Source organism: Schistocerca piceifrons, chromosome 4, assembly GCF_021461385.2.
Source record: "Schistocerca piceifrons isolate TAMUIC-IGC-003096 chromosome 4, iqSchPice1.1, whole genome shotgun sequence".
Classification (NCBI taxonomy): Eukaryota; Metazoa; Arthropoda; class Insecta; order Orthoptera; family Acrididae; genus Schistocerca; species Schistocerca piceifrons.
In genome coordinates this window covers 101,942,240-102,014,328 of record NC_060141.1, presented here as the reverse complement: position 1 = coordinate 102,014,328, position 72,089 = coordinate 101,942,240, and positions in this window count along the sequence as shown.

Below are 72,089 nucleotides of genomic sequence, written 5' to 3'. Positions count from 1 at the left end.
GAGAAGGACGGAGAAGGAAATCGGGAGTGACATTTTCAAAGAAAGCATCTCTACATTTGCCTTAAGGAGACTTGGTGGTGAACGTATTTCTTACGATTGGCCGTACTAGTGTTGGTACACATTTCTGAAAAACTATCAGTTCAGATCAAACCACATTGTAAACGTTCATAACTTGACTTATCTTTCTCAGTGTGTATTACTAATAAGACAGTAGCAATGTTGTCTCAGTGGAAATTTACAGAAAAGTTTGTGACTAAAAGAATTTACCTTACACAATATTTAAATGTTGCTCACACTTTTTATTAAATTTCCTTAAGTCTCGCACATTTTCGTAAAAGTCATGTCTTTAATTCCTGTACTTTTTTTTTTTTAAAGGAAAGGAGGTGGAGCCCCTCCACGCCCACAACGGCATGATGGCCAACACAAAACGTCTACTGCCATCTTTGCAGACGAGTTATCTTTCACCAAAGTGAGGTGTCGCAGGATGAGGGTACAGCGATGTTTTCGTACGTCTGGTTAAGGTTAACCATTAATACGCGCTCATCTGAAGATAGATTGGGTCGAAGTCGAACGAAGGGTAGCGGTTTGAAGGGCAGAGGATAAAAAGTGCCAAGGCAAGAGCCAAGGGAAAAAAAACTCTGCAATGATTAGGTCGGGTGGTAAGAGCAGTATCGAATGTCTTGCTGCCTGCGATAGGTCGTGCTAGGGTAGGCTTTGTTAGTAGTAGGTATCATGCATGTCGATACCTTTGACATTGTGCGGTGCTGTTGGTCGGCGGCTGCTGCTGGGTGCCGGTGTTGAACTCTCGAACACCGTCAGCAACCTGCAACAGTTAGGTTTATCATCCAGAATGATATTTTCACTCTCCAGCGGAGTGTGCTCTGATATGAAACTTCTTGCAGAGTGACAATCTCTTTCTGGAAATACCCCCCAGGCTGTGGCTAAGCCATGTCTCCGCTGTATCCTTTCTTCCAGGAGTGCTAGTTCTGCAAGGTTCGCAGGACAGCTTTTGTCAAGTTTGGAAAGTAGGAGACGAGGTACTGGTGGAAGTAAAGCTGTGAGGACGAGGCGTGAGTCGTGCTTGGGTAGCTGAGATTATGCCGGCACGGTAGCTCAGAGTGTTCGGTCAGAGGGATAGCTGCCCCCTGTAATAAAAGAACTGAGTTAATAGATCAACAACGAACTTAAAAGGGTGTCTTGCGACGTCTGCCCCGATCAGATGCAACGAACGAAAACGAACAAAATGAAATTTAAAAAAAAGGCGTGTACGGTCAGAGGGTTAGCTGCCCTCTGTAATAAAAAAAATTGAATGAATGGATCAACAAAGAACTTCAACGGAAGTCAGGGGACGTCCGCCAGGAACAGATGATACGAACCATGACAAAAAAAGAAGAAGATGGTAGACCACTTGCCCGTGAACGGCAGAGGTCCAGAGTTCGAGTCTCAGTCCGGCACACAGTTTTAATCTGCCAGGAAGTCTCAGGTTTATCTTCTATTTTGTGTCCGATACTTCATATATCGGATGCACAGCGTAGGGTGCCAAGTTTCGTTGACACAGATGTATTAGTTTCAGAGAAGACTGTAACTGAAGCTGCAAGTTTCACACTTACGGTAAAATGCATTTAAATCTTTTTATAACATCTGTTGAAACTCCATTCAAAGGTAACAACTCGCTAGGTCCATGGTTGTCACAGTACTGGGTTCCTCTAATCTCCAGTATAGGTTTACAAGCCTTCTTTTGAATTGTGCCCTCTTTTCTTCATTTTCAGGGCACTTTCCTCAGCCTTCTGCAGCCTCAGGCGGTCAACTGAGAACCACATTCTTCATTTTCAGCACATCTCACGATACTGACAGATTGACCCTCATTGTAAAACAACGTTGTTCCGTGACACTACGTTACGGCATACTGTTTTAGGCATGCCTTCCCCCACACACTTACTAGTAGGGGGACAACCTATGTGCCACCCCACTCTCCATTGTTGCCAAATTTATTCAAGATGGTGGCGATGACGTCATCCAAGATAGCGGCATGTAGACTTGGCAACATTGCATAACTTCATCCAATATGGCGGCTTTTGGCTACGTCCACTAACGTAACCTCAAGAAAAAATGGCGGTAATTTTTAATTTTGGTGCGAAAATAGCCTGATTGCTCTACATCCACTAACCTAACCTCAAGGAAATATGGCGGGAAGTTTGAATTTTGGCGGGAAAATAGTCCAATTGTGCTACGTCCACTAACCTAAGCATCCAGAAGCAAAAATGGCGGAAAGTTTGAATTCCAACAGGATAATGCATGCAAAGACCGTACTTGTCTTTGTTATTATTCATTATCATTTATTAACATTCATTATCATTTATTATAATTCATTATCATTTATTATCATTTATTATTTATTATCATTTATTCTTGACCTGCCTCCACTAGAAAAATCCCTCAAAATTCAAATTCCAACACGATAATGGCTGCAAAACCTTACTTTTGTTTATTATTATTCATTATTATTTATTAACATTCATTTTCATTCATTGTCATTTATTATCATTCATTATCATTTATTATCATTCATTATTATTATTATTATTATTATTATTTATTATTATAGGCCTACCTCCACTAGAAAATTGCGCCAAATTCAAATTCCAACATGATAATGTCTCGAAAACTGTACTTCTATGTATTATTATCATTTATTATTTATTCAAGATGTGCAATTGTCTCGCTGAGAAAGCCATTTTCCTTACATCCGTAACAAAAATCTATTACAAGTTCAAATCCCAACACCAAAATTGATCACACGTAGGAACTTTCTCCCTCACTTATCTTTTTCCACTGGTAGCCTATCATAATCGCGTCAAATAAAACACTGCTCTTATAGTAAGGTAAGTCACATCCTTTGATTTTGCAGGGGGGAAGGGAGTGAAGACTTTATTTCAAGCAGTGCGGTCATCACTTGTTCTCCAACACAGTCAGCACACACATCTTTCATATCGCAGTGCAGTCACCACGACGTCCGCGCTCCAAATGAATTAGGTTAAATCCTCGCCACCCCCTGGCCAGCGCGCGGGGACACTGCCGACGCCTGTCACGTGAGGCGGCCGGCCACTCGCGGTGGACCGGCGGTACGGTTGGGGCGAGCCCGGCTATCGCTCCCACGTCGTACACATGTTTTCGCTGGACACGCTGCAACTTGCCGAGTTTGATGTCACAGCGGCACCTTGTCCGCTCACCACGTGTATTCGTTGGACGCTGCCGTTATGCGTATCTGGTTGCTTGTAGGATGTACCGGCTGCTAATAACTATCATTTTTATATAGACCTGATGGTGTAATAGTATTATTTCTGACTCGTGATCTGGTGTGATCATTGGGCACTAGACGTGTCCGCAGGGCTATATTGGGCTCGTATCATAGAAAGGAAAAGTTTTACGATTGGGGTAGAGACAGCTCAGCGTAGGGGGACCGGATGTATGTCTGACAGGACAGAAAAGTAATCGATCTAAGGTTATCGCCCGTTTTTTAGTGCTGAACGTTCTAGTCTTAGGAGTGTGTGTATGTTTATGTTCTGTCTCTCTCTCTCTCTCTCTCTCTCTCTCTATCTCTCTTTCTCTCTCTTTCTCTCTCCTACAGGAACCTTCGATGCACCGATCCTGGACTCTGGAACAGTAGTTTACACATGATAGATAGGTTTATTTACTTAAAAATGAATCGAACTGCGTTGTGTATAAATATCGCTCCGCTCTTGTTCTTCTTAACTATATGCTATTAAATTAAGGCACTTTGAGATCTGTTAGTATAGATTGATATGTGTCCTAAGCTCCAAGACTTGGTTACATTTCGAGAAATGTGGTGCACTTGGAGGGGTTAGGACTAGGAAAGCTCTATTCTGTCAAGAGAGGTGGAGTGTAGCTGTATTCATCTGTTCGGTTTAGGAATAATTTGGTAGCTATGTTGCCGGGTGGGTTGGTCAAAGCCGAGGTGTGGATGGTCTTTTAACGTAAGAGGACTAGATACCTCTGTGACCGCCATACGCAGAGAGATTGATCCAGTATTATGCGCGAGGTCTTAGAAATATGTATAGCGTTGCCTGGTATAATTTGATCGTCTTTATGTGTTCGAGAATAAAGTGTGAATGGACGTGCTGAGCAGTCATCTATAAATGTTCGCAATGATACTTGCAAAGTAGAGGGTGTATGGTTTAGCTACGATACTGAAATTAAGAAAACAAGCTGTCACGTGATTGGCCAGTGTTGGACTTACTGTAAAATTTTTCGCGATATCAGCTGGATGTATAGTATCCATCGGTGGTATCTTATCCATCGCATCTGTGCATTGGTTACGACTTAATGGTTGACTGACAAAGCTTGCTTGAGTTGGGGGAGAAATTTTGGTTGATGGACCGCAACTTCCGGGGTTGCTATCACCGAAAACGGTGAACCCGTACTTGCGTGCAAAAATGACCAATCCCTAGAAATGGAATGCAGAGTTATAAACTATTCGGTCACTGCGACATATGAATTTAAATGTAGAGGTGGTCAGTCACTTTCCAGGGAAGTCGCTACAACGCCACCATGCTCTTCTATTTTCCTTGTGTTGTTGTTGTCCTTTATTTATAATCATTCGAAGTTATGCTATCGACTGTAAGAATATGATTTACAAGGTGTAAGGTATAGTTTCCTGTGAGAGACCGTGCATCAGTCCGTGTTAATGTCTGTTTAGAATCAGACAATGACTTCGAAGTCGCGGCAGAAAGATGAAATGCTCGGCAGTGTGCAAAAGAGTGTTATAAAACACTGTTTGAACAAGGGCCAGAGGCAGCTTCTCATTCGCTTAGAGCATGGGTGATCAAACTTTAAAGGGGTCTCTGCAGCGTGTGTGTATATTTAATATGATCTTGTTCGTATAGGCATCTGAAGTTTGAGGTGTTGGATTTGGCTAGCTGTTAGGAATTCTTGGATGGTTGCACTCTGAGTTATTCGGGGGGAGTATTGTGAATTCCGTTTGTCCACGCTGGAGGTGGATCGCATTGCTGCCTTCGCGACTTTTTCACTGTTTGTTGGTAGAGGATAAAGATGATAGGGTGTTGAGGATCTGTTGTACCTGTACCTAGTTTGAGGCGTACAACATTGCGCGAATTTCCGGCGAATGGTCAACACAAGCTCGTGGTGTAGTAACTGAGATCGTTCTGTTTATAGACAGGTTGCAGAAGGTAATAGATATGTCTTTCTCCGACTTCAATTGCAGAGATCAGATGGGTGAAGATAAATGCATACTCATCTATGCTTAGAAAGGGAGAATGCCTTCTTGTTATTAAGTGAGTTTTGGCAGGAGTGAATATGGTTTTATATATGCGAGTGGAAATTGTGAGCGATGGTGAATGACGTCGGGTTCGCTGGCTGGGGGAGACACTGTTTACATGTCCTGTTGGAGATGCAAGGGGGAGCTAGAAATCTGTGCTATTCAGGAATCCATTTGTGCACTGTATGTCGTTAGACAATAGCTGCAGAGCAGATATAGGGAGAGCCCACTTCAGCATTCTGGTCCTGGGGCTGAGTGGATGGCTGTTTAGCTGGACAGCTATGTGGCTTAGACATACCGCCGGCGGCGCTCGGACACTCGCTTTGTAAGGCGCTATGCGATTAGTTTGAGCATTTAGTACTTGTTTCGGTGGTTATTGGATTAAGAACTGTAATATTGAAGGTCATGTCCTCAGCGGGACCGCTGTGTAATTAAGTGTGTTTACGTATTTGAAGATATGTTTCGCGAATGGTGATGTTAAGTTGATGGCGCAGTTTAGCTACCACTGTAAAAAAAACAGCTGCCTACTACTGAAAGAAAGGAATAAATAAATAAAGGGATGACCTTGCCCCCAGAGCAAGTGATAGTTGAATGATGCTATGTGTTCGGATATAGGAGTCTCTAAACGGCGGGGCGCGATTTTCTTTTTATGTGGAAATTTATGCAATCTATAGATAGTGATATTCGACCGCTAGTGACAACAGTTAAGAGCGGAAAAATAGGTACAAATCGAGCGCTGGCAGAATGTTGCGGCAATGCTAATAATATTTAATTGAAGGTGGAGGTGGTAAATATGGACCAGGCTTTGAATATTGGTGTGAGTGTCGTATGTGCTTGATGCTCTGTATAAAAGTTTCACTCTTTAATTAGGTTTGCTATTTCTGGGTGTGTGTAAAATTAATTTTACTGTTGAAAGTGCGAGAAAAATGAGTTGACTGGTGTTTAGATAGAGGCTACGTTTGTAATTCGAAAAGAGGGGATGAGAATGGTAAATTGATTGATTGGCACGGTTTGTGGGGTGATATATGAGTGTCAAGATAGGGTTGAGGACGTTTGCGTATGTTGATGGTGGGACGGGTGTGAGGGTAGATGCGATGGGAGGTGTAAATTAGACTTTATTTTTAAAAAAATGTTGTACAGTAAGAATAATATTGAGATGGTTTTTAGATGGCTTGTCACGAGACGAGGCGAGAGCAGGGATGTGTAGTTATGTTTACTTAAAGGGCCATGTAATGTCGTGTCAGGAGCAATGCGCAATGTGCTACTGTGTCATAGGAGGTAGAGACATGTGCTGCTATGATGTGTCTAGCGCATGGAGGCTGCGCTTTGGAATTATGCTACGTTGATATAAAGTTGACTTTCACACGCGTTCGATGGTGGCGGCTCGCGATCGCGGTCCTGGACGGACGTAGGAGTGTGCTTTGACCACTGACGAGCGCGTTGACTGCGCCAACTCACGCTTGCGGAAGCCGAGCAGAGGCTGTGCGAGGTCTGAAATCAGACGGATGGGTGACTTCACGATCCTGTGGGCAGGGCGCAGAGTGGGGGTACCTGCGCACGTCTGCTGAGTTATTTTGCGAGCGGACCTGCAGGCTCTGCTATGCGTTATTAGGATAGTTTACGAGTACTGAGCGTATCTACACATCTGTGTGATGTATTATTTAGAAGCAGTTTGCTATAGTGTGTACTGAAATTATGATTGGGTGCGTGTCTGTGGGCTGTGCAACTTGGCCCAGGGCACATCTCGGATTGGTGTTTTGTGATAGCGTGACAGATATACTGCATGGTTAAATAAGCTGTTCGAAAAAAATAAATAGAGTGTTCTCAGTGATTACACGCGCCTGCAGCGCAGATCAGAGTGATTGGTTTTCCGTCACCATCTCCGTTGCATGCGAGTAGTAAATGTTTTTCCGGCCGCGTTAATCGTGTGTGTCAACGAGCTATGAGCTGTTCTGACAATAGACGTGAAGGCAGGTCCAGACCTGAGACGCCGGCGATATACATGAGAAGAGCAATGCAGCTTTCACGTGTGTCGGCTGTCACGAGCGCTCGGAAGCTGAGCTTGGCTGGATACTCTGGAACCCCCTTCCCCGCCGACCGCACGCGCGCGCGGCTTGCCTTGGAACGTAATCTAAGGCGCATAGGCGATATCAATTTCTCCGGTGATAGGTGCGAATGCGACTGTGTTGAGGTCATGTTTGCGGGAGGCCCAGCAGAGACTTTTGGTCATTTTGGCAGCTGGTGGTGTTTGGGCGCGTCTGTTGCACTATTTTGCGAGCATGTCTGTGCACTGTGCTTTATTTGGAGAGTTTAGGAATACAGAGCTCGTCTGCTGATATAGTGTACTGTTTTATTTAAGAGCTGTTTGCTATTGTGTGGTGAAATTAGGAGTTGTTTGCGTGTTTGTGGCCTGTGTAAGATGACAACAGTCGGATCAGTGCGGGTGTTTTGTGACAAATATACTCCATGACTAAATAAAAGGGCTCCAAATAAATAGAGTGCAGCCCTTCCTTTGTTCCCCGAGCAGCACAGCACAGTCTGAGCTCTTTTTGTTCAATAACGGCAATCTGGTCAGAATGTGAGTGAGTAGACAAATAACTGGACAAATGTATCTGTAGAGGAGTTACAGGTCTGTATTGGAATGAATATCTTGATGGGTGTGGTTGTGTTGCTACGTGTAGTGCACTACTGGAGTTCAGAAACTGCCTTATGTCAGCCTTACATATCGAAACCTATGAGAAGTAAAAGTTTCAAATAAATAAAATACACTCGTTCCTCCTTCCATCAGCATATGAACTGAAATTATTTCCGAAAATTGGCAGTTGTTGGGCTATTTGGCTTCCCCCCATGAACCATGAACCTTGCCGTTGGTGGGGAGGCTTGCGTGCCTCAGCGATACAGATAGCCGTACCGTAGGTGCAACCACAACGGAGGGGTATCTGTTGAGAGGCCAGACAAACGTGTGGTTCCTGAAGAGGGGCAGCAGCCTTTTCAGTAGTTGCAAGGGCAACAATCTGGATGATTGACTGATCTGGCCTTGTAACAATAACCAAAACGGCCTTGCTGTGCTGGTACTGCGAACGGCTGAAAGCAAGGGGAACCTACGGCCGTAATTTTTCCCGAGGGCATGCAGCTTTACTGTATGATTAAATGATGATGGCGTCCCCTTGGGTAAAATATTCCGGAGCTAAAATAGTCTCCCATTCGGATCTCCGGGCGGGGACTACTCAAGAGGATGTCGTTATCAGGAGAAAGAAAACTGGCGTTCTACGGATCGGAGCGTGGAATGTCAGATCCCTTAATCGGGCAGGTGGGTTAGAGAAATTAAAAAGGGAAATGGATAGGTTAAAGTTAGATATAGTGAGAGTTAGTGAAGTTCGATGGCAGGAGGAACACGACTTCTGGTCAGGTGACTACAGGGTTATAAACACAACATCAAATAGGGGTAATGCAGGAGTAGGTTCAATAATGAATAAAAAATAGGAATGCGGGTAAGCTACTACAAACAACATAGTGAACGCATTATTATTGTGGCCAAGATAGATACGAAGCCCACACCTACTACAGTAGTACAAGTTTATATGCCAACTGCCTCTGCAGATGACGAAGAAATTGTAGAAATGTATGATGAAATAAAAGAAATTATTCAGATAGTGAAGGGTGACGAAAATTTGACAGTCATGGGTGACTGGAATTCGGTAGTAGGAAAAGGGAGAGAAGGAAACGTAATAGGTGAATATGGATTGGGGCTAAGAAATGAAAGAGGAAGCGGCCTGGTAGAATTTTGCACAGAGCACAACTTAATCATAGCTAACACTTGGTTTAAGAATCATGAAAGATGGCTGTATACATGGAAGAAGCCAGGAGATACTGACAGGTTTCAGATAGATTATATAATGGTAAGACACAGATTTAGGGACCAGGTTTTATATTGTAAGACATTTCCAGGGGCAGATGTGGACTCTGACCGCAATCTATTGGTTACGGCCTGTAGATTAAAACTGAAGAAACTGCAAAAAGGTGGGAATTTAAGGAGATGGGACCTGGATAAACTGAAAGAACCAGAGGTAGTACAGAGTTTCAGGGAGAGCATAGGGGAACAATTGACAGGAATGGGGGAAAGAAATACAGTAGAAGAAGAATGGGTAGCTTTGAGGGATGAAGTAGTGAAGGCAGCAGAGGATCAAGTAGGTAAAAGGACGAGGGCTAGTGGAAATCCTTGGGTAACAGAATAAATATTGAATTTAATTGATGAAAGGAGAAAATATAAAAATGCAGTAAATGAAGCAGGCAAAGAGGATTACAAACGTCTCAAAAATGAGATCGACAGGAAGTGTAAAATGGCTAAGCAGCGATGGCTAGAGTACAAATGTAAGGATGTAGAGGCTTATCTCACTAGGAGTAAGATAGATACTACTTACAGGAAAATTAAAGAGACCTTCGGAGAAAAGAGAACCACTTGTATGAACATCAAGAGCTTAGATGGAAACCCAGTTCTAAGCAAAGAAGGGAAATCAGAAAGGTGGAAGGAGTATACAGAGGGTCTATACAAGAGCGATGTACTTGAGGACAATATTATGGAAATGGAAGAGGATGTAGATGAAGATGAAATGGGAGATACGATACTGCGTGAAAAGTTTGACAGAACACTGAAAGACCTGAGTCGAAACAAGGCCCCCAGAGTAGACAACATTCCATGGGAACTACTGACGGCCTTGGGAGAGCCAATCCTGACAAAACTCTACCATCTGGTGAGCAAGATGTATGAAACAGGCGAATTACCCTCAGACTTCAAGAAGAATATAATAATTCCAATCCCAAAGAAAGTAGGTGTTGACAGATGTGAAAATTACCGAACTATCAGTTTAATAAGTCACAACTGCAAAATACTAACGCGAATTCTTTACAGACGAATGGAAAAACTAGTGGAAGCCGACCTCGGGGAAGATCAGTTTGGATTCCGTAGAAATGTTGGAACATGTGAGGCAATACTGACCCTACGACTTATCTTAGAAGCTAGATTAAGGAAGGGCAAACCTGCGTTTCTAGCATTTGTAGAGTTAGAGAAAGCTTTTGACAATGTTGACTGGAATACTCTCTTTGAAATTCTGAAGGTGGCAGGGGTAAAATACAGGGAGCGAATGGCTATTTACAATTTGTACAGAAACCAGATGGCAGTTATAAGAGTCAAGGGACATGAAAGGGGACCAGTGGTTGGGAAGGGAGTGAGACAGGGTTATAGTCTCTCCCCGATGTTATTCCAAAAATGGTACAAATGGTCCAAATGGCTCTGAGCACTATAGGACTTAACATCTGAGGTCATCAGCCCCCTAGAACTTAGAACTACTTAAACCTAACTAACCTAAGGACATCACACACATTCATGCTCGACGCAGGATTCGAACCTGCGACCGTAGCGGATGCGCGGTTCCAGACTGAAGCACCTAGAACCGCTCGGCCACACCGGCCGGCGATGTTATTCAATCTGTATATTGAGCAAGCAGTGAAGGGAACAAAAGAAAAATTCGGAGTAGGTATTAAAATCCATGAAGCAGAAATAAAAACTTTGAGGTTCACCGATGACATTGTAATTCTGTCAGAGACAGCAAAGGACTTGGAAGAGCAGTTGAACGGAATGGATAGTGTCTTGAAAGGAGGATATAAGATGAACATCAACAAAAGCAAAACGAGGATATTGGAATGTGGTCGAATTAAGTCGAGTGATGCTGAGGGTATTAGATTAGGAAATGAGACACTTAAAGTAGTAAAGGAGATTTGCTATTTGGGGAGCAAAATAACTGATGATGGTCGAAGTAGAAAGGATATAAAATGTAGACTGCCAATGGCAAGGAAAGCATTTCTCAAGAAGAGAAATTTGTTAACATGGAGTATAGATTTAAGTGTCAGGAAGTCATTTCTGAAAGTATTTGTATGGAGTGTAGCCATGTATGGAAGTGAAACATGTATGATAAATAGTTTGGACAAGAAGAGAATAGAAGCATTCGAAAAGTGGTGCTACAGAAGAATGCTGAAGATTAGATGGGTAGATCACATAACTAATGAGGAAGTATTGAATAGGATTGGGGAGAAGAGAAGTTTGTGGCACAACTTGATCAGAAGAAGGGATCGGTTGGTAGGACATGTTCTGTGGCATCAAGGGATCACCAATTTAGTATCGGAGGGCAGCGTGGAGGGTAAAAATCGTAGAGGGAGACCAAGAGATGAATACACTAAGCAGATTCAGAAGGATGTAGGTTGCAGTACGTACTGGGAGATGAAAAAGCTTGCACAGGATAGAGTAGCATGGAGAGCTGCATCAAACCAGTCTCAGGACTGAAGACCACAACAACAAGGGGCTATTTGGAGGTAAATATTTTGCATTATTTACGAGCGGTTCGCATGTCTGTAGGCTGTGCTATGAGTTATTTTAAATGTTTACAATTAGCACGCGTGTGTCTAGAACATTATAAATGAGTTATGTAGGAGATTTAGCAGGTCTGTATGATGTGGGACATATCGGTGTGATACGTATACTCCATTCCTAAATAAAGTAAATTCGTTCCTCCATCCATGGACGTTGTGCAGGGTGAGTCCGTTTACCAGAAACGTGTAGGAAGAGGCTGAGTGCTGGTGGCTTAGTTTGAAACAATTTCCTTAGGTTGGTAACGGAAGCGCAGGTGAGGTTTATTTACTGGCAGATATCAAACTTGGCGCTGGTTCCTAGGAGGAGGAGGTGCCGGTCTGGTCTTCGAAAAATAGTTGAAATTAGGGAGTTGAACACGTTTGCATGCGTACATATAATTGTAAATTCAATAATTTAATATAGCGGGGTGGTGAGAGTGAGTTAGCGAGCGTTCTCGCGATGAGCAAATACGCTGTTATACGGTCATGGTGGATGCCACAGTCGCTCAAACTGTGGCGCCAAACGTATCCTTTGTCCGGCACACGGTCGACAGGTTCCATGCTGTCCGGCGTTAAGTGCTGGCGGGCGCGGGAAGATGTTTACGTAGTCGGACTGACAGCGAGCACGGCTGACAGTTTGTGGCCGGACCCTGAGGCACCGGTCGCTGCCTACCTGGCGCGCTGGCCGTGGGGGTGTGCGGGCACCACTGGTCGCTTGACGTCGGGTGGCCAGGGAGCTGCCGATGGAGTGGGCTCAGCCAGCCGCGCGTACGTCAGCTGCGCTCTGGAGTTTTGCTGTGTGAGCATGGAGAAGTCAGTTGGGACACACCTGCATGACCGTAACGTCTGAAATAAAGAGTCATTTACCAGGTGTTTACAGAAGGCTACGTCTGTCTTGTGTATGGAGGGTGTTTGATGTAAGTGTTGCGGCGGCGCAGCGATTGTACAGTTATTACACGCGCGCGAGAGAACGAGTCAATTAGCTGGTGTTCTAGTGCGGTCCAAACGTGCTGTTATATAGTCATGGTGGATTCCACTGTCGAGCAAACTTTGCCGCCAAAAGTGCAGCACTGCGTTCTCGCCCGCACAGGGACACATGGTGGACGGTGAGCGGTCGGCATGGACAGGTTTGACGTGACGCCAAAAGTGTATGAGCGAACGACCGAGCATTGTTTGATTCAGGTCGGAGGCAACAATTTTGGCGGGAAACGTGCGGAGGCGACGAATACACGTGGTGAGCGGACAAGGTGACGCTGTGACATCAAACTCGGCAAGTTCCAGCGCGTCCAGCGAAAACATGTGTACGACGTGGGAGCGATCGCTGGGCTCGCCCCCACCGTACCGCCGGTCACGTGACAGGCGTCGGCAGTTTCTCCGCGCGCTGGCCAGGGGGTGGCGAGGATTTGAACTAATTCATTTGGAGCGCGGACGTCGTGGTGACTGCACTGCGATATGAAAGATGTGTGTGCTGACTGTGTTGGAGAACAAGTGATGACCGCACTGCTTGAAATAAAGTCTTCAGTCCCTTCCCCCCTGCAAAATCAAAGGACGTGACTTACCTTACTATAAGAGCAGTTTATTATTTGACGCGATTATGATAGGCTACCAGTGGAAAAAGATAAGTGAGGGAGAACGTTCCTACGTGTGATCAATTATGGTGTTGGGATTTGAACTTGTGATTGATTTTTGTTACGGATGTAAGGAAAATGGCTTTCTCAGCGAGACAATCGCACATCTTGAATAAATAATAAATGATAATAATACATAGAAGTACAGTTTTCGAGACATTATCATGTTGGAATTTGAATTTGGCGCAATTTTCTAGTGGAGGTAGGCCTACAATAATAAATAATAATAATAATGATAATAAATGATAATGAATGATAATAAATGATAATGAATGATAATAAATGACAATGAATGAAAATGAATGTTAATAAATAATAATGAATAATAACAAACAAAAGTAAGGTTTTGCAGCCATTATCGTGTTGGAATTTGAATTTTAAGGGATTTTTCTAGTGGAGGCAGGTCAATAATAAATGATAATAAATAATAGTAAATGATAATAAACGATAATAAATGATAATGAATGATAATAAATGATAATGAATTACAATAAATGATAATGTATGTTAATAAATGATAATGAATAATAATAAAGACAAGTACGGTCTTTGCATGCATTATCCAGTTGGAATTCAAACTTCCCGCCATTTTTGCTTCTGGAGGCTTAGGTTAGTGGACGTAGCACAATTGGACTACTTTCCTGTCAAAATTCAAACTTCCCGCCATTTTTACTTGAGGTTAGGTTAGTGGACGTAGCAGAATTGGGCTATTTTCGCGCCAAAATTCAAAATTACCGCCATTTTTTCTTGAGGTTACGTTAGTGGACGTAGCACAATTGGTCTATTTTCCCGCCAAAAGCCGCCATATTGGATGACGTCATGCGATGTTGCTAAGTCTACATGCCGCTATCTTAGATGACGTCATCGCCGCCATCTTCAACAATGGAGAGTGGGGTGGCAAATAGGTTGTCCCCCTACTGCTACTGAAACTTTCGTTGGGATTCTGTTTTGTCCAACTGAAACATTTAGTAAGCAGTTTGCTAGCTAATCGCTATAGACAGTTTCCATAACACACGGTATTGACTTTGGTACTGGACAGTTATAGCATCTCTCTCATATTAACACAATGACTCGATGCCCTTTGGGCAGAGAGAATGACAGTGGTCTTTGTCTGCAGTAATCACATGAAAGGAGGTGGCCATCACAGCTTTTCTCATTGCCTCTAATTTATTAGTATTTTTCCATGTTATTCTGCTAATACTTACGACCAATATGGAAATAATGTGACTATAAGAATAACATTACTTCTTGGAAACAAAAATCTACTTCAAATGAGTACGACGAGTGAAACGTAAACACAATGCTGAACTGATGGTCAACTGGTACCTACACTCACTTGGCGCCTGGGATAAACACTTGAAAAGTTGTGGGCAAAGAACAGAGTATAGATGCAGCCAGGATAAATTCAGAAATGCGGGCGAGCCGTTATTTATAAAATGCCATCTTTTTTTTTACGGACTTTCACGTCCGTACCGATTATTGGCATATTCGAGCTGCACCTCAGGTCTTTGGCTCACTGCGATGGCGCCACCCGCAGGCCGTCCCAGAAACAGTGTCAGCGGAGTATGAAACCAGTGTGCGGGCAGCTGTGAAGCAGCACATTCCTCCAAGCACTTATTATGTGGGCTACAGAAAAGGTGTTACGATAGTGTTCGGCGTTACTTACGGTACTGGGACTTAGCAGTTAAGCACCGTTGGTATCAGAGGCAACGTTAACGGCCAATATTAACTGAAGTGTAATTACAAAGAGGTCCTGAGGAGTAATGCCTCTGAATTTTTTATGTGAAAACTCTCAATTTTTAAAAAATAAAACATGCCTTATTAATACTCTTTGCCTTTATTCTCTGTGCCTACATATTTATTCCTCAACGTAGGCTCCCTGGGGACGAACACTTTTCTCCTAACGAGAGACCAGTTCGTTGATCCCGTCAGTGTAGAATGTTAGATTGCTGATGAAGCCACAACGTCGCCTCTGCTTGCACTTATTCATCACTATCGAAGTGAGCTCATCGAATGGAAACACATGAAGGATGATGACTGAAACGCTGAACCATATGCGTAGGGTTGTTTCAAACGTCGCGGCCGCTCGTGTCTTATCCGGCATTCTATACGCTGAATGAGACGGTGCTCCGTGCGTGGACGAACTCTAATTTTTTAAGTCGCTTTGATTTTAATGTCGATTCATTAATACTGAAATTACACTGAGATGCTAAAAGTCGTGGGTATCTCCTAATACTGTGTCGGACCTCCTGTTGCGGGGTGTAGTGCACCAACTTTAAATGGCATGTGTAACACCATAGCTCTAATACTCTACTGATTTATTTTGCTTTTTGTTTACTTAATGTTACATCGCTGAGCTTTTGTAAATGTATGTGATTGAATCGACAACCTAAAACTGTATATTTCTTTCTTTGCACAAACTTTGATGTCATGGTTTGGTTCTATGCAGTCGTTTAAATGCTTTGTCCCATTTGGAGGGAACAAAACTTACTGTATATAATTGTAATTTTGTGTAAATAATTTTTTGTAGGAGTGTCAATATGTGAAAATGTTCTGTTTTATTTAATGTGTTTGTTTGCTGTTATGTAAACTGCTGACCTTCACTTAGGGCTCTTAGTGATTCTGTATGTAAAAGGTGTAGTGGTTCCCCTCGGGAACGGAACTGTGTAGCGCGCGCAAATTATGGTTGGCCTAGGTGGAAAAGGTGGAACTGATAGTCAATCGGGGACGAGCCACCGGTCGGAGATGAGCTACCAAACTGTGCACTGCTATGCAAAGTGTGCATATTGTGCTGATTCCGAGAGAGGCTTTTCTTGCTTCTTTCTAAGGCCTCGGATGGATGGATAATTAGCTGGAACTATTCTGGAATTTGTATCTGTCGTCGCCACCAAGAAATGACAGAGTCCAGCAATTCGTTCTGCGGATCCACCTACCAACATGCAGTTGCCACCACGTTGCGCAATCACTGTAATGTAATACTATAGTGATGTACAGTGAAGGACCAGCTTAATGGATGTGTTATTGTGCTGAAATATAAGGTAATTTATATTTGACTTTATGTACCTACCTTGATTTTCTCCTCATCATAACACCTCTCAGGTTCCTCTCCGTTTAAGCTAAAGTGATATCCGAGTGTCCTTACTAAAAGAAATTAAAGCCTAGAGTTTTGCTAATTAATGCCTCTTGAACTTAGTAAAAAGAAAGTTAAAGTTAATGTGGCAATAGAGTGAGTTAAAGTAAATGTTGTTTGTTGAAAATATTCCTATTAAAACTGCTTACTAAAGTGCTGTTGCCAAATTCAAAATTAAAAGTTCTTAAGACTGAGGATTATAAAGTAAATGATCACATTGTTGCCAGTAGTAAATTCTAAAAGGTGAGTCAGTTTCTTGCAATTTTGCCAACATTGTGTTTCGCTGTAGTAAAAAGTGGGAAACTGCAATAATAGAAAACTATATGTTCATGATTGCTAAGTGTTTGTCTCTCTTGTGTATTAGAAGTGCATATTAAGAGTAATGTTATAAAGACCATTCACTTTGTGTAAGCCCTGAAAGTAATAGTGCGTTACGGTATATGTTATAATTAGCAAATAGTTCATGCTGCTCCAGTTGTTAGCTTCAATCTTAAAACATATGTGTGTCAGAGTTCATTGCACTCGGGTGTGGCTAAGTCTAGGTTGTGTTTGTCCACTATAGTTACTTATACCTACTTTCATAAACGAGAACGTTAATCTTTCTCTTGCCTAATTAGGCTGGCGACCGTTTCCCTTATTCTAGAAACAGTATAGCTAGGCAAAATTTTGTTTGTCACTATTCCAATATTTACGTAATTCTGACTTTCATTTCCGATAAGCCACCTCCGTTAGGAACAACACGGTCAACTTAACAAAATTCCTCTCAGAGGGTAACACTGTTCTGTTGCTTTATACCATTATTAATCCCATAAAATAAATCTGTTTTACAAATTGCCTTTGGTTTTGTGGTTATGGTATAACAGTAGCAGAGTGAAAGTGTTATACATGGACTCAACAAGTTGTTGAATGTCCCCTGCAGATATACTGAACCATGGTCCTCTTTTGTTTTCTATAACTGCGAAAATATTGCCGGTGCAGGATTTTGAGCACGAACGTATGTCCTGGAAATGTTCGATTGGATTCAAGTCAGGTGATGGATGGCCAGAACATTCGCTCGAATCGTCCAGAATGTTTTCCAAACCAAACACGAATACTTGTGGCCAGGTGACATGGCGCACTGTCATCAGTAAAAATTCCAACATTGCTTGGGAACGTGAAGAAATACCTGCAAGTGGTCTCCAAGTAGCTTAATATAACTATTTCTATACAATTATCGGTTCATTTGGACCAGAGTACCCAGTCAGTTCCATGTAAACACAGCCCACAACATTATGAAAGCACCACCGACTTGCACAGTGCGTCCTTGACAACTTAGGTCCATGACTTCGTGTGGTCTGTTCCAAGCTCGAACTCTACCATCATCTCTTACCAACTAAAATTTGGATTCATCTGACAAAGCCACGGCGCTGCAGGCAATGTCGTGCTGTTAGCAAAGGCACTAGTATCGGTAGTCTGTTGCCATAGACTATGACGTCAAATTACGTTCATCTTAGGTCTCAAGTTGGTTTCTGCCCTTATTTCGAGCAGTGTTGATTGTTTGCTAGCACTGACAACTCCACGCAAACGCAGTGGCGGGTACGGACACGCAGGCGCCCGCCCCGCCCCCCACCCCCCCCCCCCCCCTCCCTTGCGGGGCTGCAAGCATTGCCACCCGCGCCGCCTCCACCAGTCAGCACGCACGATATTCTTTCGCTTTCGTTTCTTTCGTCAGTCGACTAGATTGAATCGAGCTATCTTGTTGTTTTACTTTCCTATGTAGCACGAGCGTCCGTGTCAATGTGTTTTATACGTTTCTGTCCGGCACATAGATAGCTAACACATACATAACAGAAAAGTCGCGGCATTCTAGTGATCTCGATACGTTATTCTGTCTGACATTTGTTCGAGAAAAGCCGCGAATATTCTACTGTTTTCTTGTACAGAGAATCGTAGATACGTAGCGTTATAAAAACGGACTATTCACCGAATAGGGAGCTAGTTTAAATTCAGAAAGAAATATTGAGGCTGAAGAATTGTATTTCAATATTGGGCCATGTTACGTCTGACATGAGAACTTTTCGTTCAAGAAAGTATTTATCGTTCAAAATTCAACTTATTTTTGCCCTCACAACTATTGAAACATGACGGTAATTATAAATTGATCCAGTGCTTAACTGAACCACCATCTTTTGAAGAAGAATCACTCTTTGCGATTAAAAAGAGACTAATGGGAGAGATTCTTTAATACAAGCAAACGAACTTAAACGCCCTTAATTATCCTGATTCTGTTACGTAGGCGTTGCAAATTTATCCTAGATCTGACTGCCTTACTTTGCACACGCTGTACAAAATATTTGCTTGTCTACCTGCATCTATTTCTACAGCAGAAAGAAGTTTTTCAACATTGCGGCTACAAAGACATGCCGGAGGTCAACAATGAAAGAGGATCGTCTTAATGGGTTAGCTCCGTTGAACACTCAGCCCGACACTGACAAGGGAACCTCCCCATCGCACCCCCCTCAGATTTAGTTATAAGTTGCCACAGTGGATAGACCTTGAAAAACTGAACACAGATCAATCGAGGAAACAGGAAGAAGTTGTGTGGAACTATGAAAAAATAAGCAAAATATACAAACTGAGTAGTCCATGTGCAAGATAGGCAACATAAAGGACCGACAGAACGCAGGCGCGCCGTGGTCCCGTGGTTAGCGTGAGCAGCTGCGGAACTAGAGGTCCTTGGTTCAAGGCTTCCTTCGAGCAAAACGATTAATTTTTTATTTTGAGACAATTATGAAAATTCAGGCACTCACACATAATCAACTTCGCTCTCCAAAATTCCAGGACATGTTCAGATTTGCTTGGACATATGCAGGATTTGACGGTCTACACACGGAAAAATTTGAAAACGTAAAAAACATATGTTTTGACAGAGCACAGGGAAAAGTGTGCGAGTGTGAGACTTTTGGATTCATTTGTTGCAGTTTATGTGCCAAACTCTTATGTTTTCATCACTTTTTTGGGAGTAATTATCACATCCACAAGAAAACCTAAATCGGGCAACGAAGAAGAATCTTTTTACCCATTCGCCAAGTGTACAAGTTAGGTGGGTCGACAACATATTCCTGTCATGTGACGCACATGCCGTCACCAGTGTCGTATAGAATATATCAGACGTGTTTTCCTGTGGAGGATTCGGTTGACCTATGACCTTGCGATCAAAAGTTTTCGGTTCCCATTGGAGAGGCACGTCCTTTCGTCTACTAATCGCACGGTTTTGCGGTGCGGCCGCAAAACACAGACACTAAACTTATTACAGTGAACAGAGACGTCAATGAACGAATGGATAGATCATAACTTTGCTAAAATAAAGGAAAATTTTTTGCTTGAGGGGAGACTTGAACCAAGGACTTGTCGTTCTGCAGCTGCTCACGCTAACCACGGGACCACGGCTCTCCTGGGTTCACACTATCCTTGATGTTGCCTATCTTGCACATGCACTACTCAGTTTGTACATTTTGCTTATTTTTTTGTAGTTCCACACAACTTCTTCCTGTTTTCTCGATTGATCTGTGTTCGGTTTTTCAAGGCCTATACACTGTGCCAACTTACAACTAAATCTGAGGCGGGTGCGATGGGAGGTTCCCTTGTGAGTGTCCTATTGACGATGTAATTAACCAATTTGCCAGGAAGAATAGGAGCATGGAATTTATCATTTAAGGAAGAGAACCGCAACTGTAACTTTATTTATATCATAAGATGGCATTGTCTTGTGTATGTGTACAATCAGTTTAAATAAAACTTTCTCAAACTTTGCATGTGACTTGATTATTTTTTTATTACGGTAAAAGTGAAGGTAGTTCAAGATATCTATAGCGCCCCCTCCTTGAGGTTTTTCTGTATCCGCCACTGCGCAAACGACACTGCTCTTGGTCGGTAAGGGGGTCAGCCTTTGGTGAGAGGTAACTTGGTATTCTCGGCTCGCTCTGAACGCTGTGGATCTCGGAATGCTGAATTCCGTAACGATTTTCGAAATGGAGGGTTTCATGCGTCTAGCTTCGACTACTACTCCGCGTTCAAAGTCTGTTAACTTCCGCCGTGCAACCGTTATCACGCTGGAGTCTTTTACACGTGAATAATCTGAATGCAAGTGACAGCTCCGCCAGTGTCATTTTATACCTTGTGCACGCGACACTACCGCCATCTGTATATGAGCTATCCCATTAGTTTGGTCCCATGAGTGTGTATTTGGTGTGTATTTGAACGCTGACAATAAAGATATCTTTCTAATCTTGTAAAATGTATTACTTTCTATGTGTTTTACTTTAAAAAGATGATAACATTGAAATAGTTATTTATCAAAATTCGTGCTTTCAGTTTTATAAGCGTTCCCCACCACCGATATGGTTACATTACACACAGCCACTTCGCAGGGCACGACTCGGAGCCCTCTAGCGGCAGAAAATGGTAGCTTGCCTCACCAAAGGGGAAGGGTCGACCAGGAAATATGCACGACATGTAATACATCAACCGACATAGACAATAAAATACAAAATTTGAAGGCATCAATTTTCAACACGCTCTCATAACTATGATACTGGGGCGCATTATATTGGTACTGCTAAACTGTCAGAAAGGAAGTTGTTTACTGAGTATCCCACGACAGTACAAAGAACATGGATTATACCGGTACGTTCCTCTGAAATCTTAAGTGTTTGGCTTAGCTAAATTATACTTTAGTGTTGGCTTCCCCACTTCGTGATTTCGGTAGCAGCACATGAACTTTCTTGACAAATTCTACCGTTAGGTTAAACAATTATTGATACGGTGCGTAGAGGTGACGCTGCAGTTTTGACATTAGTAGTTATTCTCGTAACTAGTTGGTCGTTGATGCTTGTGTCTATGGACGTTTTGTCATCTTGCGTATTTGGCATTTGTGTTCAAGTTGTTGTTCCAATAAGTCATTAAAGTACTTCAGTTTCACTTTCAAGTTTGGGCATTCACTGAGGACTGTGTTTTAAAAGGTTTGTGATTTCCTTTTATCGGGTGCCGAAATCGTCTCGTATACAGTGTTGATCGTGACCGGGCAAATATCTCACGATATAAGCGTCAAACGAAAAAACTCCAAAGAACGAAACTTGTCTAGCTTGAAGCGGGAAACCAGATGGCGCTATGGTTGGCCCCGCTAGATGGCGGTGCCATAGGTCAAACGGATATAAACTGCGTTTTTTTAAATAGGAACCCCCATTTTTATTACATATTCGCGTAGTACGTAAAGAAATATGAATGTTTTAGTTGGACCACTTTTTTCGCTTTCTGATAGATGGTGCTGTAATAGTCACAAACATATGGCTCACAATTTTAGATTTAGTTGGTAACAGGTATGTTTTTTACATTAAAATACAGAACGTAGGTACGTTAGAACATTTTATTTCGGTTGTTCCAATGTGATACATATACCTTTGTGAACTTCTCATTTCTGAGAACGCATGCTGTTACAGCGTGGTTTACCTGTAAATACCACATTAATGCAATAAATGCTCAGAATGATGTCCGTCAACCTCATTGCATTTGGCAATACGTGTAACAACATTCCTCTTAACAGCGAGTAGTTCGCCTTCCCTAATGTTCGCACATGCACTGACAATGCGCTGACGCATGTTGTCAGGCGTTGTCCGTGGGTCACGGTAGCAAATATCCTTCAACTTTCCCCACAGAAATAAATCCGAGGACGTCAGATCCTGTGAACGTGCAGGCCATGGTATGGTGCTTCGACGACCAATCCACCTGGTATGAAATATGCTATTCACTACCGCTTCAACCGCACGCTAGCTACGTGCCGGACATCCGTCATGTTGGAAGTAATTCGCCATACAGTGAAACATATTGCAGTAACATCAGTAGAACATTACGTAGGAAATCAGCGAACATTGCACCATTTAGATTGCCGTCGATAAAATGGGGGCCAATCATCCTTCCTCCCATAATGCCGCACCATACATTAACCCTCCAAGGTCGCTGATGTTCCACTTGTCGCAGCCATCGTGGATTTTCCGTTGCCCAATAGTGCATATTATGCCAGTTTACGTTACCTCTGTTGGTAAATGACGCTTCGTCGCTAAATAGAACACGTGCAAAAAATCTGTCATCGTCCTGTAATTTCTCCTGTGCCCAGTGGCAGAACTGTACACGACGTTCAAAGTTGTCGCCATGCAATTCCTGGTGCACAGAAATATGGTACGGGTGCAATCCATGCTGATGTAGCATTCTCAACACAGACGTTTTTGAGATTCCCGATTCTCGCGCAATTTGTCTCTTACTAATATGCGGATTAGCCGAGACAGCAGCTGAAACACCTACTTGGGCATCATCAATTGTTACACGTCGTGGATGACGTTTCACGTGTGGCTGAACACTTCCTGTTTCCTTAAATAACGTAACTATCTAGTGAACGGTCCGGACACTTGGATGATGTCGTCCACAATACCAAGCAGCAAACAACACACTCCTGTTGGGAATTTTGATCACAATAGCCATACATCAACACGATATCGACCTTTTCCGCAATTGGTAAACGGTCCATTATAACACGGGTAATGTATCACGAATGAAATACCGTATGTACTGGCGGAATGTTACGTGATACCACGTACTTATACGTTTGTGACTATTACAGCGTCATCTATCACAAAGCGAGGAAAATGGTCCAACTAAAAAATTCATATTTCTTTACGTGATACATGAATCTGTAATAAAAATGGGGGTTCCTATTAAAAAAAACGCAGTTGATATCCGTTCGACCTATCGTAGCGCCATCTAGCGGGTCAACCATAGCGCCATCTGGTTTCCCCCTTCAAGGTAGACGAGTTTGGTTCTTTGTAGTTTTTTCGTTTGACTCTTATTTCGTGAGATATTTGGGCCCGTCACTATCAATGGACCACCCTGTATAATTGCCTTTCCGGTCAGCAGTAACTTCATGGGGTATAATTTTAAATCGCTTTGTTCTCTGGTTACAAAAAATTTAATCTGCCTAGTGTGATTTGGTACAAACCTGATTGCACATGGTGGTAATAATACTTAAGAATGCATTGAAAATTTCCTGCTGTAATTTGGAGAGTAATTTCGGATACCACTGGTTCCTCTGACGTAAGCGTTTTGTCACATTTGCCGATTCATAATATAGCGACGTAAGAGTTATTTGACGACCGTCAGATGTCGACCCGTGGTCTAGGGGTAGCGTCTTTGATTCATAATCATAACGTCTTCGCTCCCGGGTTCGATCTCCGCCACTGCCTAAATTTTGATAAATAATCGGCATTGGCGGTCGAAGACTTCCGGCATAAGAAGTCAGCCTCATTCTGCCAACGGATTTGCCAAAGAGGGCAGAGGAGCGGATAGAGGTTCAGGGTACCCTCTTGTATGGGGGGTGGGAAATTGCCCCTAAAGGCGGAAGAATCAGCAATGATCAACGACATGAGGATGCAGAAGGCAATGGAAACCACTGCATTAAAGACACGTAACGTGTATCCACAGGACATGTGGCCTGTGTTTGAAGAAGTGTCCTGATGCTCTCTCCATTGGCAAAAGATTCCGGAATAGTCCCCCAATCGGATCTCCGGGAGGGGACTGCCAAGTGGGAGGTTACCATGAGAAAAAGATTGAATAATCAACGAAAGGATAACGTTCTACGAGTCGGGGCGTGGAATGTCAGAAGCTTGAACGCGGTAGGGAAACTAGAAAATCTGAAAAGGGAAATGCAAAGGCTCAGTCTAGATATAGTAGGGGTCAGTGAAGTGAAGTCGAAGGAAGACAAGGATTTCTGGTCAGATGAGTATCGGGTAATATCAACAGCAGCAGAAAATGGAATAACAGGTGTAGGATTCGTTATGAATAGGAAGGTAGGGCAGAGGGTGTGTTACTGTGAACAGTTCTGTGACCGGGTTGTTCTAATCAGAATCGACAGCAGACCAACACCGACAACGATAGTTCAGGTACATATGCCGACGTCGCAAGCTGAAGATGAACAGATAGAGAAAGTGTATGAGGATATTAAAAGGGTAATGCAGTATGTAAAGGGGGACGAAAATCTAATAGTCATGGGCGACTGGAATGCAGTTGTAGGGGAAGGAGTAGAAGAAAAGGTTACAGGAGAATATGGGCTTGGGACAAGGAATGAAAGAGGAGAAATACTAATTGAGTTCTGTAACAAGTTTCAGCTAGTAATAGCGAATACCTTGTTCAAGAATCACAAGAGGGCGAGGTATACTTGGAGAAGGCCGGGAGATACGGGAAGATTTCAATTAGATTACATCATGGTCAGACAGAGATTCCGAAATCAGATACTGGATTGTAAGGCATACCCAGGAGCAGATATAGACTCAGATCACAATAAAGCTGAAATACTAAACACCTTTTTCCAAAGCTGTTTCACAGAGGAAGACCGCACTGCAGTTCCTTCTCTAAATCCTCGCACAAACGAAATAATGGCTGACATCGAAATAAGTGTCCAAGGAATAGAAAAGCAACTGGAATCAATCAATAGAGGAAAGTCCACTGGACCTGACGGGATACCAATTCGATTCTACACAGAGTACGCGAAAGAACTTGCCCCCCTTCTAACATCCGTGTACCGCAAGTCTCTAGAGGAACGGAGGGTTCCAAATGATTGGAAAAGAGCACAGATACTCCCAGTCTTCAAGAAGGGTCGTCGAGCAGATGCGAAAAACTATAGACCTATATCTCTGACGTCGATCTGTTGTAGAATTTTAGAACATGTTTTTTGCTCGAGTATCATGTCGTTTTTGGAAACACAGAATCTATTATGTAGGAATCAACATGGATTCCGGAAACAGCGATCGTGTGAGACCCAACTCGCTTTATTTGTTCATGAGACCCAGAAAATATTAGATACAGGCTCCCAGGTAGATGCTATTTTTCTTGACTTCCGGAAGGCGTTCGATACAGTTCCGCACTGTCGCCTGATAAACAAAGTAAGAGCCTACGGAATATCAGACCAGCTGTGTGGCTGGATTGAAGAGTTTTTAGCAAACAGAACACAGCATGTTGTTATCAATGGAGAGACGTCTACAGACGTTAAAGTAACCTCTGGCGTGCCACAGGGGAGTGTTATGGGACCATTGCTTTTCACAATATATATAAATGACCTAGTAGATAGTGTCGGAAGTTCCATGCGGCTTTTCGCGGATGATGCTGTAGTATACAGAGAAGTTGCAGCATTAGAAAATTGTAGCGAAATGCAGGAAGATCTGCAGCGGATAGGCACTTGGTGCAGGGAGTGGCAACTGACCCTTAACATAGACAAATGCAATGTATTGCGAATACATAGAAAGAAGGATCCTTTATTGTATGATTATATGATAGCGGAACAAACACTGGTAGCAGTTACTTCTGTAAAATATCTGGGAGTATGCGTGCGGAACGATTTGAAGTGAAATGATCATATAAAATTAATTGTTGGTAAGGCGGGTACCAGGTTGAGATTCATTGGGAGAGTGCTTAGAAAATGTAGTCCATCAACAAAGGAGGTGGCTTACAAAACAATCGTTCGACCTATACTTGAGTATTGCTCATCAGTGTGGGATCCGTACCAGATCAGTCTGACGGAGGAGATAGAGAAGATCCAAAGAAGAGCGGCGCGTTTCGTCACAGGGTTATTTGGTAACCGTGATAGTGTTACGGAGATGTTTAATAAACTCAGGTGGCAGACTCTGCAAGAGAGGCGCTCTGCATCGCGGTGTAGCTTGCTCGCCAGGTTTCGAGAGGGTGCGTTTCTGGATGAGGTATCGAATATATTGCTTCCCCCTACTTATACCTCCCGAGGAGATCACGAATGTAAAATTAGAGAGATTAGAGCGCGCACGGAGGCTTTCAGACAGTCGTTCTTCCCGCGAACCATACGCGACTGGAACAGGAAAGGGAGATAATGATAGTGGCACGTAAAGTGCCCTCCGCCACACACCGTTGGGTGGCTTGCGGAGTATTAATGTAGATGTAGATGTAGATGTAGATATAGTAGTGATGAAGAGTTGGCTGTAGTTCAAGATATTAGTCAGGAAGAATCAATACGCAAAGAAGTGGGTTACGGAAGTACTAAGGAATGACGAGATACGTTTGAAGTTCTCTAACGCTATAGATACAGCGATAAGGAATAGCGCAGTAGGCAGTACAGTTGAAGAGGAATGGACATCTCTGAAAAGGGCCATCACAGAAGTTGGAAAAGGAAAACATAGGTACAAAGAAGGTAGCTGCGAAGAAACCATGGGTAACAGAAGAAATACTTCAGTTGATTGATGAAAGGAGGAAGTACAAACATGTTCCGGGAAAATCAGGAATACAGATATACAAGTCGCTGAGGAATGAAATAAATAGGAAGTGCAGGGAAGCTAAAACAAAATGGCTGCAGAAAAATGTGAAGACATCGAAAAAGATATGATTGTCGGAAGGACAGACTCAACATACAGGAAAGTCAAAACAACCTTTGGTGACATTAAAAGCAACGGTGGTAACATTAAGAGTGCAACGGGAATTCCACTGTTAAAGGCAGAGGAGAGAGCAGATAGGTGGAAAGAATACATTAAAAGCCTCTATGAGGGTGAAGATTTGTATGATGTGATAGAAGAAGAAACAGGAGTCGATTTAGAAGAGATAGGGGATCCAGTATTAGAATCGGAATTTAAAATAGCTTTGGAGGACTTACGGTCAAATAAGGCAGAAGGGATAGATAATATTCCATCAGAATTTCTAAAATCATTGGGGGAAGTGGCAACAAAACGACTATTCACGTTGGTGTGTAGAATATATGAGTTTGGCGATATACCATCTGACTTTCGGAAAAGCATCATCCACACAATTCCGAAGACGGCCACAGCTGACAAGTGCGAGAATTATCGCACAATCAGCTTAACAGCTCATGCATCGAAGCTGCTTACAAGAATAATATACAGCAGAATGGAAAAGAAAATTGAGAATGCACTAGGTGACGATCAGTTTGGCTTTAGGAAAAGTAAAGGGACGAGAGAGGCAATTCTGACGTTACGGCTAATAATGGAAGCAAGGCTAAAGAAAAATCAAGACACTTTCATAGGATTTGTTGACCTGGAAAAAGCGTTCAACAATATAAAATGGTGCAAGCTGTTCGAGATTCTGAAAAAAGTAGGGGGAAGCTATAGGGAGAGACGGGTCATATACAATATGTACAACAACCAAGAGGGAATAATAAGTGTGGACGATCAAGAACGAAGTGCTCGTATTAAGAAAGCTGTAAGACAAGGCTGTAGCCTTTCACCCCTACTCTTCAATCTGTACATCGAGGAAGCAATGAAGGAAATAAAAGAAAGATTCAGGAGTGGAATTAAAATACAAGGTGAAAGGATATCAATCATACGATTCGATGATGACATTGCTATCCTGAGTGAAAGTGAAGAACAATTAAATGACCTGCTGAACGGAATGAACAGTCTAATGAGTACACAGTACGGTTTGAGAGTAAATCGGAGAAAGACAAAGCTAATGAGAAGTAGAAATGAGAACAGTGAGAAACTTAACATCAGGATTGATGGTCACGAAGTCAATGAAGTTAAGGAATTCTGCTACCTAGGCAGTAAAATAACCAATGACGGACGGAGCAAGGAGGACATCAAAAGCAGACTCGCTATGGCGAAAAGGGAATTTCTGGCCAATAGAAGTCTACTAATATCATATACCGGCCTTAATTTGAGGAAGAAATTTCTGAGGATGTACGTCTGGAGTACATCATTGTATGGTAGTGAAACATGGACTGTGGGAAAATCGGAACAGAAGAGAATCGAAGCATTTGAGATGTGGTGCTACAGACGAATGTTGAAATTTAGGTGGACTGATAAGGTAAGGAATGAGGAGGTTCTACGCAGAATCGGAGAGGAAAGGAATATGTGGAAAACACTGATAAGGAGACGGGACAGGATGATAGGACATCTGTTAAGACATGAGGGAATGACTTCCATGGTACTAGAGGGTGCGGCAGAGGGCAAAAACTGTAGAGGAAGACAGAGATTGGAATACGTCAAGCAAATAATTGAGGACGTAGGTGGCAAGTGCTACTCTGAGAAGAAGAGGTTAGCACAGGAAAGGAATTCGTGGCGGGAAAAAAAAGTGTGTCATTTTTCAGATGAGCACAGTTATTGTCTTACGTAATTCGTTAGATGGGCACGGTTAATTGATGAATGATAATAACTGTTATATTATAGATGGCCATAATTATTGTCTTATGTAATCTGGTATGATGACCTTGCGTCAACTGGGTGTCTATTGGACACACTCCCTCTAAGCACTTCCAAGTGCCATTTAGTCTGGTATGATGTACAAATTTCCGTATTGCTTTCGTTGGCCCAATGAAGCCGTTTGCTTGATATTATTTTATTAACTAATTGTTGCGTCTCAAATTATCAAATTGTGGCTGGTTCTTAAAATCATTTTATCTCGAGTCATTATTAAAATCGTTATTAGCAATTATGATACGTTTGGTGTCTTTTTTGTCGAATAACACTTCCAAAATCAGTTTCTCGAGTCATTCTTAAAAGCATTATTAGCTGTTACTATATGTGTGCTGTCTGTTCTGTCAACATGTCCGATAGAACAGGCACAAACATATAATAATATTTGTGCGCTGTAACGTTAGTGATAACTTGTGGCCCAGGTATATATATTTCTCTTAAATCTTTCGTTATTAATTGGGTACGTGGAAGAGCGTGGGAGACTAAAGAAGGATTCAAAAAAATTTCACTATAGAGCTTTAGAAATCGCATTTAAATTGCAAAACATTTCTAGCAGCAGAACTGCAGATTAAAGCTACAGAAATTGTTAAAAGTTGGGACGCAAAATTTGGTATGTAGGGCACCCGCAACGGAGAGACACTATATGTAATTTAGAAAAATCCTCTTCAGTTGCACTTATCATTTATTCAAACAACGACAGATTTCGGAATTTTAAAATCCGATCTTCAGGTGTATGAAGTCATTGTATTTGCTAACACGTATCATGTCGTCGGGCTAGTCAGCGCAAAAGCTTAAGTTGGTTGCTTGGTTGGTGTGTGGGATAAAAGGGACCACACTGCAACGGTCATCGGTTGGTTGGTTGTTTTGGGGAAGGAGACCAGACAGCGTGGTCATCGGTCTCATCGGATTAGGGAAGGATGGGGAAGGAAGTCGGCCGTGCCCTTTCAGAGGACCCATCCCGGCATTTGCCTGGAGTGATCTAGGGAAATCACGGAAAACCTAAATCAGGATGGCCGGACGCGGGATTGAACCGTCGTCCTCCCGAATGCCAGTCCAGTGTCTAACGGTCATCGGTCCCGGAGCTTAAGTCATTGCAAGTAGAATTGCTTGGAGCTCTTGCACTGACTGGCGCGACCGCATGTCGTGTGTTACCAAATACAATAAAATTATAAGCCTGAAGATCAGATTTTAATATCCCAAAACCGGCCGTGGTTTGAATAAATAATTAGTGCAACTGAAGAGGATTTCTACAAATTAATTAAAAGGTAGGAAATTAAGATTAAGGGACCTGCATACATTTAGAGACCCAGGGGTTGTTGAGCGTTTCAAAAGTAGCATAAGCCAACAACTATCTGAAACAGTGGTATGGAACACAACAGAAGACAAATGGGTAATTTTGAGACTCGAAATGGTGAGGCCGCAGAGACAAATCCTTGGCTAATAACAAGATATTGGTTTCATTTATGCAAGGAGAAAAAATGAAAATTCAGAAAATGGAGTAGGCAAAAGGGAATACAAACGACTAAAAAATGAGGTTAATAGGAAGTGCAAAATGGCAAAACGATCATTATGGGCTGAGAAATAAAAGGATATAGAAACATAACTAGGAGAAAGATAGTGATTATGGGGAAATTAAAGCAACCGTTGGAGAAAAGAGAAGAAGGTATATGAGTTCCAAAAGCTCAGAGGGGAAGCCAGTTCTAGGCAAAGGGCTGAAAGCTGAATGGTGGAAGAAACATGTTGAAGGGCTACACGAAGGCAACGAACTTGAAGGCAGTATTATAGAAACAGAAGACGATGTACATGGAAATGGGATGGAAGATATAATACTGAGAGACGAATCTGACATAGCACTGAATTTCGAAAGTTGAAAAAAAAAGCCTTTGGAGAAGAGATTCTTCAGAGTGAGCCAACCATAGCAAAACTGTTCAACCTGGTGTTCAAAATGTATGACAGAGGTGAAGCACCTTCAGATTTCAAGAAGAACGTAACAACCTAAATTCCAAAGAAGTTTAAATAATTCTTCTGTAGTATTTACAAGAATTATTTACAGAAGAATGAAAAAACTGATAAAAGTGGAACACAGGGGAGATGAATTTGAGTTTCGGACGATACTGATTCTACGGCACACCATCAGACAGGGCCAGTTGCAGCACGCTAGACTTCACGTCGTCAGAGTGTACGGGCCACGAGCTGGCCAAGGTAGTGCCCGTATCGCCTTTCCTGGTTTCTTTCCAGAAGTACTCGGTACAGTGCGACATTTCATTAACTATTGTGGTGTGACATTTTCCGGTAGGTGTAACTCTGGTGTCAGTGCTGTTTACCCTTCGCTATTTCTTCATGGTATGAATACCATTTACAGGTTCACTGTTTGCATTAAAGAGGTAGTCTTGCGATCTATCGTCACAAGCCTTTAAAAGTGATTCGGAATGACAAAATAGAGAGATGAGATTTCTCAATATATATTATGCAATCGCATAAGTGACGGGTAGTACAAATTTGCTACGAAAAGATATTACAACACTATGCAGAAAGAATTTAAACATTTACTATAATGGTGGAATGTTAAAATTTATACGCGGGCTTCAACTTGAACGCTTGTTATCTGGCTTAATAGGCAGGTACGCTACCCATTATACCACCACACCATTACAGCTGAGACACCTGCACAGTCTAGCATAACCCAGTGCCCTCCCTAACAGGGAATCATGGTTCAGCATGTGAAGAAGTACTTTGTGGTAATTTTCAGGGATCCAGAACGTGAAGATATTGGTGGTATGAATAGTAAAATTTCTGAAGTAGCAAGCATTGTTCCACTGCCAGTTGCAACTGTTTTCAATGGAACTGATCAAAAATCACAGATATTTTATATATTACAGCAAAATACTTTGGCTTTGGTTAAGTAGGGGGGAGAAAACCTCGAAAGATTTTTCGATTTAAAACTTGCTACTTTTGAATTTATGAAGGAAGAAAGGAAACATATTATGAAATGATGAAGTTAAAATAGGTTTTCTATTCCAGCAGAATAGCTAGTGAAGTTGAGTGAAGTATCGTGATTGTTAAATGATTACTGGTGACAGCATGAAATGTATTTTTGAAACAGATGAATACGTTAATATCGAATTTGACCCTAAGTGTTAGGAAGTCTTTCCATAAGAAATTTGTCTAAACTGTTGCCTTTTACGTATGAAAAATGTGGACAGTAATCAGTTCAGACAAGAAAGGATTATAAGCTTTTGAAAAGTGGTGCTGCAGGAAATTGGAAACGTTGTAAATTGGATGGGTGACTCGAATAGTGGATGTGGAAGTAGAGAATCGAACTGGGGAACAAAGAAATTTATGGCGCAAATTGACTTAAAGAAGTGGTCAATTGACTGAACACATTGTATGGCAGGAATTCATAACTTTCGAAATGAAGAGAAAAGGAGGGTACACGTAAAAACTGCAGACAAAGGGATGAATACAGTAACCAAGTTGAAATCGATATAGGTTGCAGTAGCTGTTCGGAGATGAAAAGGCTCGTACATGATAGAGCAGCGTGGGGAGTTGTAGTTGCCGGCCGCTGTGGCCGAGCGGTTGTAGGCGCTTCAGTCCGGAACGGCGCGACTGCTACGGTCGCAGGTTCGAATCCTGCGTTGGGCATGGATGCGTGTGATCTCCTTAGGTTTGTTAGGTTTAAGTAGTTCTAAGTTATAGGGGACTGATGACCTCAGCTGTTACGTCCCACAGTGCTCAGAACCATTTTATTTTTTATTTTTTTTAGAGCTGCAGTAAAGCAGTCGTTGGACTGCAAACCTTAACAACAGGGCTACATTGCATCACACAAAGAGGCCAGACAAACAGATATCAAAATAAAAAGACCAACAGAGGCACATAATATACTAACTGTGTGAAAAAAGGTACCGTTGAAGGTAATGTACCAAGCACTTGTCAACGAAGCGCACTCATATATTTGAGCGAAACTATTCTTCGCAGGATCCGCTAGACAGGCATACAGCCAACGCAGTAACAAAAACAGAAAAAAAAGGAAAAACTGCGCGCTAGGATTAAATAAAGCTGCACCTGCGAGGCGCCCCTACGCAGATTAGTATAAACTAATTATCCTCGAATTAGAGCGGCGCGCAGGCGCGGCAGAGTGCGAGGGTACAAGGAGTGCAGTGGAGAGCGGCACAGTTGGGAATTAATTTCAGTTGATTAGCAGCACCCTTTCGGATCCGGCGTTATCAGATTCCCGTTTTTAAAGCGCAGCCGCGCCGTGTTTCGGGTGGTGCGTTGCGAAGGCCGGCCGCAGCATCGCTTGCCCAATTACACACACCGTATCGCCGGCCATTTGATTTGCCCCGCACGGCCGGATGCTGTGCCCCTGATTCGGTACGCCACGCCCGCAGCGATCAGCGTAATTTTTATTCGACCCCCTCCTCTCCCCCCGGCCACCTCTTTCTCCCTCTCTATCTTACTCTCTCTCTCTCTCTTCCTCTCTCCCTTTCGCTATCTCTGTTTGCTCCGTATCTCTCCCTCTCTCACAGCCTCTCACTCCACTACAGAGAAATCGGTAGCCGTGCCCGTCCGATCATATCACAGACGATTTCGGCAGCGCCGGCGTGCTGCGATTTTTATAGTCGCAGTGTGTCAAACGATCTCGTTCCGCCAAATTTCACTCGCTACCATATCGTACATCCGCTATTGCTGCGTTTGCTCTCACATTCTCTCTCTCTGTCGCCCTTCTCCTCTCTCACTTCACCCGCTCGCCCTCACCCATCCTGTCTCTCTCTGACGATTCGACGATTCTCTTTATGGAACAGTCTCGTAAAGACTTCCAGCTGTTTGGCAGCGGGGCGTGCCGTTCATCGTCATCTCTCTATATAGGGACTAATTACTATTTCTGTTCTCGGTATCCGTGTCACACACGAAAAGTTACTTCACAGACGGAGGTATTCCTTGATGTTTGGTAGAGCAGTAGCTTTAGTCACAAATGTGAGACCCCAGCATTCTGTAGCGAGACTGCAACGTCACTGACAGTTTTAGATGGCGTGCTTATTAATTTCTGGTTAAATGATCGTATTGCTTACTCAATAACAGCTTTTATTTTGTTTTCTCTGCTATCGCGTTACTTTTCGATAGTACTGGAAATTAATTTTGTCAATATCTTAAATTCCCACTCACGTTTTCAGAAGTTGTGGTACCGGTGGGTTATAATTAAAGGGCAACTGCTCGTGGAAGTCCAGTATGGGCTGTAATTATCGTATGGCTGCGAAATTTGGTTGATATGCTAAGGCAGTAAAGCGGAAACGATTTACGCTGGAAAAAAATTAGTTCCAATTTTGAAACTTCCTGGCAGATTAAAACTGTGTGCCCGGCCGAGACTCGACCTCGGGACCTTTGCCCTTCGCGGGCAAGTGCACAGTTTTAATCAGCCAGGAAGTTTCATATCAGCGCACACTCCGCTGCAGAGTGAAAATCTCATTCTGGAGTTCCAATTTTGTCTACCAGGGCGCTCTATAACATCTCGTCGACATCTCCTGTGTTCATGCTAAACTAAAAGAATAATCGACGGTTAGTAATAAAATCTGCAGTAAGCCTTTATCATCTGTTTGACTTTTCCTACCCACGTCCCACCCCTAAACCATCACACATGGAAACAGTGCTATCCGCCTCTCTTGCATTCACAGCCCCAGTTTAAACTGCCACCAATTTTTTCGCAAGTAAACCGTTCCCGAATAACTCATTAGGATATCTTACAAGATTTGCTGTCATGCCATTGTTATAGCCCACAGTGGATTACAGCCCACACTACATCTCTGTGAGTAGCTACACTTTAATTATAGCCAGCTGGTATTATTTACGTGCATTATTGAGGTTCTGTCTATGAATTTTCAATAACTACAATCTTAATTATTATCTGTAATCGTCACTTCCCACAAACAAAGACTGACTGAAGTGTAAGGACGATATACATCCAGTTTTGTTATCAACTATCTGTTAGCTCATGCCACACGACACGAAGAGCCACATCGATAGTAAACATCTTTACCAGAAAAAAAATTTTCTTTAGACAAACTAATTTGTTTTGCGTAAGTGTAGCCTTACGGCGATCATTGCCATCTTCTGTAAAACATTTTCGGAATACAAACCAGAGTAAATACAACACCCCTGGTGAAAATCACATACATGAGTTGCCGAAATGTTGTTTTTATAAACCATATTATGACGTAACCACACGCCCAGAAACGTTTTATTGAAGGTAAAAGGGATGCTGTTTCTTTCATGAATGAGAATAATTACTTGTGTTGTAGCAACACCCTCCGTCGACATTTTGCAGCCCACTGAGAGGTGGTCAGGCAAGCTGCTTATTGAATTCTGCTGACCTGTTGTGGCATTTGTGCCTCGTTTCAGCCCACGTTTTACCATATTTTGTAACTGAGCGGGTGAAGGGGAAAACTGCTGCTAGTGTGCTGGAAAAATCGGAAGCAGATCCTACCAAACATACGACAGATGGGCGTAGAGCGTGACAAAAAGACTTAGTCGTGCTCACGCGGGCATAGAAAGCTGTGCTGTACCTGTTAGCGTTGACGCTTAACTGTGATTATATCCTTATAGCCTATATAAAATTCTCGTGTCGCAGTGTCAGTTGTCATACTCCTCCGAAACTGCTTGATCGATTCTGATGAAATTTTACATGTATATTCGGTACGTCTGAGAATCGGTCGTAATATATTTTTCATACCCCTAAGTGGTGAGGGTGGTCCACATCAAAAAATTTTTCTTATTTTTTAGACAGAACTTTTTGTTTTTATTTTTTATGGTGTGGCATTAAAAAATTCATACAACCATAAATTTTCACCCTTCTACCACCAACCCCTATTTTTTAATACCATTTTAGTAATTTAATAATTTTCAACCCTAGCCGATAACTGACCAATTATCACTTGATCAGTTATTCCTGCCAGGTGTCTACCGGTGATAGTCGTTGACTTTTCGATAGATAGGTAATTGAAGAAAATGCACCAAAAGTAACGACTCGAATATCCCTCTTTGAATCGACGTAACTAGACCGAGAAGTTTAACTAGGTAGCACGCGTCATTCACCAAACCGACATTTAGGCCTAGCGCACACGCATCAAAAATCGCTTCAAATGGCTCTGAGCACTATGGGACGTAACTTCTGAGGTCATCAGTCCCCTAGAACTTAGAACTACTTATACCTAACTAACCTAAGGGTATCACACACATCCATGCCCGAGGCAGGATTCCAAACTGCGACCGTAGCGACCTCGCGGTTCCAGACTGTAGCGCCTAGAACCGCTCGGCCACTTCGGCCGGCGCACACGCATCGATTTTTATCGTACGGAAATACGAGTATATCGTACAATCAAATTCTTTTAGTGGAACAAAGAATTTTCTGTGCTCTCCTTTGTTCCTCTAAAAGAATTTAATCGTACTATATTCTTACGCACGATAAAAATCGATGCGTGTTCGCTTGGCCTTATTCATAATGCTGGCGAACACGTTTCGGCACGAAATTGCCGCTATGTTTGTAGGCTCATGGACGAGCCGTGTATCGTCTGCAATTGTTAAATCCGCGGAATCTACCGTAGAAACGCTAGAACTAATAGTGGCTGATACTGCCGGACTTCCCCCTAAGCCTTTTCTCACTCCCTACACAGTTTCCCGCCATTATTATTGTTTCTGTCACGAGCTCCCGCCAACAACGGCTATTGTGTTACACGTATACATTGTGTTACACATATACTTGATTCTTATAGACTAGAGATAATTTATATGGCAAAACAACGTTTGCCAGGTCAGCTATAACATATAAAGATTTTCAGAGGCGGAACGAACGAACGGATACGGATCCTCTACACCTCCCGTAAACTTGATCCCCCTCACCCGCTTGTCTCTCTAATCCTCTCTCACCCCCGTCTGCTGCCGCGCCTGTATTTCCACATCCTGCCTGCTCTCCATCTCTCTAGTCTCCATACCCTTGCCCAAGGAGGCTTCCACCAACTCCCCCTCCGTGATGATGCCCTCGTCCCCTCCATCTACCCCTCCTATCAACTTTGATCCTCCCCTTCCACCCCCTGTGTTTTTTCCCAAGAGCACCTCTCTTCCTTCTCTCCTCCCTCCCTCCTCCTCCCGGGCTTCACCTACCCCCTAACTTCCTTCCTTCCCCTCCCATCTCCTCTGCCACTGGCATCTAGACCCTCCCCTCTCCCTCCTCCCGCACCTTTTCCCCTTTGGCAGGTCCCCGGACTCGCAAGCGTCCAGTGAACATTCGCGCGCCAGAGATCATCGCCATCAGTTCTTTGTGTGTGCCGTCGTGTTAGTGCTTTAGTGTTTTCACCGCCCACACCCCATCGTTCACGTGTGTCGTTTCAGTCGTCAGTGTCGGTGTACAAGTGCTGAACGTTATTTTTTATTATGCTCCCCCTGTGAACGGCTCCATGGTTTTTTAACTCAAGTGTCTACCTTTTTTTGTCCACCATTATGTTTTGTTTTTTTGTGTCTTCCATGTGTCTGTTTGTTCTATCTGTGGCCGAAGAGCGGCGTAATGTTGCCGCTGCCGGCCCACCTTTTGTGTAAGGTGCTGAAATAACAATAAAGAAAAAAACGGGCGGAACGAAGTTCGCCGGGTATAGGTAGTTTACTATGAAAACGACAGTCCACAGTGGCACCTACGTTGATAACATTACCCACACATAAAGCTGTCTAACTATTAATTCAATAACCCTAATTTCATACTTCAAGCGTAATTAAGGATTTCCTTTACTGTTATTTATCATTTGCGGACTGAACTGACTAGTGACGAGCGCGTCTTGTGTGGGCAGGAGCGCAACGGTCAGGCTAACTGATCAATCAGTCCAGAACAAACTTTCAAGCATTTAACTTCTCCCTTACATTCTCCAGTCTCACTGACTGAAGTATGTCTTCAGCGACGATTCGCGCTTCGAAATGAGCTCCTATGTCCTACGAAGACATATCTGGAGACGCCCCGGATAGTGGTGGGACAAAAACATGACTGTCATCCATCAAATAGCCCACCAAAACGTGTGATGGTCTGGGGTGTCATTTCATTTCATAGCAGGACACCTTTGGTTTTCGTCCGTGGTACCCTTACACCACAGCGGTACGTCGCCGATATTGTACGCCCCACCTTTTTGCAATTCAAGGTAAGCCATCCTGGCTAACATTTGACAAAGATAATCCCCATCCGCAACCAGCGGGAGTATTTTGTGCTTGTCTTCGTGCCTGCCAAACCCTACGTTTGCCAGACCTCTCCCCTGCTGAGAAATTTTGGACATAATTTTTCACGAAATCCCTGACGAGGACATTCAACAACTCTGTCAATTAATGTAGAGAAAAATAATTGCTTGCACAAAGGTCAGAGGTGAAACAAGGCACTATTGACTTGCTCTTTTTGTGAAGCTCTTTCTCTTGAATGAATCATCGAATGTTCCTTAAATTTTCATTATTTGTTTTTCTGTACATTTACGCCACGTCCACCGATTTCCATGCTTTTCAGATAATTCCTTTTTGGTGTGTTTTTTTTGTCTTGGAGTGTATATCTCTTGCAATAGAAATTATTTAGAGAAGTAGGAGTATATCCAATGATCCGCCGAATAAAGAATTAACGAAAATATTACTGAAGTGTTTTCCATTCTGTGTAGCCTTGTGTCGTTTCGAGACATGGACACTGCGACGGATAGAGTACAGATGTTTCCAGGATTTTGAGATGTAGATTGAGAGAAAACAACTGGTAAAAAGGAAGATGAAATTCAGAATGAGTTGGTGCCAGGTAGACTGGGAACAGGATCATAGGAAGAAGACGTAGAAAACAGCATTTAACTGATGAGATCAATGCAAGTGCATCTTACGAAGTCAGGAAAAGAATGCTGGAAAACTGGGTGTATTGGAAAACACCGAACTTGCAGTGATGGGGCTATCTTATGGGCCAAACATGTGATCCAGAGCAGAAGTTGAAAAGATCCAACTTAGAGCATTGCATTCTTTGGCGGGATCGTTTTTATTAGTACTAGAGCGATGTGGAGATACTGAAGATCTTCTTCTGAAGAACGTTGCAAGGGAAATGTTCATCTCGGTGTGTTTTACTGTTAAAACAATGCTGAGTGAACGTTCCTAGAAGAGTCAACAGGTAAACTTGTTGAAATGCCAGGACTAGCAGCACAGCGCGGATTAGGATATGGAAGGGGCCATAATAAGTTGCTGTCAGTTGCACTCAACTTACAAACTTTATTTCTCAACACACAATATTACAATAAGGATGCAAAACACTCAAAACTTTTATCGACTTCCTTTGATTACCTTTAGGTCGGCTTTAGGCCACACTCAAAATCCAAGACACAAGGCCTAAGCAAGAAATTGAAATACAAGTTTATTTTGGAGGTTTCACCCAAAAATATTTTCTAAATCTTCAATCTAAACAGGCTGAAGGCCTTAGCAATTTAATTTTAAAGGAACTTGGCTAGAGGCCACATATTAAACAATAAGAAGATTTTCAATCAAAAGGCAGAAGGCCTTATCTTAAAACAGCATGTAAAATTCGGCTGAACGCCCCATATAAAAGAATAACAATCTCATGCCTTATGGCAAGACAAGAAAATTAATTTAGGAGATATTGGTACTTGGCTGAAGGCCACACGTCAACCAAATAACTAAAACCCAGACAGAATAATTACTATGTAACACAAAATGAATGGCCGGCCGCGGTGGCCGTGCGGTTCTAGGCACTTCAGTCCGGAATCGCGTGACTGCTACGGTCGCAGGTTCGAATCCTGCCTCGGGCATGGATTGTTGTGATGTCCTTAGGTTAGTTAGGTTTAAGTAGTTCTAAGTTCTAGGGGACTGATGACCTCAGACGTTGAGTCCCATAGTGCTCAGAGCCATTTGAACCATTTTGAACAAAATGAATGGCGCTCAGACGTTTCCAAGGGTCGGCCTGGGATTGTAGCACTAACGCCCGTTTAGGTGAGACAGGCAGCCTGTTCAACGACTTCTTAATATGAAGGCAACCCAACCGACAGACAGCCGACCGACCAGTCAACAAAATCAGTTCCGCTCTATGCAACCAGCAAAAGCGACCACAAGGTTTCAATACAACGACACACAGAATATTGGCGCCCACAACGACCAACAACACCTCAGCTGTCTAACTACATCCCGCGCTGGACAGCAACAACACGACGAGGAAAATACACTGCCGAAAATTACGTCAGCGACCGGGTCAAGTAACCGGAACGTCAACGGCCACAAGATAGAAGATACCGCTGGTCAACTTCAATAACAGGGAATACATTAAGTTAAACTCCACAGGAAGACGGCTGGAATCTTAGCCGACTTGAATACACACACATTGTTGCTCGCGGGAATGTCCCAAAAGTGACAACCAGGATCAAACGAAGAAATGTCAACAGTTGAGGCTCGAAAGTAGGTTAAGTGAGGACTCAACTTTCATGTCCAAGATCGGTAGACAACGAACTTCCCAGCACTCGCAAGCAGCACCTGACACTTCAACCGCACGTGCGCAACGCCAGGGGCCCGGGCCACAGTACGCGCGACGGAGATTTCCTTGCTGCTCCACAACAACCGACCGACTGGTCAAACACCACCCAGCAGGAAACTATATCCGCCACACCAAAGATACTACAGCAGTACTAGTATCGATACACGCTTCTGCTGCCACTTACGGAGAGGACAGCAACATTGTCACAATAACCACAAGAGAAACAAAACCAAATGACTGCAACCGGGGTTTAACCCAAGACAAGCATGACTAGAGCCAGCCACGGCTCACTTGTTTTCTGCTACGTATATCTCCCGAAAAAACCATGATTGTAGAATCAGATTCGAACTCATACAGTGGCTTAATAACAATCGTTCATCCCTCAGATTGTTTGTGACTGGAACAGGAAAGGGGGGGGGGGGGGGGGAGCGAAGTTACAGTGGTACAGATATCACCCTTTTCCACACACCATATATTGGCTTGCGCAGAATAGATATAGATGTAGGGCAGCACATATCACATTTTGGCAATATTCTGTTTAATAAGTTGTGCAAACCATTTATTTCGTCGGTGCTTAAGTTCACAGCGTCTTTGTTTCGCGTATTGGTATTCCGGTTGCTTATGGGTTTATTTAATCACTTATTTTTTATTTTTACTTGATTCTTGCTATTTGATTTTACATGTTGTCATTTGATGATAGTGAGTGGAGCCGTGGACGCTAGAAAATGGGATGTGTAGTGGAGAAATTGAAACATTTCCGAAATATTCTTCTGTCTGAGTTCAGTAGAGAAGTGAAGGCAGTGGAGGGAGTCAGAAATATTGCTCCGTGTATGGGGATAATGCCACTGGGCAGATCATGGCAAGGAAATGATTTTCTTGTTTTAAGGAGGGTAGTTTTGACATTAGTGACTCTCCGTGCTCAAGACGTCTTTCAGGGTTAGATGAAAATCGCTTAAAAGCATTAATCCACAGTGATATACGTCAGTGCAATTGAGAACTGGCAGTTATGATTAGCTATTATCATTTCACCACACTGCGGCTTTTGATTGCAGTGGGGAGGGTTCAAAAATAAGGTGTCTGGGTACCGCATGTTCTAAGCCAAAATCACAAAATCGGCAGGTGGCCATATCTGCATCTCTTCTTGCTCGTCATTAATTGGCTCGTGAGCAGCACCTACCATTCCTATCCTGTATCGTTACTGGTGACGAAAAATGGGGTCTTTATGCTGACAGAAGGAAAGTAAAGGAATGATTAAGCCAAAACAAAGCAGCAACTACCGGTACAAAGACCTGCGCGCATCTGCAGAAGATAATGTTCTACTTCTGGTGGAACAGCAACGGTGTGGTTTGCTTCGAGTTGCTTCAAAGACGTGTAATCATCACTGCCGAAATTTATTGTCAAGAACTGCGATCTCTTGCACATGCCATTCTACATCAACGACGAGGTAGATTGCATGATGTGATGCTACTCTAGGATGACTCCTCTATAGAGGAGTTGGGTCGGAAAGTCATTTCACACCAGCCTTCTTCACCAGACCTTGCACCCTCAGAATTTCAACTTTACCACACGCTTTCGAACAACCTCCAACTAACACCCTCATTGGACGAAAATGCACCCCGAACTTGGCTCGACAAGTCCTTTGCCTCAAAACCACGTGATTTATACAGTCATGGAATCTAAAAGTTACCCCAGCGTTGTTAGACTGTTGTAAGTACTGAAGGAGAATACACTACTGACCATTAAAATTGCTACACCAAGAAGAAATGCAGATGATAAACGGGTATTCATTGGACAAATGGTTCAAATGGCTCTGAGCACTATGCGATTTAATTTCTGAGGTCATCAATCGCCTAGAGCTTAGAACTAATTAAACCTAACTAACCTAAGGACATCACACACATCCATGCCCGAGGCAGGATTCGAACCTGCGACCGTAGCGGTCGCTCGGCTTCAGACTGTAGCGCCTAGAACCGCACGGCCACTCCGGCCGGCTATTCATTGGACAAATAAATTATGCTAGAACTGAAATGTGATTGCATTTTCACTCAGTTTGTCTGAATAGATCCTGAGAAATCAGTACCCAGTACAACCACCTCTGGCCGTAATAACGGCCTTGATACGCCTGAGTCAAACACAGCTTGGATGGCGTGTACAGATACAGCTGTCCATGCGGCTTCAACACGATACCACAGTTCATCAAGAGTAGTGACTGGCTTATTGTGACGAACCAGTTGCTCGGCCACCATTGACCAGACGTTTCCAATTGGGGAGAGATCTGGAGAATGTGCTGGCCAGTACAGCAGTCAAACATTTTCTGTATCCAGAAAGGCCCGTACAGGAACTGCAACACACAGTCGTGCATTATCCTGCTGGAATGTATGGTTTCGCAGGGGTGGAATGAAGGGTAGAGCCAAGGGTCTAAGACATCTGAAATGTAACGTCCACTGTTCAAAGTGCCGTCAACGCGATCAAGAGTTGAGCGAGACGTGTAACCAACGACACCCCGTACCATCACGCCGGGTGATACGCCAGTCTGGCGATGACGAATACCCTCCAATGTGCGTTCACGGCGATGTCGCCAAACACGGATGCGACCATCATGATGTTGTAAACAGAACCTGGATTCATCCGAAAAAATGACGTTTTGCCATTCGTGCACCCAGGTTAGTCGTTGAGCACACCATCGCACCTAGTGATACGAGGCCGTTGGGATCCAGCACGGCGTTCCGTATTACCCTCCTGAATCCATCGGTTCTGTATTCTGCTAGCAGTCATTCGATCTCGACCAACGCGAGCAGCAAAGTCGCGATACGATAAACCGCAATCGCGATAGACTATAATCCGACCTTTATCAAAGTCGGAAACGTGATGGTATGAATTTCTCTTCCTTACACGAGGCATCACAGCAACGTATCACCAGGCAACGCCGGTCAACTGCTGTTCGTGTATGTGAAATCAGTTGGAAACTTTCCTCATGTCAGCACGTTTTAGGTGTCGCCACCGGCGCCAACTTGTGTGAATGCTCTGAAAAGCTAATTATTTGTATATCACAATGTGGTGTGCGTACTGTAAGAACTTCGGTACACACACCATCAGATTATTTGACTTGTCGCTCTAACGAAGTAGGCGAGTGTCAGCAGTATGTCTCGTGGTCTTATCGTGGCGTGTTTATCTTCTGCCATTAGGTCAGACGATAGAAATGCTAATTGTACGCTTAGAGTAGCAGATTGATGGTGACCAACTTTAAACAGAACTTGATTAATTTTCACACACATGTATTAAAATAATAAAAATCATAGACATTACGTAACTGGATTCTGGATGCTGTTTACAATTGACAATCTGAAGTTCCTTTGGTCTTGGTACGTTAATCTTATTCTCACGTATCTCTGATACTTGACAAAGTGTCTATACATTTATCTTCATGGCTATGTACAGGAATATGGTAATCGTATTAGGCACAGACTGAAACTTGACTATAGACTGGTACAGACTAATGCAGACTCGTACAGACTGGTGCAGACAAATGCAGACTGGTACAGACTAATGTAGACTGGTACAGACAGGTGCAGATAAATGCAGACTAATGCAGGCTAACTAATTGGAGGTCTGTATACTCGTTATAATACCTCGAGCGTTCAGGTATCACTGCGCGAGTGTGATCCGCGTGGAGAAAAGGTTCTACGTTAGCAGCAATCTCATTGGCTGCGTGACATATTCATACGCGGATCGGCGGAAGCAGAATTTGGTCCGCCTTTATGGCAGCGCCATCTCGTAGAGCTGAGACGGACGAGCGCTGAACCTGCGCTGTTGTGCTTAGCGGGGCGCGCTCTAGTGGGAAAGTTGTGTACGCGCTGACTATCCGGAACTACACTCCTGGAAATGGAAAAAAGAACACATTGACACCGGTGTGTCAGACCCACCATACTTGCTCCGGACACTGCGAGAGGGCTGTACAAGCAATGATCACACGCACGGCACAGCGGACACACCAGGAACCGCGGTGTTGGCCGTCGAATGGCGCTAGCTGCACAGCATTTGTGCACCGCCGCCGTCAATGTCAGCCAGTTTGCCGTGGCATACGGAGCTTCATCGCAGTCTTTAACACTGGTAGCATGCCGCGACAGCGTGGACGTGAACCGTATGTGCAGTTGACGGACTTTGAGCGAGGGCGTATAGTGGGCATGCGGGAGGCCGGGTGGACGTACCGCCGAATTGCTCAACACGTGGGGCGTGAGGTCTCCACAGTACATCGATGTTGTCGCCAGTGGTCGGCGGAAGGTGCACGTGCCCGTCGACCTGGGACCGGACCGCAGCGACGCACGGATGCACGCCAAGACCGTACGATCCTACGCAGTGCCGTAGGGGACCGCACCGCCACTTCCCAGCAAATTAGGGACACTGTTGCTGCTGGGGTATCGGCGAGGACCATTCGCAACCGTCTCCATGAAGCTGGGCTACGGTCCCGCACACCGTTAGGCCGTCTTCCGCTCACGCCCCAACATCGTGCAGCCCGCCTCCAGTGGTGTCGCGACAGGCGTGAATGGAGGGACGAATGGAGACGTGTCGTCTTCAGCGATGAGAGTCGCTTCTGCCTTGGTGCCAATGATGGTCGTATGCGTGTTTGGCGCCGTGCAGGTGAGCGCCACAATCAGGACTGCATACGACCGAGGCACACAGGGCCAACACCCGGCATTATGGTGTGGGGAGCGATCTCCTACACTGGCCGTACACCACTGGTGATCGTCGAGGGGACACTTAATAGTGCACGGTACATCCAAACCGTCATCGAACCCATCGTTCTACCATTCCTAGACCGGCAAGGGAACTTGCTGTTCCAACAGGACAATGCACGTCCGCATGTATCCCGTGCCACCCAACGTGCTCTAGAAGGTGTAAGTCAACTAACCTGGCCAGCAAGATCTCCGGATCTGTCCCCCATTGAGCATGTTTGGGACTGGATGAAGCGTCGTCTCACGCGGTCTGCACGTCCAGCACGAACGCTGGTCCAACTGAGGCGCCAGGTGGAAATGGCATGGCAAGCCGTTCCACAGGACTACATCCAGCATCTCTACGATCGTCTCCATGGGAGAATAGCAGCCTGCATTGCTGCGAAAGGTGGATATACACTGTACTAGTGCCGACATTGTGCATGCTCTGTTGCCTGTGTCTATGTGCCTGTGGTTCTGTCAGTGTGATCATGTGATGTATCTGACCCCAGGAATGTGTCAATAAAGTTTCCCCTTCCTGGGACAATGAATTCACGGTGTTCTTGTTTCAATTTCCAGGAGTGTATGTACACAACACACAGCATGTTCTTCCTGTCAGTAAAATTTCGCGTCTGTAGCACATCTTCGTGGTGTAGCAATTTTAATGGCCAGTAGTGTATATTATTGCTGACACTAGTCTCTGTTATGTGTATCTGTTGTGTTTATTAAACTTACGGGAAAACGATACTGGATTATGCACCAACCTAATACGCAAACGGCCTCAACATTTATTTCCGTAGGCATTTGCTGTGAAATGCAGCACACTCAATACATTTTAGATACTGTAGCAAGTCAGAACAAAACACCAGACTTCCGCTTTTCATCCAGTGGTACTGTGGATGGAGAAACGTGGATTTTGCCGCGTGCAAATTACGCGCCTGCCACAAAGGCCGTGGCGAGAGTGGAGAGTCCATTAGCATCGCATCGGATGTCGCGCTTCGCATCTCGCGCAAAGCCGCAGCGCGGCGCTCGATAAACAGAGGACGCGTGTAGAGTCATTTCGGCGGTCAACCCCGCCGGTCTGGTTCGCGTGCCATCAAAGCCGCCGGCGTGCGCGCCCGGTCCGTGTTAACAGCGGGCGAATGTGTCCTTATCCGCGGATCACACTCGTCGCCGCCAACACGTGCTTTTTAGTACTTGTATTACGACTCCTTTTATAGCTGCTAAAATTCATAGAAACGAGATACGGCGTGTCGTAAGGAAAACAGTAAAGAACGGAAGATAACGCGACCTAAGCTCTATACATAAACCCGTCGTACGGAACCAGGAAGGGGTAGTTTCGAATCACATAAGTCGCGTGCATCTTCCATTGCTATGCATGGCGCACAGTTCATCAGACATTACCGTGCATCTACGGAAGTAGTCCTGCATCAGTCGATATCAACACACAAAACACGAATAAGAGGTGAATTTCACGTCCCTGAAAATTGTGCTCTGTTTTGATGCAAGACGTTTTCCACTAACACTGCGACATATTACAGCGTTATTCTATGACGTTGGTATTCTGAAACACACGACCGTCACGGTATTTTGCTTCTACTTATAAATAAATAAGTATTGCACGTATTTTTCGGTGTAAGAGTCCATGAATATCATTCAGAAATGGACCTACGTGTTCGAAAGAAGTTACTCGACAAGTTTCTTCAATCAACTCAAAAAACAGCTACAGTTTCCACGTTTCTTAAAAGAGTACAAGTGTCTTCATCTGTTCCTTTCTCCCTAGCCTACAAGGTATAGTCAAAGTTTCTATAGGGTCGCCCCGATCTGCACCTATAGAATTTCAGAAGTTGTCCGACAATATTTTTTGAGTGTTTTGATGTATGGAACCCGTGATTTACACTGGATCTTTACGCAGTAGTAAGATAATTATGATTTGTTAATTGCTTTCAATCAAATTATTCACCAGAAAGCTGGCAATACAGACTTAAAAATTATCGTCCAGTTTCGTTACTGACATTTTTTAAAAATTTTTCGAGAAAGTAATGTAGTCCAGAACAATCGCACAGCTAAGTGGAAACAATTTACTCAGCACGTCACAAGCTGGATTTCAGAAAGGCTGCCCGACTGAAAATGCTATTTATAAATTCACTCATTAAATAGTACGAGCCTTAGATAATAATCTATCGGAATGTCCAGTTTTTGTGATCTCTCCAAGGCGTTCTGTTGTATGGATCATGATGCTCTCCTAGAAAAACTCGAATTTTTATGGAACTGATGCCTTTAGTCACAACTAGTTTGAATTACACTTGACAAACAGAGTGCAAAACGTTGTGCTGAATAATTGAGGCAACGTCGGAGAGGTAGAAAATATTTGTGACAGGGTTCAACTTCGGGTCCACTCCTACTCACTTTAAAAATGAATGACATTCAATAAGCAAAATTGGTACATTTTGCAAAGCAATACTAGTGTTGCAGTAGATACCATTAGAGAGAAAACAACAGATGAGCTGTAAATGATATTTTCCAATAATTATTAAGTGGTTCTGTGAAAACGGACTCTCCCTAAATGTTGAAAAAACTCACTACATTTAGTTCTGTACAATAAATATAATCATACCGACAATTGATGTGCACATGATTAAGAGTCATTAAGTAGGGTAGCATAGGGTGTCCACACTGATGAAAACATGAACTGGAGGAAGCATATTACTTAGCCTCTCAAACAATTAAGTTCACATACTTTCGCTCTTTGTATAATTGCTAATCTCGGAAACAACGTATCAGTCTCCTGACATACTTTGCATTTTTCCTCTCAGTAATGTTGTGCGGGATAATTTTTTGGGGTCACTCATCACTTAGAAAGAAAGAACTGATTGCACAAAAACAAGCAGTAACACTAATAGGTTTTGTTCTCCCACGGACGTCATGTAAGCACCTCTTAAAGGAGCTACACATTTTAACAGTGCCGTCACAATACATAATTTCGCTAATGAAATTCAGAATAAATAATCCATCACAACTTGAGAAGAGCAGTGATGTACATGTCTACAACACTAGAGAGAAGAATGGCCTTACTTACCAAACGTTACAGCTGTGAATGGCTCAGATATGAGCTCAATATGCAGCAATAAAAATTTTTGATCAATTGCCCAAAAACATAAAATATCAGAGAAGTAGCGAAGCACGTCCTAAGTTTAATTAAAAAGTCATTTCTCATGGACGATTCCTACTATACTATACACGAATTTCTGCTTAAACACTGGAAGCCAGAAAAAAATTGTTTATATGGGTAGTTGCGTGAGTAGAACAAATAATGTGTTCATTAATGCTAACAGTAATCATGAGTGTGACTTATTCCACATAAAAGAATCGTTCAGTTGATTTATGGAACATGTAACTAACCAAGTAACTGTCATTCAGCTGCCATCGGCTCAGGATTAAGTCTGCATAGCGTCATTATGTACCTCTTCTATTGTATTTAGTGAACCCATACATGAAGTGCGTATCGACCATCTCTTCATCAGTAAACCCTTTCATACTGCTTTCTGTCACTGTTAACGTACAACTAATAGTGTTGGATAAACGAACTCGATGTATAAACGCACATCACAGACTGTGTCATTGAGGGTGAAGGGTAAAGTGAGCATTTCAGTCTTAAGGCATTTTTGAAACTACATGTGGAAGTATACACTGAGAAACATATACACCATTAGGAGGAGAGCTATCGATGTCGGTCGGTGAGGCCTGGCACGAAGTCCGCGTTCCAAAACATTCCAAACCTGTTCTGTAGGATTCAGGTCATGACTCTGTGCCGGTCATTCCAGTATGGGGATGTTATTGCCGTGTAACCACTACACCACAGGTTGTGCTTTACGATCAGGTGCTCGATCGCGTTGAAAGATGCAATCGCCATGCTCTTTAACAGTGGGAAGGAAGACGGTGCTTAAAACACCAATGTAGACCTGTGCTGTAATAGTGCCACGCAAAACAACAATCACACAAGTGATACCCAATCACCTGACCACGTTCGAAGTCCGTGAGTTCCGCGGAGCGCCCCATTCTGCTCTCTCATGATGTCTAATGACTACTGAGGTCACTGGCAGTAAGTGGCAGAACAGTGTACCTAATATCAAAAACGTATGTTTTTGGCTGTTTCCGGATACTTTCATCATATTGTATATGTATCCACTTCATTGTGTTAGTTGTTCTTCCTCTGCGCGTAACAGTCTTCCGGCAAACACGTCACATAATTTACTATCTGAAGTTTTCTGCACGGTTGTAGCTACACTGCTAAGTTGAATATCCTATCCGTATAGACCAACCATTTAGCACCCGTGCATCCACACTTCAACACCTGGTCTGGTGTTCAGGGGATACTAAACTTCAATGGCTTGCTTTTGCCACATGTACTTCGAGGTACTGGATAAGATTCGATTCAGTTTTTGTTCCATTGGCTCGTGGGTGTGGTACATGTCAGAAAGTATGACATGAAAAACATAGAAGATTTGAATGTAATACTCACTTCACTGATCATTTGTCAGGAGATTGTCAGGATTGTGAATACATTACAGTAACATGGGTTGCTATTATTTATGAAATTAATGCACTGTCACAATGAAACAAAGTTAAACACTTTTAATAAATTTACCGTAGAGAAAATAGTTAATCTTGACTGTTGTGACCAAGTGCTGTCGAAACTGAAGGCTGACACGTTTTTACGAGGGTTGGAACTTTAATAGGGGCAACTATTTATTTACAGCTCGTACAAAATAGATAAGTGTTTCAAAGTTTTACTGACTTTCAAATCAGTCACCAGCATTGTATATAACCCGTTGCCATCGTGGAAGCCGTAGGATACTCTTAGCAGTGCCAGTTGTGTTGACAGTTATTTACCTTTCTTGTGTATGGAGGCACCTGCGCTTTCTTCCAATCGCTTGGGACTTTGTGCTGTGCGAGAGATTCAAGGTAAATGCAAGCTAGGTAAGGGGCCAATGCAGTAGAGTATCCTTTGCTACTTTGTACCGCCAGAGCTCACACAGACCCTAACAACGGCCTGAATGGCTAAAGCAATACTTAAATTTTAGATAAGCGGTAAATGGGTAGCAGTCATTATTGAAGGTTCCAATTCAGCTGCTACACTAATTATAATCTGTGCACTCAATTACCATACATACTGAAACGTCCCCTTAGAAAAATTAATGAATTACTGTGGTGGTAAACCCCTTTCGTTATTTGATTTTCAAACAGCTGAGCAAAACTGAACCTACTCAGACATTTCGCTCTTTACTTATTCTGATCAACACTAAACTGACACACAATATTTTTAGCGCAACGCAATCTGACTTTCAATACCAAGAATTTTCTAGCCTCTCTCTTCTCGGCCGATGTAGGTCTCTTCCTGCCAGAAGGCCCTGGTTCGAATCTTTACCTCTGTTCTCAAAATTTATTGTTGTGTCATCTTTTAGTCCTCTGCGATACATCAGCATAAATCGCAGTGGCAGCATACTCAAAAACCAGTAACATACTTTTACTGATTTCCTCAATTTACAGGAGACACTGTAGTTCATTCACTGTTTTCATCCAGTGAAGTGTTATTTCATCCTATACAGTCAAATTGTTTGAGTAAGAAAAACGCCATAAAGTTATCGTTTATTTACTTAGTCTTGTTTCCGTCACAAAAGTCGCGATCAGAATTATTTACAGTGCTGAATCAAAATATTGTATCCACCTGCTTAAAAGCGTGTTGGACCATCTTTGGAACGAATTACACCAGTTATTCTGTGTGCCATGGATTCGATATGCACTTCACAGATTTCCAAGGGTCTATGGCCCAAGATGCATACCAACAGGTCACACACTTCCCGTAATTTACAGGTGGCTGGTTTGCGGGCGCAGTGCTCGCACCGGATAGAGTCCCAGTTGGGTTTCATCGGATTCAAATAAGCCGAATCTCATGACAAAGACATTACATGAGTTCACTATCATGGTCCACAAACCATGCAGCACGGTTCTGACGCCGGCCGCGGTGGTCTCGCGGTTCTAGGCGCTCAAAAATGATTCAAATGGCTCTGAGCACTATGGGACTTAACTTCTAAGGTAATCAGTCCCCTAGAACTTAGAACTACTTAAACCTAACTAACCTAAGGACATCACACTCATGCATGCCCGAGGCAGGATTCGAACCTGCGACCGTAGCGGTCACGCGGTTCCTGAGGTTAGTTAGGTTTAAGCAGTTCTAAGTTCTAGGGGACTGATGACCACAGCTGTTAAGTCCCATAGTGCTCAGAGCCATTTGAACCATTTTGAATGAACCCATGTATTTATAGTATGAGACACATTTATCCACCCAACCACATGATCATATCTTATTACAGAGTAACTTGAATTTTCCACCTGACCGTAGAAATCTATACGTTTACCAGCACTATTTCCCATGTTGACACACACCAAGACGGATCATGCCAAACAGTAGCGGTCCCCGCACCCCCCGATCCGCTTCTGTAGTTACCCGCTACAATATATTATTTCTGGATGTTCCCATGTTGACTTAGATACGAACGCGGAAATTGCCTATATTACGTTCACAGTTCTTGAATGTATACTACTGTCTGTAAAAATTGAAACACTCATAAGCAATGGCCGACAACACGCCACGATAAGAGGACGTGTAGAGCAGCGGAATAGAAATGGCAGAGTTGTGGCGTGCATGTAGGATCAACAGCGTCTTCTTCTATGTTACTCAATGCACAGTCGGTGCGGAGCCGTCATACGGAGTGGAAATGTGTAACCAAATGCCGCTATGCCTCGCCGGTATCACAGGTGGAATGTCGGCTTGTGAGCGCTTTTGAATAGGTCTGTCTTTCCATGACATGCCAGCTCGCGCAGGGCATGCTCCTTCAACAGTGTGGCGTGTGTTGTGCCAATGGAGAGAAGAGTGCCGCACACAGCGCCCGAAGGGTACTGGACCATACACTGTGACCACAGAGTGAGATGACCGCCATCTTCTCCGCCCGTAACGAACAGAACAGCTTCCTGCATACTGTCGGCAGGATGTTGCAGCACTGCAGCGAGTGTGGATTTGTTAGCGTCGATGCTTCGAGGCCGTCTTATGCGGGCTGGAGTGGTGTCACATCTGCCACTGCGTCGGCTTCTATTGGTCAGAAACCACCAACACCGAGGAGTACAATGGACACGTGAATGCTGTCACTGCCGTGCTGATTTGCAAAATGTTATATTTTCGGAAGAGTCCCGGTTCAGCTTGTCCTACAGCGATAGCTGCATTCGCGTTCGACGCCGCCGTGATGTACGCAATCGGGCAGACTGTGTTGTTGAGCTGAAAAGTGGCCAAACGACAAGTGTGACGGCGTGGGGCGCGATTACCTGTAACACGCGATCTCACCTCCTTTGTCTTGACGGAAATTCGAACAGCTACCGCTACATCAGGGAGGCCTTACAGCCCGAAGCACTCCCCCTCTTGCAGGCCGTTCCGCATGCCATATTTCAGCAGGACAACGCCCGGCCGTATGTGATGAGGAATGTGCAAGCCTTCTTCGAAGAACGATAGGTTATTATGCTTCCCTGGACTGTCTGACGTGTCACCTATCGAACATGTCTGGGATTTGGTCGGCTAAGTCCGTTCAGGTCCTCTTGCAGGGCCAGCCGCTGGTGGCCGAGCGGTTCTGGCGCTACAGTCTGGAACCGTGCGACCGCTACGGTCGCAGATTCGGATCCTGCCTCGGGCATGGATGTGTGTGATGTCCTTAGGTTAGTTAGGTTTAAGTAGTTCTAAGTTCTAGGGGACTAATGACCTCAGCAGTTGAGTCCCATAGTGCTCAGAGCCATTTGAACCATTTGAACCTCTTGCAGGCATAGTTGATGCTTCGTGGACACGCCTACAAAATGTGTAGCACAGTATATCCCAGCAGCATTTTCAGGTGTCCTTTGATTCCATGTCACGACGTCTAGCGGCTGTGATTGCAGCACGTGGTAGCACTACTCTGTGGCATTGCGTATACACTTCTGTAATGCTAATCATCTCTGTATTGTCATGTCTCTAATGGATGGAATAAATTTCTGGGTGGCCGCATCTCTCGGTCTTGATGCTTCACTTTTTCCAAACAGTAGTGTATTACAGCAATTACACAGCAATGGTAGCTTTCTGAAAACCATTCGCAATGGTGCGATGTTCAACAGCCTCACAGACTGTTCAGAGACTACCCCGGCAGTACTTTGAAATATCTTGGGAAATTTCGGCGGTATCTTAATACAGCAGAGGAGTTGATGATAGCTTTCCACAGCATAAAAAATACAAATACTTTTCACCCTTGCTAATGACTTGCTTGTAAATATGTGATGAACGACGCTGATGCATTCAGAGAATTTATCTAATAGTCAACAGCAGATTCAATATATTTACCTATTTGTAAAATTGTCTCAACTGTTCAAGATAATGTACGGAAAATACGTTTAATACGGTGTCACAAAAATGTTCCTACATCCAGTTACAAACACGAAACACGTCCACCTGCCACAGTACAAACGACAGGTTTAAATAGCCTTAGGATGTATGATTATGACATGACTGGATAATTTTTAGCATGTAGTCTACCTCTTATCCAGACGCAGTGCAATAGTGGGTAGAGTGTAGACTGCACATTTCTGCTATTCATTTGCAAGGTTTTGCGCATCTGTCACCAATGACAAACTTGCACATTACCAAAAATTTTTAAAATCCACTTCATGTCTCTTACGTTCATATTCCGCTTCCGTTATGGCATTTGTTGTAAGTTCACTGAGGAACGAAATAACATAAGGTGAAGCTTATTTCTAAAGTTTTTGCCATGAATCCATCTATTTATATGAAAACACACTGGAGAAAAGATCAAAAACTAGAAGCAGCAGTTTCTTATATAAAAGAACCACAAGGTGTTTGTGGTGTTGCCACTGGGTCTGGCTGTAGTCAAAGGTGGCGCAATCTTTCCATTGCTTTGGCGTTTAGTTCTTTCGCATACTGGTGCCAAATTAGACTCCTGTTGAGAGTGACATCTAGGTTCATGGTCTTTCTTTCCCGTTGCGCCGATTCAGCCACTGCCGCAAGTTCTCGGTGACTGGTCATTTTATTTCGACGAGCGCTAAGTTCCTCGCTGCATTAAACGCCTATGTCGGTTCTGGCGTCCATTAACCCATCACATCGCGGACGATCTTGACGCTGCGCTGCATAAGCTGGACTTTCAAGTTGCTCGTACATAGCGTAGTTCCGTTCATGTGTCGCCCGATCTGAACACACAGGAGAATCCGATGTGTGCCAAGGGACTGATTAGCGAAACTTCTGAGCACCCTCAAGGACCCTGGACAGAGAGCACTAACCATTCCATGCCATGGCAGGGAAGTTTCTGTGCTCCTGGTGAAATTTCAGCAGGCGTACGTGAAGTACTGGAGTTTCTCGTATCGATATTTTGTACGAGGGACTCTCGGGCCATCTCATGCAAGTGAGACGTGTTCCTCATGTTGTCACCTACAGCACTTCTTCTACAACTTTCATGAGTTGATGGTAGGCGTGTTTTTCTCTGAGGCCAAACTGCACCTTTAAGAGAAATAACGGTTATACATATGCTGCTCTACGGATTTTTCGGTACTGTGATTGATGGATGGCTTGCCATGCCTGATTGTCTTGGGTATTGAACACCATTCGCGGCACCAAGTTTTCAAGTGCATTTGTTGAACACGCAACAATCAAACCAGTTAATACTTTAGGCTTTTCGCAACAGCGATTTCAAGGATTGACACAATACGGATCTCAGATGTACTAGCGTGATGAAAATGTGTTTCACATTAAATCACAAAACCCATTTGGTTTAAAACAAACTTGCGTGCGCAGATAGTGTTCTTTACATTCGATTAAGGAAATTCACTGAAAGCATTACTGGTCATAACAAGTTACTGAACTTAGCAAAGAACATAGCAAGAATAGGGAAAATATGTACATAAGTAAACTCTGCTTTCTAGTAAGCCACTCAATAATTAATAACACGTCCCAACGTCGCCCATACTTTCGGGACGCCTTTCCAAAGCAGTCATCCTCGTACCCAGGATCCGGCTCTCTATACCAACAGATCAAATGCATTAACATTTACAGCTATTGCGGGACCCGACCCGAAGTCGAAATAGCTTTAAGTGACAGCAGGCAATAGCAGCCCAAAGTTTCCTTAAGCTCCAGACCGGAATAAACCATTATTTCCGTCCTAATTAAATATGTCGTAGATATTTACGGCAACTTTTCGACTCTTAAAACATTAGAGCCACCGCAAGGACGCAATTAACATAACACTCGCACATGATAAAGTCAAAACAGAATAGTAACTATTTCAACATGTAAAAACTCACTAAGCAAAGGCCATCTTAAAGATTGGCGCCATAGGCAACCTATAGGTGAGATTAGGCTTCAATAATTAACTTAAACCTGAGGAACGAGCAGTTCGTCTCGCAATTTCAACAGCTGAGAATTACACTACAGGGCCATAAAGTATCATTAATTCTTGTCAAAGCTCACAATCTTAAATTACCATGTAAGCTCTGGCAAGGCAACAGAGGAAAATAGTTCGCTCAAAGTCTTGAAGAAACTACTTTGTACAAATCCGCATAGGGCAACACGCATGACAGTCAAACAGTTACAAAACTTGGGCTCCGTCACGAGCAAACAGTACTCGAGTAGCCGCACGCAAATCGCAATTAAATCCAATCAATGCTTACGGAATCGTTACCAAAACATAAATGCCAGCAAGATCTCACAAAACGTAAGGTACACAGAGAACACGTCTTGAGATCAAACAATCGGCCAAAACACACAATCTAATCAACGGTTCCTCTTTTAAAAAACGAAACTCAAAAACTAACACTCTGCAAATATGTAAATTAATACCACCTCAAGTTAGGAAGACGGAGCAGTGATTGCAATTCGGCTGTTAATGTCGTTACTCTCAAACGCTAGGTAACACCTAATCAACAGTTTTAAAGTTAAACGGGAGGTAGACAGTGGTGATGGTACTGCAAACGACCGCTTGAGGTGGACTACACACTTGCGCATAATGATACTGTGTCAGACGGTTAACGCCGAACATGGACATTTTTAAATGTTCTCGATGTTGTTCATCCGGCGTAATGCAGAAAAGTGACGGCGGAGACGAAGAAGCTTGCTGAGGTCAAATGTGCTCCCATTTGCTCGGGGTTAAAATACGATGTGCTACGGAAGAATTCCGGAGACTAACGGCAGAAGTCTTCCTGTTGAGCTCACGGCCCCAACTCAATCCGTTTACATTGCCTTCCGTAACAAGGGGGCCAACAAAGGACGCTCCGCGTACTCGGGCCAGCACCAGACAACGAACCCACGGATCGGCAGAAGAGGCCCACACGGCCACAACACTGGCCGACAGGAACGTTACTGTCTCCGTTAAGCCATATCCTCTCTCTGTCCTCCACGCCTGTGACTGTCCAAGTCGCTCTCACTCACTCGGCTCACTACCGCCACACATCGCGTCCTCTTCTCTGGCCAAAGATAACATGTGCGAGAGCTTGACGTGAGATATCGAACGCGGCAAGGCTCAGTTATTTTTAGCGTATCAGTATAAATTGCCTTTGTCTCACCTATCGGATGGTTCATTCGCAACTTATGTATCTCGCATCCTTTTCGTGCAGTTATCAAAATTAACTGTTTACAGTCACTTTAAATACTAAAATGAATGGGAAAGTACTTAGGTAGCAATGTTTGCTGTGCTCAGTGGGTACTAAAGGTATTACGTGCTGTTGTGTGTTTCTCTGTAATTATGCTGCTTTGCATTGTTAACATTTAATTAATTAATTAGTCTCCGGTGCTAATGGCTGTGGCATCATTTGCATTGCGGTGGTAGCAGAATAATTTTGTTGCTCTCCTGAACGCGGTGCAACGTTTGTTATCGTGCTTATTCTGATATATAAAATCATAAATTTTCGAAGAATTTTGTTAACTACGTCTGTACATGTCTATAGCTCTTAAAACATACACAGGGGAGACGTGGTCTATATCATTAATTTGATCTCAGAATTGTCATTCCAGTGATGTTCCACTACATAACGTGTTTTCTCGCTTATCCTGTGAATTGTTTGCCATTTCTGCCACTGCATTTTTGGGTTGATACAAGTTTTCTCGTAACCTATACTGCCTCAAGCATTTGGAACACTCTGTTCTTACTCCGATTACGTAAAATAGCCGTTAAAACAAATGACAAATATGTCACACGATCTAATAATAATTCGGCTCTGTATGATTTCTGTATAGTGATATCTGATACGCTATGTGGGACCATTGCAGTTGCACTGAGGTGATTGTTGTCGCTTTTCTAATGAGACACTCTTATAGGAATGCATCCCCGTATTTATTATTCAAAAAATCTTCGAACGAATCATTAATTACAAATTTTTTTAGTTACATAACCAGATCAGACTTTTTTCAGAAAAAGACTGTTATGCAGCGACGAACAGTTTTGCGGCTTGTTGCCTTCTGCTTCAAACATAGATGTGCATTGACAGTTGTGTGGCGGGAATAATTTCGTTATTTTATAAAACATATAAAAATACATCAACTGGTATTTTAAATTAATACGCATCTGGCTCTACTGTAACTGCTTGCTTATAATTATTCAAATATTATTAAGAAATATATTGGCTGATGTGAATTCTTTGGCATCAGCAATACTGGGTGTAGATACACCACCCATTAGCGACATATAAAATTTTTTGCCAGAACGGTTCCCGCTTACCACGAGCGGTCGCCTTAATCAGTTTTTTTAAGTACTTCTCCCTCACTTTCCTGAATATATAGGAACCAATAAAAAAATTTATGTTAGTCATCACTGCTTTGCCCCGAAAAACAAAAATATGTGCACCACTTTAGACGTTGGCCTCTAACTATGGCTATCCGAACTCATCTACCTAAACCAGGAAAGAAGGAAGTAAAATGAGAGAGACGGTAACAAATGTATGTCAACAAAGAATTTTATGAATTTATTTTTTCCTTTACCCTCTGAAATGAAGTCCATGAAAGGCGCCCATAGCCCCGGAGAAACCCATCCACGTCTTCTAGAAGTAAAAGGGTATACCGTTAGAAATCTTAAAATTAAGGAATCAAACACAATGCGTTAGATCAACGGCTCATTGCAGGGACATTCCAACTGCACGGAAGTCATTGAAAGCATTAAAGAAGTTTCGAATCAGTGCACACTCCGCTGCAGAGTGAATATCTCGTTCTATTCCATTTTTGTCTCTCTTTATGAACTGCATTACTCTTTCAATATCCTCATCTCTTCTTCTTCAGCTTGCGAAGTCGGATTGTATACCTGAACTATCGGTGTCGTTACTGGTTTGCTGTCGATTCTGACAATAACAACCCTATCACTGAACTGTTCACTGTAACACACTCTTTGCCCTCCCTTTCTAGTCATAACGATTCCTTCTCCCCTATACCATTTTCTGCTGCTGTTGATATTACCCTATACTGATCTGACCTAAAATCCTTGTCATCTTTCCATTTCACTTCACTAACCCCCACTGTATCTAGATTCAGCCTTTGCATTACCTTTATTCAGATTTTCTACATTCCCTACTTAGTTCAAGTTTCTGACATTCCACTACCAGGCTCGAAGAACTTTATCTTTCTGTTGATTTATCAGTTTTTTTTCTTGTGGTCGCCTGCCCTTGGCAGTCCCATCTCGGAGATCTGAATGGGGGACAGGCGGTGGGGTGTTTCGAACCCGGCACTGATGAAGTTTTGATTGCCAATCAAAGACGCTACCCCTACATCAAGGTTGCCTCGAGAGAATCAACTCCTGGCTAAAAGTGACATGCGGCGATCCAGCGCGTGAGGGACTGGAAGAGGTTGCGCTACAGGAGGGATCCACGATACTATGCAGGTGTTAACATGGCGCGTCTACCAGTAGCATCCATCTGGGGCAAGCCACACAAGACGATCGAAGCTGCGGCGGTCACTGCGATGAGGTCGCTAGGGTCACTACTGGTGTAATTCTCCTACCACAGTATTCACAGGCCATTCCGATTCCTCCTCTATGTCCATGAAACAGAAGCAGCAACAGTACGTTGTCCAGAGGTAACATCATCAGGACGCTGTCACATGTCGACGATCTCCAGAGACAGCTTGTCAACAGAGGGTGCTAGTAGCGAGAGGAAGGCGCCACAGGCTGCAGAAGACAAACCGTTAAGGGAGGTCGGGAAGGAGACGCGACCAACAGCAAGTCTTCCGAGATCGATGCGTCTTCCAACGTCGATTGACCACCCCGTGTGGCCGTCCTGAGGAGAAAATCGTCATATGTCGTATGACCACATTTCTTGCCCTTTCTTGGTGCCTTCTTCTTCCAACGTGTCGTTCCGTATCAGTGTAAAATCGGCCGACATCCGACGCCGCCCCAACCGGAAGGAAAGCAGAGGTTGGTGCAGCGCCCGAGTTGACGTCAGTCGCAACTGTAACGTCGCTTCTCGGGTTCCATCAGGCGTCCGAGTGTGTGGTTTCCGTCGGAGGTGATGGAGAACAATTTGAAGACTAGCCGCCCCGTCAGCGTCTGGCAACGATGGCAGATCGGAAGGAATCCGGGCCAGTACATCAGGCGCCTTCATAACAGTGTCATAGGTAACAGGGATTAATCTAGACGTCATAGGTGGTGCGACATCTCCTACTGGCGTCTGAATCAGGCGTCTGCAGAGGAAATCCGACCGGACGCGGGCCTCCTCACCACCACTCACAAAAGTTTGCCGTTGCAGGCTTACATCACGATCGCCCGCACGCTCTCTGTCATCATATACGAAAGCACGTGCTTCGTGAGTTCAAGTTTGATCTGACTCACGGCATTTAAGATGTGGCAGGTCTCAAAGGTCTGCCATTTCTCTGTGACGTCACTGGTAACGTTTCCGTAAGGTCGGAAGGCAGATGCGAGCACATCTTGCAGTACCTCAAAAGGATCTTCGGAAACACACAGGGTGCGGAGGCTGAATCCTGCGTGACCGACTGAAACAGCTCCGACGGGGATACCAGGGCGTTTGAATTTCAGTCCCTGGGTGAAACGTCACACATCAGCGCAAACTTCTTCAGCCTGCAGTTTAATGCACACGATGCTGCTCTTGAGGCAGAAGTGAATTCGTACAACGTCTTGAGGTGCGAGATGAAGTTCGTGATGTACAAACTGTTCCACTTCGTGAGCTCGAGGTCATGCATGTTCTGCTTGGAAAGTGATCTTTTTAGTCACACGGCGATAAGGTAACGTCCATGCAGTCAGAACTTGAACGAATCTAACGATGTAGTACCGCACGGTAACGTGTAAACAAAAACACGCCCACTGTGTGCTGTTCTGAGAGCCTAGAACGTTCGTCTTGTGTTACGGCTATAAGCCGACTGAACCATTTCAGCTGAACCATTTCGGCTGCTCCTCGGACTGAACGAAATCTCCATATACCACACTGTCTCTATCCTTGTTTCATAGTCCATTATATTTGGTTCAAATGGCTCTGAGCACTATGGAACTTAACATCTGATGTCATCAGTCCGCAAGAACTTAGAACTACTTAAACCTAACTAACCTAAGGACAGCACACACATACATGCCGAAGCAGGATTCTAACATATGACCGTAGCGATCGCGCGGTTCCAGACTGAAGTGCCTAGAACCGCTCGGCCACTACGACCGGCGTAGTCCATTATATTTATCAATAATTCTTGCACCATTATATGGATTCCTGCAAGAGTGTGAATGAGACTATGTGGAATTTACAGCAATGTTTTTATCGTCTTATACCCACCAAGGCTGGTAATACTTACTTGCACGTCTCCTACTATAATCCAAGTATTTTTGTGAGTATAAGATTCTGAATACAGTGGTCTGTGATATAAGGATGTAGGCTATGTTACATACGGAGGTTTGGGTCAATGTGGGGAGCGTTTATGGATGGCCAAAGTGCTTAAGGCAATTGCTCGCGATAAGCAGGATGTCCGAGTTCGAGTTATGGTCCGCCACAAATTATCATATCTCACTAATATATAATATATCTCTACCTAATACAGCTGGTGCTAAAGGATTCGCAGTGAGCAAATACATTTCGAAGTATATTTTACAACATAGGACTGTCTAGAGCATCTGTTCTTTCAGACAGACAAATATGTAGTAAAATATTATTGTTGCTTTAATGTACGTATTTTTCCTTTAAAATTGAAAACGTTTGCAAGAGAAGTAACATCTAGCTACATTTACAGAATAACTTCTGCTGGACCACTGGAGCTTTATTCAGCACAAATTGTGCACTCGTTGCCGTGGTGTTGAATCAAAATAGGGGTCTATTTCAAAATAAAGTAAATCAAAGTAAATGGTAATAATAATAATAATCTGAACTAGCTCTACCTTGCTCCGCCACAACATACGTTTTCCTTTGCAGGCGTAGCATTCTATCCATCATCAAATATCTCTCACCGTGAATCTACACTACTAGCCATTAAAATTGCTACACCACAAAGATGTGCTACAGAGGCTATTTAACCGACAGGAAGAAGAAGCTGTGATATGCAAATGATTAGCTTCTCAGAGCATTCACACAGGTTGGCGCCGGTGGCGACACCTACAACGTGCTGACATGAGAAAAGTTTGCAAACGATTTCTCATACACAAACAGCAGTTGACCGGCGTTGTCTGCTGAAACGTTGTCGAGATCCAATGACTGTTAGCAGAATATGGAATCGGTGAGTTCAGGAGGGTAATATGGAACGCCGTGCTGGATCCCAACGGCCTCGTATCACTAGCAGTCGAGATGACAGGCATCTTATCAGCATGGCTGTAACGGATCGTGCAGCCACGTCTCGATCCCTGAGTCAACAGATGGGGACGTTTGCAAGACAACAACCATCTGCACGAATTGTTCGACGACGTTTGCAGCAGCACGGACTATCAGCTCGGAGACCATGGCTGCGGTTACCCTTGGCGCTGCATCACAGACAGGAGCGCCTGCGATGGTGTACTCAACGACGAACCTGGGTGCACGAATGGCAAAACGTCATTTTTTCGGATGAATCCAGGTTCTGTTTACAGCATCATGATGGTCGGATCCGTGTTCGGCGACATCGCGGTGAACGCGCATTGGAAGCGTGTATTCGTCATCGCCATACTGGCGTATCACCCGGCGTGATGGTACGGGGTGCCATTGGTTACACGTCTCGGTCACCTCTTGTTCGCACTGACGGCACTTTGAACATTGGACGTTAAATTTCACATTTGTTACGACCCGTGGCTCTACCCTTCATTCGATCCCTGCGAAACCCTACATTTCAGCAGGATAATGCACGACTGCGTGTTGCAGGTCCTGTACGGGCCTTTCTGGATACAGAAAATGCTCGAGTGCTGCCCTGGCCAGCGCATTCTCTAAATCTCTCACCAATGGAAAACGTCTAGTCAATGGTGGCCAAGCAACTGGCTCGTCACAATACGCCAGTCATTACTCTTGATGAACTGTGGTATCGTGTTGGAGCTGAATGGGCAGCTGTACCTGTACATGACATTCAAGCTCTGTTTGACTCAATGCCCAGGCGTATCACGGCCGTTATTACGGCCAGAGGTGGTTGTTCTGGGTACTGGTTTTTCAGGACCTATGCACCCAAATTGCGTGAAAATGTAGTCACATGTCAGTTCTAGTATAATATATTTGTCCAATGAATACACGTTTATCATCTGCATGTCTTCTTGGTGTAGCACTTTTAATGGTCAGTAGTGTACAAAAATTCTTCCAATCCTTCTGAAACAGCACGTTTGAACTGAGAATTAATAAACGCTCCTTCGCTATATTAAGCGTATTAAGATAAACTTATACATTATTATAAGTCAGCAAATTCCTATGGCAGAATCCGACTTACATGTGGACAAGGGAGCGTCTTTACAATCATCATAGTAAGAACATTGGTTGATGTTCTCAGAGTGATCGTGTTGACACCCAGGTGTTTCTGTGCTCCTAATTTTCTCTGCCACCTGGCTCTGCTGTCACCATCTCTATCTACAAGTAGCATACATTATGTGAAATAAATTTATCTTTTTCTTCATTCTTCAAGAAAATTTATTTTATTTTCGCCTCGATATTACGAGTGGTGGAAATGTGTAGAAGGAAAACACTCCCTTAAATCAAGAGAACAAAGTGATATCATATACGTGCATTTTATCGTTGCTAGCTTCAGAGTTTTGGCGAATTCTAGTAAACTTTGTCTAAAATTTTCTCAAAATTTACAACTGCTACAAGTTTAGGTTTTTCTTCTTCTTCAATCTGTGCCCTAAGATACGGTACGGCGTAGGAGCAGTATTGGCTCGTATGTTCGTACGGAACCGAAACGTATCCTTCCCGAAGTCGGCTTCCAATAGTGTCTCTACTCTTCTGTAAATCCTTTCAGTGTTAGAAACCGTGACTTGTTAAACTGATGGTTCTGTAATATCAATCGCTTTCTTCATAATTGGAAGTATTACAGTTTTGTAATGACTGTCTATCCGAAAGCTCTAATTAATACTGTAGGAATATCGTCAACTCCATGGGCCTTGTTTCGACTTAGTTCTTTCGCTTCTCCGTTAAATTCTACTCGCTACGTCATGTTTCTCTTCCCATATTCAGTTTCTTGGTCTTCCCTTTCCGTTACTTCGTTTTAAAGATCTTTTCCCTAGTATATTATTTTTAACTCTGAGCTCTCCCTTCTTTGCTTATTTCCGGCTTCTCGATTGAGCTCTTCATTTTGATACAGGCACCTGTCTTTTCCCTGAAGATTCCTTCAAATTTCCTGCAACTGTCATTCTTAGTCATGTGTCCTATAGCTTTGGATTTGACCTCTAACTAGTTTTGTTTAGCCGTTTTCCACTTTCTGCCAACTTTCCTTTTGTAAAGGAAGATGAGCATAATACGTCGAAATCAGTTGGCGTTGTAGATTCTATATGGATTCCAAGCACATGAATAAGTTACAACGCAGAGTAAAATATATATTCTTTAAATATTATTCTCCAAGCTACATTATGTGGCCATAACTTAACAGCATATCTCGAGCCACGGGTCCTCCAGGTAAGATAGTGGCGAACAGAAATATTTACGACACGTCATACCGTCTAGATGCGGCAGTAAAAGCTCCCTGAATGTGCATCTCGGAACGGGCTCTTTGCATCTTCGGCAATTTCATTTCCTACCCGGGAAACGGACCTTTATCACGGCCAAGAGAATGGCATCGCACACCGCGTTCCGTGCGGCGCACCTTTACGCAATCAGCGGCCGGAACACTTGCACCAACTTTGCTCATCCAATTTGCTCGTCAAGAAGCTGCAAGCGGGCAACTTATGCCTTTCTCTACTCCGCCTCTCCTACCGAGTCCTCTTCGCGTCGTCTTTGCCTCCGTCACCGTCGGCGTCGCGTTCTTCTCGTTTACGTCGTCCTCATCTTCGTGTCTTCGCCGCCACTGGCGTTTTCCTCTCCAGGCGCTCGCCGTCCTGCTTGGAGCCGCGTAATTTTCCTGTCATTTGCATCTCGGCCTACTGAGATGCCGTTTCCACTCAGGGCGCCGCCAGTTTCGTTTCGTACCGGCATGTAATTGATATTTAGTTAATGGTCCTCTGGGCGGCTCTTCAACTTTGTTTCAATGCATAACAAATACGGACGGGACAGGAGCCCCATGCGACAGGGAAAAACGGAGAGCGAGAGAGAGAGAGAGAGAGAGAGAGAGAGGGAGAGAGAGGGTGGGAGTGAGAGAACCCCACGTCTGCGAGCGAACCAGAAGTGCCACTGCGGTAGCGATATCCCCGCACACAGCTTTGATGGATGCCGTCGAAAATCCCTAACAAGATTGGAGACCAGCCATCACGCACAAATTGCAGGTGACAAGATGCGATATTGCGTCGCGCTCTTCCCCCTCCCCACCCAATCCCCTTAACACACCCACACACCCAGCTGACACTCTCCGCCCACGCTTGCAGTGTAACTGCCTACGCTCCGCGGGAAAGAGAAATGAAATACAAGCCCCCACGACCGACTAAACCTCGTGTCTCGCACTACTGTACTCGCCCTCTTGCTGACGACAGATGTGTCTCCTTTTCTCTTTTTCAACAAAAAAAAATCGCTCTTCAGATTGGAAAAATGGCCGTATTTGAATATTTGGTATCCCTGCTATCAGAGCCCAAAATAAAAGCTAGGGAGAAAGTGACTGGCGGACAAACAGCGGTATAACAGACGCGTTTGAGTCTCCTGCGATTTATCGATGTCACAGGCCCCTGGGACGCCCTCGCGAAAATGTCATGCTGAAACTACACAGCACGCACAACGCTCGTTGCCGGCATCTTCTGCAAGTCGTACAGGACCCATCATTGTTTTCGCATCATCACAGCAGGCCAATCAACATACGCACCGATGTATTCCAGTAACTTATCTGGGCTGTCGCGTTTCTATGTAGCGCTTAAATTAAAAAAAAAAGAAATCGTTTTGAGGAACACGTCATAGGTTCTTGGAATCCAAATAAACTTTTAACTAGGATTTCTGACTTCACATCTATGTAGTCCCGTTGAAACGTTCAGGATGACAGCAGAAAATGAGTTGTTAATGTGTTGAAAGCCCTTACAGAATAAATCCGCACACATAATAAAAATATAGAGATATGAATGTTCCCTGTGCCGTCCTGAACAACACGGCCGATTTCGACCAAACTTGTTTATTGTCTGGAAAGAATCTCTGTCGGGTACGAATCACCTACGTGTTAAAGGGGTGAGGATGGGGGTGAAAAAGTAGCGCAGCACATGAAGCAAATACCCGTACTTTACCCATCATCCATTACCTGAGAATGAGAGCGCCTGGTGACCTGCAACAAACTTTACACACAATTTCAAAACCTTACGAAAACTTTTCTCCCTTATAACCCACGCAAAATGATGAAAAGGAAAATAGTTCATCGCTTACTACTTTCATTGTTCATGCAGTACAACTGCCGCGTGAAGCATGACGTTTTAATTAGTCAGGTCTTTATGAGTAAATGTATTCATGGCACTTGTCGCAGACAGTATATAATACCATTGAATGTTCCAGGAACATTGTATCACTGGCTATCTGGGTAGTTCCTTCTCGGTTTGCACTTTTCACAAACGGCAGTGTAGTTCAGGAGATATAAGTCATCATCACTGAAAAGCGTGAAACACTGCGCTTAATGCATGACTTTTAATTGATTGCTTCTGTACAACTAACTCTAGTCACAACACATTTCACAGACAGTTGCCACTTACACCGCTGTATGTACTGGATTTCCTTTACAGATGCACTGTACAATCCCAGCAACCCTCCAAGAAAACTAATTCCTCTATTTGCCTTGCCTAATACTGATACTAATTCGCAGCCTATTCAGTCCAAAATCTAACTGCAATAAGTTCAAGGTCAAGGGTCTTGTTTGATAAAGAAGTCACTGTTCTTGTTGTGGTCAACAGTCCCGTAAAGGTACGTACGGTTCTGTCTGTGTGTGTCTGTTTGTATTTGCAGTCTCTTATTCCGTGTTGAGAAGCAACTATTCTTTTACATGACTTTGCACGAGGGTAAGTCAATTATTATCCGCAATTTAGTTATATTTTTATTTATTTTGGTAGTACTGTCGTTTTACGTTGATGAGGCATGCTTTGTTTATTCGTGTTATATCTTTGTAATTTTCAAGCTCCTAGGTTAGTTTCGTTATTGCTGCTGTGCTGTTGATCATGGCTACTCCGCTGTCTATTTGCATCGACGAAGAGCAATGTTCAGTAATCAGTTTTTTGTGGTCGGAAGGCGTATCAGGGGCCGAAATTCATCGAAGACTTTCGGTACAGTACGGGAACAGTGCTTTGTCACAACGGAGTGTCTACGAATGGATTAAAAAAATCCGAAATGATCGCACCAGTGTTACGCACAATGAAGGAGCCAGACGACCGTTTACCGCCACAAATGAAGAAACCATTGAGCGTTCACGTGAAATCATTCTCTTAGACAGACGATTAACTATTGACAAAGTAGCACACTGTCTGAAAATTAGTCACGGATTTTCCTACGAAATCATCCACAACAGACTTGGGTTTCATAAAGTTTGTGCAAGATGGGACCCAAAACAACTCACACAGTTGCATAAACAAACGCGCATGGACAGCTGCAAAAAACATTTGGATCGGTGTGGTAACGAAGGGGACAGCTTCTTAGATAGTATCATTACTGGTGACGAAACATGGATCCATCATTACGACCGGGAGAGTAAACGGCAGAGTGTGGAACTGAAACATCCAAATTCGCCGTGCAAGGAAAAGTTCTAGACCCAACCGTTCGCAGGAAAACTGCTGCTTACGGTTTGTTGGGACGCACAAGGTCCCGTACTGGAACATTATGGGGAAAGGGGCACAACAATAAACATTGTACGTTGCAGTGAGATGTTTACTACCTGGCTAAAACCTGCAATTCGAAGCAAACGCCGAGGACTGCTGTCAAAACGGGTTGTGTTGTTGCACGCCAATGCCCGTCCGCATTCTGCTGCCCACACTGCTGAAACGCTCCATGAACACAAATCAGTACTACATCATCCTCCATATAGTCCCGACCTTGCCCCTTCTGACTATCACTTGTTTGGTCCGCTCAGACAGGCATTAAGGGCCCTCGATTAGCCTCGAACGAAGCAGTGAAAGAAGCGGTGCATTCCTGGCTCGCAGCTCAACCGAGAACCTCCTTTTATGAGTGCATCAGGAAGCTTGTACAACGATGGACCATGTGCGCTGGAAAGCAATGATGTTCTTGTAAGTTTCCTGTTTGATTGCAATAAAATTTTATAACTACCTTGCGGATAATAATTGACTTACCCTTGTACATTGGTTCTTGTTATTGTTGGGAAGGTTAACTTGCAATGTTACGAGCTGACCGCTACCATACTGAAGTTTTAATAGCTGAATTTTTCAATTGCTCCTTTATATACTACTGTGTATGTTAATTTTTTCAAACTTGTTTTTTTGTTTGGTATATGTTAACAGCTTTCCAACGGCAGCGATTCACGCGTTGCTGTTCTGCTGGTCAGCCTCGGTGGCTTCCCCGTCATCACACGAGGCCTAAGTCTGGCCAGGCCACAGTCTGCTCTGAGGATTTCCCGTTCCAGCCTCAGGTTGAATAGTTTGTTGTTATTCTTTTGGTATCGTACAACTGCGAGGGTGTCGCTGGATTAGGAAATAACTGACGCAGTATTTCTGTAATCGTAAGGCCCTTGTGGGTGTTTGATGCAATTCTTGAGCCAAACTGAGCACGGAGTTTCTTATTTTCGTTACAAAATTAAGGGTTCAATTGTCAATATCATTTTAGTTTTATGGGCCCGGTAGTTTATTTAAATATTTAACGTGACTTATGTAGAATAGGCTTGTGGCCAATCAGTAACTACGGTTGCTTCGCTTTTACATGTGGACAGCCTTTGGGCAGTTTGGCCATACCTTGCCTACAGAAGAGAAGAAAAATCAGTGCTCATGAATGCATTTTAATAATGTTCGTTGAGCTTATATTCAAGTAATATTGCGGGATTATCCACAGTTGGGATCTAGTTGCGGGAAGTGTCGTCCCAGATTTATTTAATTAATTACTTTTTTGTAGTTGGGCCACCATTCCGTTGCAAAGTTGACGTTTTTTAACTACTATTTGCAGTTTTATGTATAAAGCAAATCAAACAAGTGTTACATCATTTTGGTAAACATTTATGGAAAGCAGTGATCAATTAATTGTTATATTTTGACTAAAGTTCAGTCTTGATCACATCATGTATGTTTTAATGATATAGGTAACCGGTTTTGTAGAAAGAACCGAAACCGATTACCTATATCATTAAAACATACATGATGTGATCAAGACTGAACTTTAGTCAAAATAGTTTTACATCACCCCGGTTTCCAGAATTCCTGAAGACAGACGTTGACTGTGGATATTGTACCGAAGACACAATCCCTTTGACTGTTCACAGATGTCACTAAACCCACTCAAAGATGTAAACAACAATGCATGAACAGTGCCTATTAGGTGGAGGGGGTCCGACAGCCGATCAGTTCCAGTCATTCACCAGGAAGGAGGTACATGGCTCGTGATGAGTGATGACTGCAGTTCAACCTTACCTAAACGGTCAATACCGCCGTTCGATCGCGTCCGCATTGTTACTTTGTGCCGGGAAGGGCTCTCAACAAGGAAAGTGTCCAGGTGCCTTGGAGTGAACCAAAGCGACGTTGTTCCGACATGGAGGAGATACTGTCGATGACATGCCTCGCTCAAGCCGCCCAAGGGCTACTACTGCAGTGGGTGGCCGCTACCTACGGATAATGGCTCGCAGGAACCCTGACAAAAACGCCGCCATATTGAATAATGCTTTTCGTGCAGCCACAGGACGTCGTGCTACGACTCAAACTGTGCACAGTAGGCAGCATGATGCGCAACTCCACTCCCAATGTCCATGGCGATGGCCATCTTTGCAATCACGACACCATGCAGCGCGGTACAGATGGGCCCAACAACATTTCGAATGGACCGCTCAGGATTGGCATCACGTTCTCTTCACTAATGAGTGTCGCATATGATTTCAACCATGCAATTGTCGGAGACGTGTTTGGAGGCAACCCGGTCAGGCTGAACGCCTTAGACACAAAAATGGCCCTGAGCACTGTGGGACTTAACATCTAAGGTCATCAGTCCCCTAGAACTTAGAACTAATTAAACCTAACTAACCTAATGACATCACACACATCCATGCCCGAGGCAGGATTCGAACCTGCGACCGTAGCGGTCGCGCAGTTCCAGACTGTAACGCCTAAAACCGCTCGGCCACTCTGGCCGGCGCCTTAGACACGCTGTCCAGTGAGTGCAGCAAGGTGGAGGTTTCCGTGCTGCTTTTGGGTGGCATTATGTGCGGCCGACGTGCGTCGCTGGTGGTCTTGGAAGGCGCCGTAACGACTGTACGATATGTCTATGCCACCCTCCGTCCGACAGTGCAACCATATCGGAAGCATATTGGCGAGGCATTCGTCTTCGTGGACGACAATTCGCGCACCAATCGTGCACATCTTGTTAATGACTTCCTTCAGGATAACGACATCGCTCGACTAGAGTGACCAGCATGTTCTCCAGACATGAACCCTATCGAACATTCCTGGGATAGGTTGAAATGGGCTGTTTATGGACGACGTGACCCACCAACCACTCTGGGGGATCTACGCCAAATCGCCATTGTGGAGTAAGACAATCTGGACCAAAATTGCCTTGATGAACTTGTGTATAGTATGCTGCGACGAATACAGGCATGCATCAGTGTAAGGGGACGTGCTACTGGCTATTAGAGTTACCGGTGTGTACATCAATCTGGACCACTACCTCTGTCGGTCTCGCTGTATGGTGGTATAACATGCAATGTGTGGTTTTCATGAACAATAAAAATGTCGGAAATGATGTGTATGTTGATCTCTATTCTAATTTTCTGTACAGGTTCCGGAGCTCTCGAAACCGAGGAGATGAAAAACTTTTCTTGACGTGTGTACATTGTGAATTTAATTTAAATATTTTAACTATTGGTATGCATTTCACAAGAATCTTGGTAACTGTCAGTTGACTCATGATTCAATTGTTATTAAATAAAAACATTTATTTGGAAGTAATAAATGACGCATCAAGCTGGGCCATTTTTCCACCTGTCTTCCTTAAATCAATCCCCATCCTTGTTTCTGGTCTCAGTACCTTTATCGATATTTTCACAGCATTGTCTCCAGACAAAGTAATTCGCACTGATTAAGTTTCTGCGTCTGGCTCATCTTCGTTACAACGTCCAAAGAAAGAACGGCATGTGACTACTTTTAGTGATTTTAAGCACTTGAATGTATTTGAACTTACAACTGACGTCTATGATAGCCCTTGGCAGGGAATGACAGGAAATCACTTTGACATAAATTATGATGTATCTAACTCCACTGAGAGATTCAATAATTTAAACAATAAAGAAGCTCTGATAAAAACTATAAGAGTCAGGAGCAAACGTAACCATGGTTTATCTCGATCAACTCAAACAACGTGTGAGTATCAGAGACGCAGCAACAGGAAACATAAGCGACACCCGACCTCCGAGAATCATCTCGCCTATAAGCGACTACGCAACCTAGTTAGTCAGTCGGTGATGAATGCAAACCTCAGGTATGCCAACTCGTTATCTGTGAACTTTCATAAGCCCTCCATCTAGTGGAAAAATCTACGATGGCTAGGAACAGGCAAACTTCAATTGCGGCTGAACCTCTCGCTCCTATTGAGGGTCTGAATTATTATTACGCCCTGTCTATATCTCTGCTTAAACAGGCTTGTCTCCTCTGTAAAGTAGTATAGCTGGTGATCTGTGGCATCGAATCCCTTGAAGTATCTGCCGTCGATGCAAATGAAAAATCTGTTTCTGCAGCCGGTAAGCCTTACCCTGTAAGAAAGCCAATTGCAAGAATTCGTTCTCCAGCAGTAGGACACGACAACATTCCAATACAAACGATCCGTTTCCTCGTCGAATCATTACTGCCGAGAATAAAGTGCATTTTTAACCGTTCTACATCTCCCCACGGGCCTGGGAAAAAGGGACGCACGAAACGTCTATCGAAAAAAGAATCTGCCAAACAACATATTGCCCACAGGCCTATTTGAATTCTACCTGCGTTATCTAATAGTTTAGAATACATAGTTCACGATCAGCGTACCAGTTATTTAACATCAGATAACATTCTGGATGAATATCGATCTGGGTCCGGAAAAATCACAGCATGAAGACTGCTCTTATTAAAGTGACTGACGGACTGAAAAAAGCTGTGGACAAACAAGAGGCGATTGTTATGTCCTATTTGGAGTTCGGTAAAGCTTTCGACACTGTAGATTTTTATATTCTACTTAATAAACTCGAAAGTCAAACCTTTCCTTCAAGTGCTGTACAACTGTTCCATTCGTACCTGACATGCCGCCAATGGCGTGCAATGATCGGAACAAAGAGGTCGCAATGGAAGGAATGTAGTATCGGGTTTCCTACAAGGATCAGTGTTGGGCCTATTGCTTTTCTCATTATATGTTAATGATGTGTCAACTATTATCTCGCA